Source organism: Erinaceus europaeus, chromosome 3 (genome assembly GCF_950295315.1).
Source record: "Erinaceus europaeus chromosome 3, mEriEur2.1, whole genome shotgun sequence".
Lineage (NCBI taxonomy): Eukaryota > Metazoa > Chordata > Mammalia > Eulipotyphla > Erinaceidae > Erinaceus > Erinaceus europaeus.
In genome coordinates this window covers 136,224,326-136,296,414 of record NC_080164.1, presented here as the reverse complement: position 1 = coordinate 136,296,414, position 72,089 = coordinate 136,224,326, and positions in this window count along the sequence as shown.

Genomic DNA, 72,089 nt, shown 5'->3' with positions numbered 1-72,089 from the left:
ATTGATTCTTTTGAAGATGTTTTTCCTTTGTATTTTAACACCATCAGAGAAACAATTTGTCTGAAGAGGAAATACTAAGTGATCTCACTTATAAGCATGATTTAATAATAGGGACAGTGAGGGAGAACAGAAAGTGAAAGTTGGACTGGGCTTGGTATATTAAGAAAGTTGGATTCTGGAAAAAGAGGGGATGGAGAAGGAGGATCTGAAGAAAACCTTGGAGTCTTAATACAGGATGATGTAAAATAATCTAGGTTGTAGGTGAGAGTGTTCTGCAGAGAACTTCCACAGGGAGGTGAGAAATCATACCGATATGTCAGTGACTGCATTGTAAACCATTAGTATGCTTTCCCCTCTTAAAACAAAAACAAAACATATTTGAACACAGATTCATCTCATATAAAAAAAATCTTTGGAGGGTCTGGAGATATAGAGATTTTTCTGGATTGGTTTCATAAAGGAGCCAATGACTCAAACATTATTTCAATTTTTTATTGAGTATCTTAGGCAGTTACAATCATAGATAATACTCCATTACTCATTTCTATAGTTTAAAGTAGAAAACTGAAATAATTTTATGGTAAAGGGAAAAATCTATTGTCTTTCCATTTTTTTTTTTTTTACCAATTAACAATTAACTCCAGTAAGCCTAATTATAGTAAGGAAAATATTAAATTATAGTTTCAGATTTAAAATATTTGGTTATATTTCTCACTACTAAACATATTTTGAAAAAAATCACAATGCACTTTTATATAACAATCTTGTGTTTTTAATAGCCAAGATGAATATTTGACTAAATAGTCCTTATGTAGCTTTGACATTCAAATATACAAATTATTTTTTTACTATCTGTTCAATATCTCTTTCCTTTTGTTCTTCTGGATTTTTAAAATAAACTCTAAATTCTTTCACCCTCAGTCTCTTTTTTTCTGTACTATAAAATATGAAGCTTCAAGAAGCAAGTTTCATTTAACTCTTACTATTTCATTATCTGTAAAAATAATGAGATTATTGATATTGAATGCGTTCAGAACTTTCCACAATTTAAGTTCTGGCTATGTATCAAATCCCATCTTTTGCTACTAAGAGGTTATGACTGGGTCCTGGTACAAATCTACACTCCTGGCTGGAATTTTTCCTTTTATTTTTTCCCTTTTTGTATTAGGTAGGACAGACAGGAATTGAGAAGAGAGAGATAGAGATGAAGAGATAATGAGAGACACCTGTAGAACTGCTTTGCTCATAAAGATTCTCTATTACTAGGGGCCAGGTGGTGATGCACCTGGTTGAGCACACATTACAATGTGTAAGGACCCAGATTCAAGCCCTCGGTCCCCACATACAGGGGGAAAGCTTCACAAGTGGTGAAGCAGGGATGCAAGTGTCTATCTCTCTTCTTCTCTATCTCCCCCTTCCCTTTGATTTCTGGCTTTCTCTATCCAATAAATAAATAAATATAATACAAAATTTAAAAAAAGATTCCCTACTGCAGCTGGGGAGATAAGGCTTGAACATTAGCCCTTGAACATGGTAATGTATGTAATCAACCATTTGTGTGCCACTGTCTGGCTCCAAGAAGTTGATTCTGATGACACTCATCTTCCAGTCAAAAGTTTATTCAGTCACTGACTTGCTCTTATTTTGGCATGCTAAATTATTATAGTATTTGAAATGCCACATTTTAACTTATGAAATATCTAACAGTAACTGGATAGCTATCCAGATAGGCCCTGTTAATATCCTATATTCATGACCAACTATAGGAGGGATAATCCTTACTTAGTCACTTCTGAGTTATATGAGGGACCAAAGAGATGATATTTTAAATTCTACTTTCTGAATAAAAAGTTTAATAAGGTAATATTACCACTATTAAAACTGAATGGAGATTCTGAAATACATTTTACCTTCTCAGTAAGTGTAGTATAAATGACAATATATGCTTATATAAGAGATTTACTCATATGTATTTCTTTTGTGAAAAGAAAGGTTATCTTATGAAATATCTGAAACATTTTTTAAAGAATTTACTTATTTATGAGAAAGATAGGCAGAAAGAGAAAGAACCAGACGTCACTGTGATTGGTACATGTGCTGCTAGGTATTGAACTCAGGACCTCATGGTTGAGACTCCAGTGTTTTATCCACTGTGCCACCTCCCAGACCACTGAAACATTTTTTTTTGTTCTTCTAAAAGTCTTACATTGATTTGTTGATTGTGTATTTATTACTTATTAATTGTACCCTATGATAGGGTACAATTATGAATTCTCCAGTATACTATTTAAAAATTGATAAAATACATTTTCTCGTGGTTTGAGTACACAGAAGAAAATCCAATCACTTTAATAAGTGCTTTATGATTTCATAGAAATACTCAGTAAACACTGAATGTCTGGAGATAAAGTTTCAAGGTCACAAATATTCATAAAAACTTTCTCTCTTTTTTTTTTTTGCCTCCAGGGTTATGACTGGGGCTCAGTGCCTACACCACCAAATCCATTGCCCCCCTTTTTATCATTGTGGTTATTATTATTGTTGTTATTGCTGTTGTTGTTGCTGAATAGGACAGAAAGAAATGAGAGAGGAGAGGAAGACACAAGAGAGGAAAAAGACACCTGCAGACCTCCTTCACCCCTTGTGAGGTGACCCACCTCCCTGCATGTGGGGAGTCAGGTCCTTGTGCATTGCGGCATGTGTGCTTAACCCACTGCGCCACCGCCCAACCCCTGACTCATAAAAACTTTCAGTGGCAGTACAAGTAAGGGAAAAGAAGCTATTTTTATTCATAGTATGTAAGTGCACTCAAATATCACAGATTTTTAAAATTTTTTGCTGCTCAATTATTTTTTAAATATTAAAATAGTGGCAGATGGGGAAGGTGGTTGAGGCAGTGATAGATGTTTTAATCCAAAAGCAGTTTTTAAAGTCTTCAGTATACTTTGCCAATTATCAATAGTAGCTTTGCTTTCATGCTCAGTTCATTGCTTTAGTGTGAAAAGAGAACTGACAAGTTACTCCTGTGTTGCTCACAGACATTGACATGACCTCAGAAGTGCTGTCTGTGAAAAAGTGACAGTGGTACCACCTGTAGCAGGAATGATTTATTGTTGAAAGAATGAGTGAGAGTATTTCTCAGAATGTTAAATTTTTGAGATCAATTGCTTTAGAGCAGAAGATACTAAAGTATCAGGTCCTATTTAGTCTTACATAGATTTTTATAACTTAACACTTTTACACTTCACTGTTCACTCAGATAAATTCATTTTACTTTTGCTTACATGAGACAAGAATAGTTCTTCATCTAATATTTTTCAAATACCAGACCACTCAATCTTCCCCCTCCTTGCTAATCTAAAAGTAATATCCTTAAAACTCCAGTAAATAATAGGGATTTTTACAATAATTGAAAATATTTAGGTTTAATGCAATATTTTCACTCCAACCACACTTTGCTGGGGAAAGTATACTATTTGTAAAGTAACTGATCAATATTGTCTCCTTTTAGCATCTCCTTAATCCTTCCCCTTTCAATTTTTAGTTTATAATTTAAGCATAAATCAATGAAAAATACATAACACAGATAATTTCTTAGTGAAATATATTTGAAGTCAAATCCTTGTCTGAAAGTGTTACAGTTGGTTCAATGTCATGTTCTTTTGGGGCAGAGCTAGTGTTAGTATTTATTCTCTTCACTTATTATCCTGGATGTCTTTTCAGCCATAATATTATCCTGTTAATGTGAACTCATTATTTTTGTCTGCTCTAGAAACTTTACATGTAATTTTATATTAAATTATCACAATTGTTCTATAGATTATAGCATTGAGGTCCAGATTGTTTGATTAATTTCCCCATATTCATACAATGTTCCTGACTGATGAATAAGGAATTTCATTATGATATGTCAGTCTCTAAAACTAGTCCTCCAAACAAATCCTCTCAAAATTCTTCTTAAATGCATTTTCATATCAGTACTCTGAATAACACTTAGTGAGGTTTATAAATGACGTTTACTCCTGTTTTTATCTCAGATAAAATTTTAGGGCAGATTAGAAAACCAGACAAGAGAGCAAGGTTTGGGATTTTGGACTGAAATTCCAATTATGACTCAATCAATTTTAACATGTGAATTCCCTAACACAGTATTGTGTTCTGCATATAAATTTGTGTATATAATTTGAAGATGATAAGTAAAAAAATGAATAAGGATTTTGAAACAGTATATACAAGATGAATATAATATATAACATGGCATCATACATTATGTTTATATTATGTGGCTTTTGATTTTTATTTTAAAATGTTATTTTTACATGTCTTTCAAATTCATTTTTTTATGAAACTTTTTTAATATAATGATTACAGAAAATATTTAAGACTTTAGAGAATTGTTGAGAAAAATGATAAATTCCCAGGGCTGGGTGGTGATGCACCTGGTTGAATGCACATGTTACAGTGCACAAGGACCCAGGTTCGAGTCCCCGGTCCCCACCTGCAGGGGGAACGTTTTGAGAATGGTAAAGCAAGGCTGGAGGCATCTCTCTGTTACTATCCCACTCTATCTTCGCCTTCCTTCTCAATTTCTGACTGTCTCTATCCAATAAATAAATAAATAAATATAATTCAATAAAAATATGAACAATGGTTAATACTTTAAAAAACAATAAATTCCCAATATTTACACTTAATTGACATGATTATGTTGATGTAAATTACTGGATAAAAAAGCACAAAGAAAAGTACCATCTAGGAGGCTGGGTGGTGGTGCAGTCCATAAAGCACACATATCATCATGTGCCGTACACATCATATGCTTATAAAACATTTAGAGCCAATTGTTCACAATTCAAGAATATCTATCTCTCATGAAAATCTCTTTTGTATTCTTTGCTGATTTCTTTGATACAAAGTTTCCCACTGTGGCTTATTCCATTGATGATTTCTTTTTTTTTTTTAATTGGGGAATTAATGTTTTACATTCAATAGTAAGTACACTAGTTTGTACATGCATAACATTCCCCAGTTTCCCATATAACAATACAACCCCCACTAGGTCTTCTGTCATCCTACTTGGACCTGTATTCTCCCCACCCACTCACCCCAGAGTCTTTTACTTTGGTGCGATATGACAATTCCATTTCAGGTTCTACTTCTGTTTTCTTTTTTCTTTTTTTAATTTTTTTAATATTTATTTTATTAGTTATTTTTCCCTTTTGTTGCCCTTGTTGTTTTATTGTTGTTGTTGTTGTTGGATAGGACAGAGAGAAATGGAGAGAGGGAGGGGAAGACAGAGAGGAGGAGAGAAAGATAGACACCTGCAGACCTGCTTCACCGCCTGTGAAGCGACTCCCCTGCAGGTGGGGAGCCGGGGTTCAAACCGGGATCCTTATGCCGGTCTTTGTGCTTTGCGCCACCTGCGCTTAGCCCGCTGCACTACAGCCCAATTCCCAATCTGTTTTCTTTTCTGATCTTGTGTTTCAACTTCGGCCTGAGAGTGAGATCATCCCATATTCATCCTTCTGTTTCTGACTTATTTCACTCAACATGATTTTTTCAAGGTCCATCCAAGATCGGCTGAAAACGGTGAAGTCACCATTTTTAACAGCCAAGTAGTATTCCATTGTATGTATATACCACAACTTGCTCAGCCACTCATCTGTTGTTGGACACGTGGGTTGCTTCCAGATTTTGGCTATTACAAATTGTGCTGCCAAGAACATATGTGTACACAGATCTTTTTGGATGGATGTGTTGGGTTCCTTAGGAGATATCCGCAGGAGAGGCATTGCACGATCATACGGCAGGTCCATTTATAGCCTTCGGAGAGTTCTCCAGACTGTTCTCCACAGAGGTTGGACCAATTTACATTCCCACCATCAGTGTAGGAGGGTTCCTTTGACCCCACACCCTCTCTAGCATTTGCTGCTATTACCTTTTCTGATGTATGCCATTCTCACAAGAGTGAAGGGTATCTCATTGTTGTCTTTATTTGCATTTCTCTGAAAATCAGAGACTTGGAGCATTTTTTCATGTGTTTCTTGGCCTTTTGGATCTCTTCTGTGGTGAATATTCTGTCCATGTCCTCCCCCCATTGTTGGATGGGGTTATTTGTTGCCTTGTTGTTGAGTTTGGCAAGCTCTTTATATATGTTGGTTATTAAACTCTTGTCTGATGTATGGCATGTAAAGATCTTCTCCCATTTTGGGAGGGGTCTCTTGGTTTGGTAGTGGTTTCTTTTACTGTGAAGAAGCCTTTTAATTTGATGTAATCTCATAGGTTTATACTTGCCTTAGTCTTCTTTGTAATTGGATTCATTTCATTTAAGATGTCTTTAAAATTTATGCGGAAAAGAGTTCTGCCAATATTTTCTTCTAAGTATCTGATAGTTTGTGGTCTAACATCCAAGTCCTTGATCCACTTGGAATTTACTTTTGTATTTGGTGAAATACAGTGATTCAGTTTCATTCTTCTGCATGTTTCAACCCATTGTTTTCAACACCATTGTTGAAGAGACTCTGCTTTCCCCATTTAATAGTCTGAGAACCTTTGTCAAAGATTAGATATCCATAGGTGTGGGGGATCACTTCTGGGCTCTCAGTTCTATTCCACTTGTCAGTGTGTCTATTCATGTTCCAGTACCAAGCAGTTTTGATGACAATGACCCTATAATACAATTTGATATCTGGGAGTGTGATGCCTCCAGTTCTGTTCTTTTTTCTCAAGATTTATTTGGCAATTCTAGGTCTTTTCTGGTTCCAGATAAACATTTATAGCATTTTTTCTATTCTCCTAAAAAATGTGCTTGGGATCTTGATGGGGATAGCATTAAATTTGTAGATGGATATGGGTAGTATATTCATTTTGATGATGTTAATTCTACCAACCCATGAACATGGAATATCTTTCCACTTCTTTGTGTCTTTTTCAATTTTCTTGAGTAGTGATTAATAATTCAGTATACAAGTCTTTCACTTCTTTGGTTAGGTTTACCCCTAGATATTTTATTGTTTTAGTTGCTATAGTAAAAGGAATTGATTTCTGGATTTCAATTTCTTTTAGCTTAGTGTTTGTGTAGAGGAATGCCACTGAATTTTGAATGTTCATTTTGTAGCCTGACACCTTACTGTATTTCCATATGATTTCCAAAAGCTTCTTGCTGGATTCCTTAGGTTTTTCTGTGTATACTATTATGTCATCTGCAAATAGGGAGAGTTTGACTTCTTCTCTTCTTTTCTGTATCCCTTTAATTCCTTGCTCCTGCCTGATTGCTATGGCAAGAACTTCCAGCACTATGTTGAATAGTCCATTGATGATTTCAATATGACATTACTTTACATTGTGGACCAGCATTCTGGTATAGCACTTAGGAGATTTGCTTGATAAGCCAATCAAATACAAACACATGTCTGATAAAAATAGCATGGAATTTGGAAATAGAAATAAGATGCATTAATTCCATTAGGGGTTGTAATATCTTCTAGTTGCCAGACAATTTAGGATTTTAATTTTGTTACAGAAGTAGTTATCTGGCCATATATATTTTAACTTGTGGTAAGTTTCATGTGTTTACACTTATAGTATTATAAGGTGTTATATATATTAACACACACACACCTTAAACATATATGTAAGTGTCCAAAGATAGGAACTTTTGGGTTGAATTCTAGTAAATCAGGAGAGATTATTTGGACATAGAAAAATACATAGGATATTCTAGAATAAGATAACATACTGATAAGATAAAAGATAGTACACCTGGGGAAAACCAAAATTAATTTGAGACTTTGGAAATATAGCATACACAGCCTTACATGACTAGCTGTGTATTTAGAAGAATGGAATGAAATCATGGATTTTGTTGAATACCATATAAAGTGCCTTGTTAGCAATAAAGAGGAATCCATGAATGGTTCCAAGCACAGCTGTAGTGTGGGTAAACTGAATGCTAGAAAAGTACCAGCTGTATAACATATGACCTGAGGAAGACGGGTCCTGAAATTGGGGCAGCTTGGAATGTTCCTACTTTCCTACAGAATGTGAGCTCAGACATACCAGTTGTTTTCGACGGGTTATGTTGTTTTCGCCGGGCTGGCTTCATGGGCGGGTAACAGACAACCAGGGACTCATGGTTGAGCTGTAGGCAGTATCTCTTTATTCATGCAGGACGCAGCATAATCTATACCAAGCTAAGCTAAACTAAAGGTACTGTAAAACTCACAATGCTGTCTTTATATATACTTGCCAAGTAGGGTGGAAACAGGATGTGACATAGAGAGGGTGGAGATAAAAGTGACTGGTGAAAATCAGAGTGTGACAAGGAGAGGATCAGGGTGTGACAAGGAGGGGGTGGAGCAGGAGAGAATCCTATCACTGAACCACCAATGCCCTGGAGGGAGGGTGGTGCTGGTTAACAGTGGTTATGTAAATAGAATGAAGTGGTTATGTAAATAGAATAGTGTTAAGCAGGGGGGATTTAAACCAAATGAAACAGAAGGGGTCTCATGCATACCAACAAGGATGCAGAGGTCACATAGACATCGGTGTTGAATATGGGCCCGAGATGAAGTCGATAGAGTTTACAGTCAACAATATTTATACACCTTTCTCATATCTGGGAGCTACTTTCTTCCCTGATCCAGCAGTCTAGCCCTTTTACCAGCCATGACATCATCTCCCCAGATGATAATTTGGGCCCACCTGAATATCAGGGGGTCAAGCTCAGGAAAAAAACTGGTATAGTCATGGCCCTTTGGAATGTAACTAAAATAGGCCTGCTACCTATCTTCGCAACAGAGACCCCAAATCTTTATCTGCAATATTCCAGCCTTTAGGTTCATGATTAGTCAACAATTTGTTTGGCATTATATGTTAACTCTTTTTTCAGCCACTATCTTCCAGATGATAACATGATGCCAAGCAGACCTCCCTGGGCAGACAACCCCACCAATGTGTCCTGGAGCTCCAGTTCCCCAGAGCCCTGCCCCCCAAGGGAAATAGACAAACAGCCTGGGAGTATGTATTGACCTGCCAACACCCCTGTTTAGCGGGGAAGCAACTACAGAAGCCAGACCGTCCACCTTCTGTACCCCATAATGACCCTGGGTCCATACTCTCAGAGGGTTAAAGAATAGGAAAGCTATCAGGAGAGGGGATGGGATACGCAGTTCTGGTGGTGGGAATTGTGTGGACTTTTACCCCTCCTATCCTATGATTTTGTCAGTGTTTCCTTTTTATCAATAAAAATTAAAAAATATATTCCAAAGAAAAGTTTTCAGTGTTTCCCCTCTATTATATATTTACTGTTTATATAGAATGCCCTCTAATCTCTGCAGAATTTAACCAAAGTAAACTTCAACACATACTTAAAACACAGTAGAAAGGATTGTTACACACTAAAGTTTTCATTTGTCTTATTTTTAGCAAGGCACATTTAGTGTTAAGAGGTAGACTCTTCTTATGTTAAAACTGTACTTTCAGACTCAGACTTTTTATTCTGATTATAAAAATCACATATAGAATCATTGCCTGTTCTCAAGTGATTCAAGAGTAAGACACAATGCCTGTACTGACCAAATCACTTTTTTTCCTGATAAATATTTTTATAAGCTTTGGGATGCATTGGATCGACCTTCCCGTGGTGCATCTCGTGAGTACCCATTCATTGGGGAAACTGACGATCCTTCCTAGCCGGCAAACGCTAGAAGAAGAATAAGCTTTGACTAGGAAAATTGTGTTTTTATTGTTGAGTTCAAACATCCTATTCCTCCCCACAGTTTTCCTTTTGAAAATGTTAGCCACTGGCCATAAAAATAACAAGTCAGTAGGAAACGATACAGTTAATAAAAAGATAGTTTAATAAAAAAATATACAAGCTGTTTAGAGGTAAATATTTTTAAAGCTTATTTTTCCTACAGTTTTAAGTGATTCTTAAGGTATTTCATAATGTCCCAGATTAAAATCTCTTGCTACTCTTTCATTGTCCACTCAATTCATTGTACATTCAGTCAACAGATAACATGCATGTTAATAAATGAATATTTATTATAATCATAAATATATTAAATTATTAATTACATCAATTAAAATGTCCATAGACTAATCTTTACTCATTTGTGTTATCTAAAAGTATATACCACAAACATGACATTTTTATATCAAAAAGAAATGTAAACTGTTTCCATTTCTCCTGTTTTATTGGAGGAAAAAGAAGATTTCATAAATGTGACTCAGACCTTACTAAATGACTTAAAAATACATTACTAGCTTTCAGGATTTCTAACTACGTTTCTAGACTGTCAAGTTCAGGGTTTATTTATTTTACATTCTTGACTAGAAAAATTCTGCATTGAGCTTATCAATTCTTCTTAATTGTTTATGGTGCAAAATGTTTCTCTAGTGTAATCAAGGAATTTTATACTTCTTTTCCTTTGTGGCCTTAAGTCATCATAAAACTATTTCCATTTTCAAATGTTGAATTAGCATTAAGTTGTTAGCTGTTTTCAGTTGTGCAGCATTATGTATCTGTATATGCCACGTTATGATCTCTATTAAAATCTACTTTCCATTAACTATACTAAAGTAAACCTCTTTCACACAGTTTGCCCACCTCCTTCTTTCTCTCTTTTAAAAAAATATTTATTTATATTTATTTTCCCTTTTTGTTGCCCTTTTTTATTGTTGTAATTATTATTGTTGTTGTTGTCATTGTTAGGACAGAGAGAGAAATGGAGAGAGGAGGGGAAGACAGAGGGGGAGAGAAAGAGAGACACCTGCAGACCTGCTTCACAGCCTGTGAAGCAACATCCCTGCAGGTGGGGAGCCGGGAGATCGAACCAGGATCCTCAGGCCATTCCTTGAGCTTTCTGCCACATGCACTCAACCTGCTGTGCTACTGCTCGACTTCTAATTTCTCTCCTCCTTCCCCTCTTTTTTCAGTTTTCTTTTTTTAAAATTTTTATTATTGGTTTAATAATAATTAAAAAGATTGTAAGATAACAGGGGTACAATCCTGTACAGTTCCCACCTCCAGAGTTGTGTACCCCACCCCCTCCATTGGAAGCTTTCCTATCGTTTATCCTTCTGGGAGTATGGACTCAGGATATTTATGGGGTACAGAAAGTGGAAGGTCTAGCTTCTGTAATTGCTTCTCCAATGAGCATGGACAGGTTGATCCATACCTCTAGCCTGTTTCTATCTTTCCCTAGTGGTGCAGGGCTCGGGAGAGGTGAGGTTCTAGGACACAATGGTGAGGTCCTCTGCCCAGGAATGTGAGGTTGGTGTTATGGTAGAGTCTGCAACTTGATGACTGAAAAGATTTAAGATATAGAGCAGGAAAAGCTGTTTAATAAACAGGAGTCCAAAGGTAAGAATAGAGCAAATTAAACTAGAGGTCTTCATGGGGGAAGTCTATTTTTGGTATGTTTTAAGAGGCCTATGACTTTATTAATTTATGCCAGAGCTTGCTAGCTAACATGCACATGGAATAAAATTATTGTCTGAGAAGATGGTGTCAGAGTTGAGAATAGGCTTAGAAAGCTGGATTAGGGCAGAGAGTAGCTCCAAAATGTGATGAAAGCATATAAATGCCATTAAGTGTAAACTCCATATCTGACAGAGTGTCCACATCTATTTATTTTTAGCACAGGAGCCTGTGTAACCTCTGAGTCCTTGTCAGTCTGAGCTTGCAGTCCATGGTCACAGCTGGGAACATTCTAGGCTGACCTCATTCAAGGAGTATCATTATAGTTAGTCATGTGATATGTAACTAATATAGGGAAGGGAAATATAGTGATAACAATTTAAATCATTAGAGCAATTTCAACAGGACACAAAATAATTATTAATATAAAACAATCACTTAAAACACACACACACATGGACATGCGCAGGAATACACACTGAATGCTAACACTTATTCCTGAAGCTGGATAGTGAAAAGCTAAGAAACTGTTAAGTGTTTCATTATTTAATACTTATACAAGGGCATATGAAAAGTAGTTTTCTTTTTTTACTGTGGTCTTATATTAATACATGTCCTGAAGTATCAAGATTTAATTTCAATATATTGTCTAGAATGCATGCAAATATTTCTGTTTATAACACTACCTACATGGACAAAGCATGAATCTTCACTTTAATATAGTGAGGAAGAGCATATATTATTTTTACACGAAACTGAAGACAGTTCACACATGCTGGGAAATTGTGCCAGCTCACAACAACACACACACACGAGAAAACACATCTCCAGTAACACAGGAAAAACACAGATACATAATAGCCCCAGTTCAAAGGAAATGGAAATGAGTAACTACAGATGAGATGTATTTGAGTGCAGTAGGATTTGGATAACTGTTAGTGGTCAAAGAGATGCAGAAGGCACATGTCCTGAAACAGGAAGAGAAGCTAATGTGACCAATGCATATGATTCATTTGTTTAAGGAAAGTCCTATGGAAAGGTCAACTTGGATATAAAAATACTAGATTACGATTACCAGGGAGAGTCATACACACATTATCTGTCGCTAAAGGGGAGCTCATAAAACTTTTTAAATGCTGATTTAATGAGATTTACTTTCTATGGTCATCACATATAGCCTCAATTCTAACAATGATTTAATAGGTTCATAAATTGGCAGAATATGGGAGTCAGGCGGTAGCGCAGCGGGTTAAGCGCACATGGCACAAAGCACAAGGACCTGAAGGATCCCAGTTCAAGCCCCTGGCTCCCCACCTGCAGGGGAGTCGCTTCACAGGCGGAGAAGCAGGTCTGCAGGTGTCTGTCTTTCTCTCCCCCTCTCTGTCTTCCCCTCCTCTCTCCACTTCTCTCTGTCCTATCTAACAACAATGACATCAACTACAACAACAATAAAAAGACAACAAAGGCAACAAAAGGGAAAATAAAAAAAATTAAAAAAATTTAAAAAAATTGGCAAAATATAAATTGTCTACATGGAAGCAGGCATTTACTTCAGCATTTTAATTATGAAAAGAGCAAGCAACACTAGATTGTGCTTTTCTAAAATTTTAAATTTTATCTTAATTATGACAGCAGGTAGTTTTTTTAATTTATTTTTTAAATAAAAAAAATATCTGCAAGACAACAGCATAAGAGGGGGAACAGTTCCACACAATTTCCACCATCAGAGTTTCGTACCCCATCCCCTCCCTTGAAAGCTTTCCTATTCTTTATCCCTCTTGGAGCATGTACCCAGGATCATTATGGAGTACAGAGATCATTATGGAAGGTCTGGCTTCTGTAACTGCTTATCCACTGTACATGGGTGTTGGCAGGTTGATCCGTACTCCTAGCCTGTCTCTTTCTTTACTTCGTGGGGCAGGGCTCCGGAGAGTTGGGGGTCCAGGGTACATTGGTGAGGTCTTCTGTTCGGGGAGCAGGTAGTTTGACAAATTAATATAGGATTTGTCACGAGAAATATTTTTAAGATTTTTTATTATTTTAATGAGAGGAAAATGGCATAGGACTGAGAAAGCTATAACACAACTCTAGCATGTCCAGTGTTTGGAATGGAACCTGGGGCCTCATAAATTCAATATAGTTCTCAATCACAACTATCCACCCAGTCGTTACATTAGAGTTTTTTATTTCATAGAGCATGAATTCTCAAGAAGACAGAGATTTTGTGACTATCATTACACATGTTTTCAACTTTTTAAAACATGATTATGTACCAACAGCTTAATATGGTTAGTGTAATAATAAAACACATTTAAATTATAATATTGCATTGTCTTTTCAGATTTATAATTATAACACTTTTGTTTAATCTTATTTATTTGTTTATTTATTTTACTGGAATACTGCTCAGTTCTGGCTTTTTGGTAGCATAAGAGATCTTGGATAGATAACATGAGATCTTGGAGTCTCAGGATGAAAATCTTTTGTATAGCCATTATGCTATCTCTCTGACCAACACAACATTTTTTTAGTTACATCTATGCAGTGCTAAAATGAGTAGCTAGATTTGAAGATAAATTATGCATTTTTCTTATACAAAAAATATTTGACTGAATTTGTTGACATTTTGCTAAATGACCAGTGACTGTCAGTATTAATCTACTAGTTAGCTGTTCTGAAATTGAAAGTAAATACAGAAGTTCTCTTCTTCCAGTATGCAGTTGACCTTTTTATAATGAGTGGTAAAGCTAAAGCTTTCTATAAGAAACAGACATTATTACATAAACACTGTAATTAAAAAATAGATGTTTAGTATTGTGTCACTTAGATGACTTTATTTTCATAAATTAGCACCTTTGATTGAAATGAAATTTTTATTTCATGATAGAGAAGGGCCAGAATACTAATCTGCTCTGGCAATTTAGGTGCCAGGGATGAAACCCAGGGTGTCATGCATGAAAACCTGGTACTCTACCCATTAGCCCACCTCCCTGGCTGCTGGAATTTCCTTTTTTTATTTTTATTTTTATTTAAGAAAGGATAAATTAACAAAACCATAGGGTAAGAGGGATACAACTCCACACAATTCCCATCACACAGTCTCCATATCCTACTCCCTCCCCTGAGAGTTTTCCCATTCTCTATCCCTCTGGGAGCATGGACCCAGGGTCCTTGTGGGTTACAGAAGGTAGAAGGTCTGGCTTCTGTAATTGCTTCCCCGCTGAACATGGGCATTGACTGGTCAGTCCATACTCCCAGTCTGCCTCTCTCTTTCCCTAGTAAGGTGGGTCTCTGGGGAAGCGGAGTTCCAGGACACATTGGTGGGGTCTTCAGTCCAGGGAAGCCTGACCGGCATCCTGATAACATCTGGAACCTGGTGACTGAAAAGAGAGTTAACATACAAAGCCAAACAAATTGTTGAGCAATCATGGACCCAAAGCTTGGAATAGTGGAGAGGAAGTGTTAGGGAGGTACTCACTGCAAACTCTAGTGTACTTCTGCTTTCAGGTATATATTTTGCAGTAGTTTACAGATACAGATACTCTCTCTCACAGAAACTGGTGTATATCTAGGTTTTGGGACTTTGTTAGAAAGTGAACATCTGGAATGGAATTAGAGTATACTATGAAAGGAAAGGTCTCACCTGAGTAATGAAGCTGAAGGGTTGTCATTCCACACGTGAAATCTCCGGACACAGTCTGAGGTGAAGCATGTTGAGGTGGCAATCGTTGTGTTGATTAGGTTGCAATTGGCAGATGCAATATTATTTGGTATGGATTGGGAGAGGCACATGGGAAAGTGGGCCCTATCCAATGGTTCCAAGACTGGGGGAAGTAGAGGCTCTATAGTGAAGATGTGAGGTTCCTGCTGTCTTAGGGTTCCAAAAGACAATCGATAGTTAATGTTATCATCACATTATTTGGTGATTGGGTTAACTTTGAAAAGCCCTTCTGTTAGGGTTTGCTGTACAGTACCCAGTATCTTTTATATAGCTGTGCTATTGGATGCTTCTGATCTACTTGGTCTAGGCTTTTGAGAGAGTCCACATATCAAAAACAGCCTATATATATTAAAAAGACTCAGTCTGTGTTTTAAAAACTTCAAGACATATAATTAATTTTCCCCCTCTCATATTAATTAACTAGTGATTTATATGACTACATTTTACTAGGAGTGTACATAAACACCATTCCCACCACCAAAAGACTGTGACCCATCCCTCCCACCTACTCTCACTCCCCACTGGCCCAGGAAGCTGCATGTCTACCCCTCACCACAGGATTTTTACTTTGGTGCCCTACTTACAATTTGGTCAGGTCCTGCTTTTAGTTTCCCTTTCAGATCCTCTTATTCAGCGTCTGTTGATGAGTGGGATCATCCCATACTCATCTTTATCTTTCTGACTTAGCTCACTTAACATAATTCCTTCTAACTCTGTCCAAGATGGCTCAGAGAAGGTGGGTTCATTGTTCTTGATAGCTGCATAGTATTCCATTGTGTATATATACCACAGCTTTCTCAGCCACTCATCTGTTGTTGGGCACCTGGGTTGCTTCCAGGTTTTAGCTATTATGAATTATGCTGCTATGAACATAGGAGTACATACCTCTTTTTGGTTGGGTGTTAAGGAGTCCTTGGGGTATAACCCCAGGAGAGGAATTACTGGATCATATGGAAGGTCCATGTCTAGCCTTCTGAGAGTTTTCCAGACTGCTCTCCACAGAGGCTGGACCAATTTACATTCCCACCAGCAATGTAAAAGGGTTCCTGTCTCCCTACAGCCTCTCCAACATTTGTTGCTACTTTCCTTTTTGATGTATGCTATTCTTACAGGAGTTAGGTGGTATCTTAGTGTTGTCTTAATTTGCATTTCTCTGACAATCAGTGACCTGGAGCAGTTTTTCATATGTTTGTTAGCCTTTTGGATCTCCTCTGAGGTGAATGTTTTGTTCATATCCTCTGCCCATTTTTGGATGGGGTCATTTGCTTTTTTGGTGCTAAGTTTGCTGAGCTCTTTATATATTTTGCTGAATAGTTTCTTGTCTGATGTATGGCATGTGAAGATCTTCTCCCATTCTGTGATGGGTCTCTTTGTTTGTTTAATAGTTTCTTTGGATGTGCAGAAGCTTTTCAATTTTATGTAGTCCCATTGGTTTGTTTCTGCTTTAGTATTCCTTGCAGTTGGGTTTGATTCAAAAAAGATATCCTTGATGTATAGGTGGGAAAGTGTTTTACCAATGTTTTCCTCTAAGTATTTGATTGTTTCTGGTCTGACATCCAGGTCTTTGATCCATTTGGAGTTGATTTTTGTTTCCGGTGAGATAAAGTGGTTCCATTTCATTCTTTTGCATGTTACAACCCAGTTTTCCCAGCACAATTTATTGAAGAGAGCCTCCTTCTTCCATTTAATCCTTTGGGCCCCCTTATCAAAGATTAGATGTCCATAGGTGTGGGGATTTATTTCTGGGCTTTCAATTCTGTTCCACTGGTCTGTGTGCCTATTTTTGTTCCAGTACCATGCGGTTTTGATGATGATGGCTTTATAATATAGTTTAAGGTCTGGGAGTGTGATGCCTCCATTTCTGTTTCTCTTCCTCAAGATGGTTTTGGCAATTCTAGGTGTTTTCAGTTTCCAGATAAATGATTGTAGTGTTTGTTCTATTCTCTTAAAGAAGCTTGGTGGAACTTTGATAGGTATTGCATTAATTTTGTATGGCTCTGGGGAGAAAATTCATTTTGATGATGTTTATTCTTCCAATCCATGAGCATGGGATATCTTTCCATTTCTTGGTATCAGTTTCTATTTCCTTGAGTAACGACTCATAGTTTTCAGTATACAAGCCTTTAACTTCTTTGGTCATCTTTATTCCTAGGTATTTGATTGATTTTCCTGAAACAGTAAATGGGAGTGATTTCTGGATGTCTTCTTCTTTAGATTTAGTTTTTTCATAAAGAAATGCCACTGATTTTTGTACATTGATTTTGTAGCCTGATACCTTGCTATATTGCCTAATAACTTCCAGTAGTTTTCTGCTGGATTCTTTAGGTTTTTCTATGTATACTATCATGTCATCTGCAAATAGTGAGAGCTTGACTTCTTCCCTTCCAATATGTATTCCTATGATTTATTTCTCTTGCCTGATTGCTACGGCAAGAACTTCCAATATTATGTTGAAGAGTAACAGTGACAGTGGACAGCCCTGTCTAGTCCCCAATCTGAGTGGGAATGCTTTCAGTTTTTGTCCATTGAGTATGATGTTGGCTGTAGGTTTGCTATATATAGACTCCACTATATTGAGGAATTTCCTATCTATTCCCATTTTTTGTAGAGTTTTGAGCATGAATGGGTGTTGGATTTTGTCAAAGGCTTTCTCTGCATCTATTGAGATAATCATGTGGTTTTTGGCTTTACTTGTATTAATGTGGTGAATGACACTGATTGACTTATGGATGTTGAACCAGCCTTGCATTCCTGGGATGAATCCCACTTGGTTGTGATGAACAACCTTTTTGATATGTTGCTGTATGCAGTTGGCCAAGAACTTGTTGAATATTTTGGCATCTATGTTCATCAGAGATATTGGTCTTTAGTTTTCCTTTTTTGTTCTGTCCTAATCAGCTTTTGGTATCAGGTTGATGTTGGCTTCATAGAAGGTGGAAGGGATTATTCGTGTTTCTTCAATCTTATGGAAAAGCTTAAGAAGTATGAGTACTTAACTCTTTCCTGAAGGTTTTGTAGAATTCGTTTGTGAAGCCATCTGGTCAAGGACTTTTGTTGTTGGGGAGAATCTTAATAACAGTTTCAATTTCTTTGTCTGTGATTGGTGCATTTAGATTTTGTAGTTCTTCTTGGTTCAGTTTTGGAAGGGAATAAGTTTCTAGGAATTGTTCCATTTCTTCCAGATTCTCTAGCTTGGTGGCGTACAGTTCTTCATAGAAGTTTCACAGGATTCTGTGGATTTTGTGGTGTCAGTTGTGATATCTCCTCCATCGTTTACAATTCTATTAATTTGAGTCTTCTCTATTTTTTGTTTGGTGAGTCTGGCTAGGGGTGTGTCAATTTTGTTTAATCTTTCAAAGAACCAACATTTGGCTTCATTGATCTTTTGTATGGTTCTTTTATTTTCAATGCTGTTTTTTCTGCTCTAACTTTCGTGATTTCTGTCCTTCTGGTTGCTTTAGGGTTCCTTTGTTCCTCTTCCTCTAAGTCCTTGAGGTGTGCAGTAAGGTCATTCATTTGAGCTTCTTCTTGGTGTTTAATATTTGATTGTATGGCTATAAGTTTCCCTTTAAGTACTCCTTTAGCTGTGTCCCAAATATTTTGATAGGTTGTGTTGTCAGTTTCTTTTGTTTCCTGGAACATTTGAATTTCCTGCTTGAGTGAATCTCTGACCCAGTGGTTCTTAAGGAGTATGTTGTTTAGTTTCCAAATTATATGACTTTTAATAATTTTCTGTTTGTTGTTAAATGTTAGTTTTACTCCACTTTGTTCTGAGAAGATACTTGGGATGATTTCGATGCTCTTGAATTTATTGATGCTGTCTTTGTGGCCTAACATGTGGTCTATCCTTGAGTATGTGTTATGTGGATTTGAAAAGAAGAATATTTCATTTTTTGGGGGTGAAGGACTCTGAAAATGTCCAAGAGGTCTAGTCTGTCAATATCTTCACTCAATTCTCTTGTATCTTTGTTGGTTCTCTGCTTTGTTGATCTGTCTAAGTGTGAAAGTGGGGTATTGAAGTCTCCGACTATTATTGTATTACTATTGATGTATTTTGAAATTCTTTCAGTAAGTGCTTGATGTATTTAGAAGGTCCCTGATTGGGTGCATAGATGTTAATAATTGTTAAGTCTTCTTTGCTTATTGATCCTTTAATCATTATGTAATGTCCTTGCCTATCTTTTATTAAAAAAACATTTTTCTGTTAATTACATCCCTCTACATAGTTTCATTCATAAAGTAGAAATGAAAAGTTTTAAAGAAAGGTTTTATTATGGTCATGTGCACTGAAATAGAGTAAGATGGAAAACCAAAAATCAAATATGGCAACACATCACAACATCTCTAACAACTCCAGATACCTAATTTAGTGCTATTTCTGTCTTGCTATGCCTGTCTGGAACATGCATATAAGTGCTATGTAAGCCTACCTACAGTAAAGTAGTGAGTCTAAAATCATCTTTGTCAGTTACCACATTTTAATAATATTTCTCTCTCTTAAATAAAGCAAATATTTAAAATTAAATACTATTACATATTCTATCTCCTTCCTTATATATAAGCTAAACTTACCAAAGCAAGTACTGCAAAAGTTGAATAAGGGAAAGTGACTGGCATATTTTAACGATGACTCTTTAGTCACTATCAGGCCACCCCATCAGCTGGGCCCTTCTATTCAGGGAGCCCTGAGATTCCCAAATGGACATGATGGGCCTAGACCTCGAATAAATCCCTCTCTCTATTGTTACTGGTCATCTCTATCAGGAATAACAAAATAGACCGCTTTGTGGGTCCCCTTAGAACCTTGCCCTCTATGTGGATCAACAATAGTAGATAATGGGAGGATGGACAACATACTCTATGCTGTACCTGAGGAAGATGGGTCCTGATATTGGGTCAGCTTGGAATGTTCCTATTCATGACCACAGAATGTGAGCTCAGATCTACAGGGATGCAGAGATCACATAAGCTCCTAAGCTGAATATGAGCCCCAGATGACATCAAATCAATGGGGTTTGCAGTAAAAAATATTTATATACCTTTACCATATTAGGGAGCTACTCTGTTCCCGATCCAGCTTTCTGGTCTTTTTTATAGCCATGGCATCATCTCCCCAGACAATAACTTGGATCCACCTGCATATCAGATTTCAGGCTCAGGTAGAAAAAAAAAAAAAAAACCTAGTATAGCCACATGCCCTTTGGAATATAACTAAACTATGCCTACTAGCTATCTATAAAATGGAGACCACCCCCCCCCCCCGCAGTTCTTCATCTGTAGTATTCCAGCCTTTAGTTTCGTGATTAGTCAACAATTTGTTTGGCTTTGTATGTTAACTCTCTTTTCAGCCACCAGGTTCCAGATGCTAGCATGATGACAACCAGACTTCTCTGACAGACAACCCTACCAATGTGTCCTGGAGCCTCGCCCCCACTTGGGAAAAGTGAGAGGCAAGCTGGGAGTATGGATCAACCTGTCAGTGCCCATTAGATCGACCTTCTCGTGGTGCATCCCGTGAGTACCCCTTTATTGGGGAAACTGACGATCCTTCCTAGCCGACTGAATCCACATGGATCCCAGTCACTTTCAAAGCCAGCAACAAGCAGACATCAGGCTCACCCTGACGCTGTTGACTGGCTATGGAAGAAGGGCAAATGCTAGAAGAAGAAGAAGCTGGGAAGCAATTCAGAAGCCAGACCTTCCACCTTCTGCACCCCACAATGACCTTGGGTCCCTACTTCCAGAGGGATAAACAATAGGAAAACTATTAAGGGAGGGGATGGGATATGGAGTTCTGGTGGTGGCAGTTGTGTGGAGTTGTACCCCTCTTATCCTATGGTTTTGTCATTGTTTCTTTTTTATAAATAAATTTAAAAAAATTAAAAATGAAAAAATAAGTTAAAAAGTTACAATGTGTTGAATACCATATGTGTAATGAGAAAGTATTGAAATATGCCACATATTGTGTAAGAATAATGCATTTCTGTTTATAAAATATAGTAACACATGAATTATTTTTTTGAAGGATTTAATTGTTGCTTTTTATGAGAGAGAGAGAGAGAGAGAGATTGAGAGAGAGAGAGAGAGGCACCAGGCCACTGCTTGGCATAGCATATGGTAATGCTAGGGATCAAGTCTGGGCCCTCTGTTATCCAAGTACTGAGCATTGAACTATTTCATTAATCTTCATATCACTTCATTTGAAAAGATTGACTTTTACATGCTTTTCTTTCAAAGATTTGCTATTACTCCAAAGTCAGTATCTTAGAAATGGCTCAGAATTTTTTAAGTGGAGATTCTCGAGATACTTTATCTTTCAGAGTTTGACTGTAAATGAGATTGAGTCTTATTTCCCTTTCCTCTGACTACTCATTTATATACAGAAATGCCACAGATTTATGTGTATTGGTTTTGTATCCCACTATTTTACTGAATTCATTATTTTCAGTAATTTGTTTGTAGATTCTTTGGAGAACTAAGTATATTATCATGTCGTCAGGAAATAGTGGTAGTTGATTTCTTCGTTTCCAGTATGTAGAGCTCTGATAATCTCTTTCTTGTCTGATTGCTGTGGCAGGGACTATTTTGAATAATAGTGTTGATAATGGACATCCTTGTTGAGTTCCAGATTTTAAGGGGAAAGCTTTTAGCTTTTCCCCATTTAGAGATGTTAGCTGTGGTTTTGTTGGGAGTGGTTTTTATTATGTTGAGGAATTGCCCTCCTATTAATAATTTTTGTAGTCTTTATCATAAGTGTGTGTTGGATCTTATCAAAAGCCTTTCGGCATCAGTTGACATGGCCTTGTAATTTTTATATTTCTTTTTGTTGATAAAATGGATTACATTGATTGACTTGCAGATGTTGCACCATATCTGTTTCCTAGGGATTAATTCCAGTTGGTCTTGGTGGATTATTCTCTTGAATTGTTGTTGAATTCAATTTGTTGGGAGTCGGACGGTAGCGCAGCAGGTTAAGCGCACATGGCGCAAAGTGTAAGGACTGGTCTAAGGATGCCGGTTCGAGCCCCTGGCTCCCCACCTGCAGGGGAGTCGCTTCACAGGTGGTGAAGCAGGTCTGCGGGTGTCTGTCTTTCTCTCGCTCCCTCCTCTATCTTCCCCATCTCTCTCTGTTTTTCTCTGTCCTATCCAACAATGACATCAATAACAATAATAACTACAACAATAAGAAAACAAAACAACAAGGGCATCAACTTGTCAAGATTTTTTTGAGGATATTTACAACTGTGCTCACCAGGTATATATGTCTATAGTTTTCATTTTTGGTAGACTCCTTCCCTGCTTTAGGGATTAGAATGATGTTAGTCTCATAGAATTATCTTTAGGAATGAATCTTCTTCAGTATTCTGGAAGAATTTGAGGAGAATTGGTGCTATTTCTTCTTTGAAAGGCTTATACTCATATTTTTTTCTATTGAAACATTTAAAAATGAAAATTTGGGGCCAGATGGTGATGCACCTGGTTGAACACACATATGCACAAGGACCCATGTTTGAGCCCCCAGTCCCCACCTGCAGGGGGAAAGCTTCACAAGTGGTGAAGCAGTGTTGCAGGTGTCTTTCTCCATCTCTCCCTCTCTATCTCCCTACCCTCTCAATTTCTGGCTGTCTTTATGCACTAAATAAATAAAGTAATAAAAATAATAAATAAAAATGCAAATCACTAAAAGAATAGGTCAGTAATAATTTTTCCCTAGATAAGATGGTTATAGTATATACAATTAAATATACTGGTAAATAGTCACACTCTAAGACTTATTAAATGTGAAGGTAAATATTTTTTAATATATTTTTAAATTTTTACTTTTTTCCTTTTTGTTGCCCTTGCTGTCTATCATTGTCATTGTTATTATTGTTGTTGTTATTGCTATCCTTGTTGTTGGATAGGACAGAGAGAAATTGACAGAGGAGGGGAAGACAGAGAGGGGGAGAGAAAGATAGACACCTGCAGACCTGCTTCTCTGCCTGTGAAGCGAACTCCCTGCAGGTACGGAGTCGTGGCTCGAACTGCGATTCTTACGCCAGTCCTTGCGCTTCGTGCCATGTGCACTTAACCCGCTGCACCACTGCCCAGCTCCCTTTGATAATTTTCAAATACAAATAGAGCAAGTTTTCTTTTATTCAAAAAAGGAATCTATATCTACAGATGAGATTTGTTCCCTGGGCAAAACCTTTCAATAACAGTTCTTCTATTTTTTTAAATTTTATTTCTTGAAAGATCTCCTGACTGACCCTTTAATATTTTTTATGTTACTTATGCTTTTACAAATATTCTTTATAAGTTATTCCATACTAGTACTTAAATTCTTTGTTTTTTTCAAATCTAATCTCTCCAGTGAGCTTTTAATCTTTATCAAGTCAGTATCTATGTCTTGTGATCTCTTTATACTGATTTCAGAGTAATTAAAATTTAATGTAATTGAGTTTAATTTGATGTAAATTCCTCAGGATTTTCCCAGTTAGACTCTATGAAGTTTTTATCCATTTAAAGATATGTATTACCAATTTCATCCCTCCTCAGTTATCAAAAAGATTTGCTAAGATTGAAGCTATGTTTTGCTTTCTTGAGATATTATTCTTATGCTCTCTTCCTACTTACTATTCTATTCCTTTGTACAATTTTTATTGAGTCATAAGATAGGATATGCAGTCATCTCCACTCAAATTTTATACAAATCTGTGTTAGTAAAAGTCTGTATATTTTGTCTTCCTGGAAAAACGTATCAAAAGATAGAGAGGAAATATATTTTTAAAATTTCTTTATTGAGGGATTAATGTTTTACAGTCAACAGTATATACAGTAATTTGTATATGCATAACATTTCTTAGTTTTCCACATAACAATACAACCCCCACTAGGTCCTCTGAGAGAGGAAATATTAATATGATTTAAAGTACATTATTCAAGAAAGAGGACATAACAAATCACATTAGATTTCAGTTTTGGAATTAAGGAGTCCTATGAGCTATGAAAGTTCTCAGAAGAGTAATGTAACTGAAGAGTCGATATTCAACTCCTGTTATAGATAAGATGCCCACTACCCTAGCAATGAAAGATACCCTAAGAGTTAATTCTGATCAACCTAAGGGGGGGAGATATATGCCTTTATATAATATTAATAATAAAATAGAGCAGGGTAAAAAACCCTGTCCCAGATTGCCTCAAGCCTCCTGAGCAGAGGCAGCTGATTCTTAAGAAAAAAAAAAAAAAACCTCAGGACTAGACAAGGATAGCAGGAATAGACAGTTATGCAAATCTATTATCCACTGTATATTCAAGGGGTAGCTAAAGGAGGAAGGGAAGTTGAGCAGAGATACTCGCAGAGAGAGTCCACTCTGAGTCAGATTTCTTCCCCAAAATAATTCCCAAACATGTATCTGTGAATTCAGAAAGCTGTAGGATTAAGGAAGAAAGGATGACAAGAATGAGAAAAAGAAAAAAATAAGAAAGAGAAAAAAGAAAAAGATAAGAAAAAGAACAGTAATATAAGAGCGGTGAAAAGAAAGAGTTTTTTATTTATTTATTTTTTATTATTTAATTAGCTATGCAGGGGGGAGGGAGGGGAGCTGCCTGAGCAGAGGCAGCTGGTTGGCTACTTAGAAAGAAAAAAGGCCAGAGGTTTAAGAAGGGAATAGACTTAGAATGAATGATACTCCCTGGTGGGATAGGAATCTTGGTAAAGAAAGAAGCTCAGCAGGGGAGCCTGCTAGGAGCTGGTCCCCAGGGACTGGTTAAGGGGGGGAGGAAGGGGGAGGAGGTGTGCTTAATAATTTAAAAGAAAGAAAAATTTTCTCCCTTTTTTTCGACTCTATTTTTTAACCCAAATTAAGTTATAGTCACTTCCTTGGTGTCACCTCTAGGACCCCTTATTGACTGGCCTACTAAAGGCAGAAAATCCTACCGTTTCCAGTCGATGTGGTCAGAGCTCAAGCCACTAGCAGCTTCTTAGTCCGTCATCTTCCCTGTCTGACTCTGGAATTTTCTATAAAGCACACACACACAAACACACACACACACACACACACACACACAAACACACACACACACACACACAAACACACACACACACACAAACACACACACACACACACACAAACACACACACACACACACAAACACACACACACACACAAACACACACACACACACACAAACACACACACACACACAAACACACACACACACAAACACACACACACACATGCACACTTATCAAAATAGAATTTTATCTCTTCAATTTTTTTCTAAATAGGAAAGTGGTTCATATAAATTTAATAACAAGTGGAAAAAAATCGCCAGTATTTTCTAAATATTTATTAACAGTATGTTGATAAAAAACCTGAGTTATAGAGATTAAACTTATTTATCAGTTTAAAGTCATCATTTACTAATAGTTTTTTTTTTAAACTCTAGTTTTATTCATCTTTCACACTATTTTTCATGTGTTGTAATTTACAAATAACTAAATATTAACTAGGCTTATACATTGGCAAATCACATTTATTTAAAATATTGTCAGATATTAAATGATATTTTATATCTCATAATTCTAAATTTAACTAGTTTTCAATATAAAATATAGAAAAATGTTATTCTGTGAGATTAGGGTATCTGTTCAGTTTATATGATGGTTGATTGGATCAGTTATTGTCATAGACAGCCATTAAATTTTACATTGACAATATTTTTTGTTCCTTTATTTTCTGTTTTAACTTTGCTTCTTCCATTAGAATCCCTACTTATTCCTTGTCTTATACTGCGTTTATATATTAAACTTTTTGGAGCACGTGTAAGTCATGCAGTAAAATTACATAGTGAGCAAGATAGAATTAATATGTTTTATAAAAAAATGTGTATCCTAGTGATGGATATTGAAAGTTAAAAGTATGATATTTTTGGTCTGAGATAATTAGTACAGATTATTGGACAATGGGTACTCAATTATCAACTAAAATTTTTAAAGTGTCATTGCTGACCTCTTCTAAAAAAACTTTTAATGCTGGTTTTGGTTTGTAACAGTTACAAAAAATTTAATAACTGGCCATGCAATACTTATTGGGTATCAGATCTACAAACTACTACAGAAGCCTAGTAAGAATACAGAGATAAGGAACAGGAAAGAAAGGTTAGACAAAAGATTATAGGTGGTTAGCTGTAAAAAAAAAGTTGACGTTAGGAGGGCTGTCTATGAATGTGTACGTTTGTGTGTGTGTATGCATTTGAGTTAATGGCATGTATATATATATATATATATATATATATTTTTACTTTTTATATTTATTTTCCCTTTTGTTGCCCTTTTTTATTGTTGTAGTCGTTGTTGTTATTGATGTCGTTGTTAGATAGGACAGAGAGAAATGGAGAGAGGAGGGGAAGACAAAGAGGGGGAGAGAAATATAGACACCTGCTGACCTGCTGACCTGCCTGTGAAGTTACTCCCCTGTAGGGGGGAGCTGGGGGCTCGAATCGGTATCCTTATGCCAGTCCTTGCTCTTTGCACCATGTGCACTTAACCTGCTGCATTACCGCCCGACTCCCATGGCATGTATATTTTAAGAAATAAAAATATCAAACATTTTATGCAATGAATGCAGTGACCCTGTGGGTACAGAAAACTCTTCCACATAGAATTGAATGCCTACAGTATATTGTCAGCATGCTATCAGGTTTCATCTGGTGGAAATCAATTTACTCACATCATATGTCAATGACAAATTGCTAAGAATTTATGATTCATTTGTTATTTTTAGTGACATTACACATAAAATATGATATTACATGCATTCTTACTGATGCACAGCTACCAAGGGATGAATTTAAGGTTGGAATTCACTAAACAGTTGATGAGTAGATTAATTTTGGCTATATATTTATATATTTACAGAAAAAAATAACATTGCTTTGACCTTCCCTCTTTTATAAATACCATGATAGTGATGGGCATGATTTATATTCAACATATTCATTTAAATATGTATTTATTTCTTATCTTGCATGAAATATTGTGTGCCTCATTTCATAGACATGTGGGGTAGACCTAGACCTAATGCAAATCCCCAAAGCAGTATATTATTGAATTAACCTTGACTACAACTGATGAATTGTTCTTTTCCCTTAGGAAATAGATTTTTAAAACTATTATTATTTTATTTTTGATAACAGGAACTCTCTCATCCCACTAACACAGGCAGGTGGAACGTATTAACCATCAACTAGAAAAATTACTTTTAGGGTACTTTAGGGGGAAGTTAGTAATGTACCTAATAAGGTGGATATGTTTTGTATATAAGATTTTAAAAAGCAGGAAAAAAATACCACTTATTTTCAGGTAATGAGGAAGACACTATTTTTTATCAACTTTTTAGTAAATATTTATTTTTCTATGAGAAGGAGGGGGAGACAGAGAAACAGAGAAATGCTCAATGCTATAAAGTGGTGACAGGGAAGAGAACCTGCAAATTCTGGGGCTTCAGTCCCAGGAGTTGATGCTTTAAACAGACTGAGTCATCTTCCTGACCCTATTTCATATTTTCTATGTAGCTCCATTATGCTCCTTGAATGCATATTATTAAAGAGGTTAATCCTACCTACTATTCCTTTTCAAAAAATAGACTTAGATGTGAGCTATACTTGTTTTTAACCAATGGACTTATACTTTTGGACTGGGTGGTGGTGCATTTGGCAGAGCACAGAGTTTACAGTGTGGGAGGACATGAGTTCAAACCCTCAGCCTCCACTTACAGGGGTCTAGGTTTCATGAGTAGTGGAGGAGTGCTGCAGTTATCACACCTTCTCTTACTCTTCCTCTTGTTTCTGTTTCTCATCCTGTATTAAAAAAAATGGCTACTGGGAATGGTGGAACTATGCAGTCACTGAGTCCCAGTGATAACTGTTATGGCAAAAAAGTACAGATTTTTACTTTACATTGTACAGGTGTATTATCTACTTATTTGATAAATTTCAGCAATTTTTAAAAAGCATGTGACTCAGGCTTCAGGCAGACCTGGTAGAGGTATGTTTTAAAATGGGCAAGGATTCAGATTCAAGTCATTGATTCCCACCTGTGAAGGGGAACCTTCATAAGAAATGGAAAAAATAGGGAGTCCAGCGGTAGCGCAGTGGGTTAAGCACACGTGGCACAAAGCGGAAGGACCGGCAGAAGGACTGGCAGAAGGATCCCAGTTAGAGTCCTTGGGGACCTGCAGGGAAGTCTCTTCATAAGCAGTGAAACAGGTCTGCAGGTGTCTATCTTTCTCTCCCCCTCTCTGTCTTTCCCTCCTCTCTCCATTTCTCTCTGTCCTATCTAACAATGACAACATCAATAACAACAATAATAACTGAAACAACAATAAGAAAGGGCAACAAAAGGGAAATAAATAAATATAAACAAAATATTTTAAAAAGACTTGGAAAAATGTTGTAGGTGTCTCCATCTCTCCCTCTAACCCTATTTTATTTTTTTCTATTGATCTCAGTTTTTGTATCCATAAGAAAAAGAAAGAAAGAAAGAAAGAAAGAAAGAAAGAAAGAAAGAAAGAAAGAAAGAAAAAAAGAAAGAAAGAAGGAAAGAAAGATGCCACCAGGAACAGTGGAATCATTGTACAGATGCTAAGCCCAAGCCAGAACCTTGGTAGGAAGAAATAATATACATAGTTTACACACCAGTATAAAAAATATGGAGTGCATCTCATAATTTTTGAAAATTGCATAAAAATAAAATAGTTACAACTGTGTCTGTCATATATTAGTGATGATGTACTTTGTTCATGATGGCCACCAGCATCATTTTCTGTTCTATACTCAGTTTTGTTATGATTTTTTTATTTCATTATTGGCCTAAGTAAAACAAGTAGTCATGTATTATTAACCATCCTGCTCTGACATTCTCATAATTTATATATGATTTATATTCTCACCATCACATTAGTATTTTAGAACGTTTCACCAATGCAGCTGCATGTACTTCTTAATTCAACTTCTAACTGCCGCTTTTCATACAGCATCTTCAAAGTGTATTCTCTAAACTTTCTAATCCAAATTGCATACTACTGTCAAAGTAATTATGCCAGAGTGTGGTTTTAATCATAAGAAAATCCTGTTTACAGCAAAAATAGTTTCTTATTAGACTCAGAATAAAATGTAAATAAATTGCAAGTGTGAAGGCCCCCGTAGGATCTTACAATATAATTTCTAGATTAATTTCTTACTACTCCCCTTCACAGAGGATATATTCCCAGTCAACCAAAATTAATCAGCGTTTCCTTAATACAAAAGTGTATTTATAATAAGTTATTAAGTCCGTAGTCAGTGGGGGTGGGGTGCTCCATTTACATGAATTTAAACACAGGCTGGAAAATAAATGTAATATAAAGGTAATTTAAAATTCTACTATGTAATGGATAACAGAACCAATAATGAGATTTCTTTCAAAGATCTATCTACAGATAAGAAGAGTTCACTTTGGATGGGGCTTTAGTGCATTGCATCAACGCACAGGGCTTTGAGGAAGGAGAATGGGGAAGCAGGGGATAATGAGTGTGTGCTATGGGGTTCTAGAGCATGATAGCAGAAAAGCACCTAAGCTGGGGGTGAGAGTGTTTTGCAGATACCTGTCAGATAGCACAGACAATAAATGCACTTACTGATTTGCTGGTCACTGAAAAATGGCTACTAGCTTTTCTTCTTTGCTTGTTTGGGTGTGTTACAATAGGAAAATGTCAAGGGTCTTGCATTGCCATTGAGTTGACTCTGGCATTTACAACTTACATAGCTAAATTGTTGAATGCTGATATTTAAAACTCTGTGAAGTATCATAGACTGTCTACAGAATTATATGACTTGACTAGATATAGATGCCAGTTGAAGTTGTAAGATAAACATTGGCAATAAAACAACAAAAGATTTAAAAATTAATTGAGTTCAGTTTTTCAATACATATAATGTCTGAATGAGTTTACTGGATAACTTAGAGAAATATCCAGGAGAATAATAAGGAATACCAAGAAGAGAATATTTGGCCAGAGGAGATTATTGCAAATCTGATTCTGTTTTTGATCAGAAGAAGACCACTATCAGTCTCATAGCTTTGGTTTTGAAGGAGCAAGCCTTCTTTTTAGTTGACAAATATAGTTGCTCCCCAGGCCTGAGGTAGACATTGTGCTAATTCAATAATCTTTTAGTAGATTCTCATTACTGTATAATGTGCCTTGAATTAAACTTATATCATTTCAAAAATGTAGCACTGAGAAATTTAGTTGTAATTTTGAGTGCTATTATTGTTGTTCAAATAATTTATTTAGTTCATTTATTCTTAAAATATCATTATTTACTTTTAAGAAAAATATCCAAGGTGAAAGTTATTTCTTTCAAAATGAATTTACAAACTAAAAAAAAAGTAGTGATAGGTTAAATGATTTATGGTAAATATGAACTCAGAACTTAGGCTTCTTATCTTTGTTTTTTCTTACTGCTTATTTTTCATTTCAATAGTTCTATCTGTAAGACTTCTATTAAAAAATAATAGAAGTAAAATGCATGTAAACTAGAGCCCACATTTTTACTTAAATTTTAAAACAAAACAACACATGATAAGAAACCTGATACAGATTCTACAGAAATACATAAAAGTTTATAGAAGAATTTTATTTATAATAATAAGTGCAGTCTATATTTTTATTAAATGTGGACATTTAAATAAAACAAGTAAGTAAATATAAGTTTGATGTTTCTTAATATGGAAGTAAAACTAATCAAGGAAGTGAAAAGCAATCATAGTCTTGAATTATTAAAACAGAATACATTTGAATGGAAAAATGACAATGATAAGCTATAAATCTCATCAATAAATTTAGCAGAGTCTTGTCTTGATTTTGCATATGTATAAAATATATGAACTTGTACAATCATTTTGTGTGCTATTTTTTCCTCCTTGCTATCTGGATGAACTGAAATATGGAAACCACAGCAAGAATGTTGAAGCTATTGACCTGTTTTTAAAATACTTAGTTATTTCTATAAATGGATCAGTGGCATTCTGTGCTCCTTTCAGCAATGTTCCTGTTACCTATTTGATTACTTGAACAAAAAATATTTTCTATAAAAGGGAAGATGAAATATTTTGTAGCTCTTTCAGGCTTACTTTAGGTTACTAAAAATCATTCTAAACCATTAACATTAAAATAAGTAAAAGTACACCTTATAGTACACTACTTTGTTTTTAACTAATCCATTCTGTTTTAGGTTCCGTAGAATGTTTTAATATCAGGTGAGACCTTTAAGAATGGCTAATTTTTCTTGATTTTGTTACGGGGCATTTAATTACATAATTCAAGGATTTAATATTATGGATGTTCCTTGTATAGTTTTATTTCTATAACTGAATTTGGCTGTCTAGTAATTAGTCAAACAATAGTTGACTACTGAACTCCCCCTCCTAAAAAAAAAGTACTCATTCTTAAAATTAAAAAGTTTTTCTCGCTCAAAGATCCCGGTTTGAGCCCCGGCTCCCCAAATGCATGGGAGTTGCTTCACAAGTGGTGAAGCAGGTCTGCAGGTGTCTTATCTTTTTCTTCCCCTCTCTGTCTTCCCCTCCTCTCTCCATTTCTCTCTGTCCTATCCAACAATAACGACAACAATAATAACTACAACAATAAAACAACAAGGGAAACAAAAGGGAATAAGTAAATATTTGTTAAAAAGAATAAAAAGTTTTTCTCTTTATTTTTTAAATACAGTTTTATTAATTATTGTTGAATAGAGACAGAAATTGAGAGGGTTAGGAAAATAGGGAGAACATGAAATAGAGATACTTCTGCAGCTCTGCTTCGCCACTAATGAAACTTTCCCACTGCAGGTGGGGACCAGAGACTTAAAACTGGGTCCTTGAGCATTGTAGTGTGTGCACTCCACCAGGTGCACCACAGCCTGGCTCTAAAACTTACTTTTCAAATCTTAAAAAAAAAAAAGCAACATGTATTTGCTTTTCTGAGAAACTCAAAAGCCAAACTTTACAAAAAGGTTGTGATTAGGTTTTTCAAGCAACAACGCAGACAGTTGTTCAGATTATGTTTGCACCAGTACAGTTTTACACTCTTGATTTCTTTCAGTTTTTTTTTCCACAGTAAGAGTTTGTTTTGGACACTTAATTTTAAGATTTGTGAATCTTTTAAGATTTATTTTGAATCCCCAAAAGGTTTTATTTTACAATACTAGCCAAATAATATTATAGTAGCTGCATACTTTAAAAATGATCTGTAAATTCAAAACACTTCAGATGAGATTATTTACCATTATTTTTTCCCAGTTTTTTTTTTTTTTAATTGGGTTCTTCTTCTAGCGTTTGCCCTTCTTCCGCAGCCAGTCAACAGCGTCAGGTTGAGCCTGATGTAAAGTTTCAAGACCTCCTTTGAATCTGGAGAGGTGGCAGTCATTGACTATGTGGGTCATAGTCTGTCTGTAGCCACAGGGGCAGTTCGGGTCGTCTCTGGCTCCCCAGTGATGGAACATAGCGGCGCACCGGCCATGGCCTGTTTGATAGCGATTGAGGAGGACCCAATCATAACGTGCTAGGTCAAAGCCGGGTTGACGCTTGCAGGGGTCTGTGACGAGGTGACCGTTCCCCACCTCAGCTGACTGCCAACTCTGTTTCCAAGAGTCTGGAACAGAGAAGTTCAGTGTAGGCGTAGGGGACCAGATTGGGTGACGAGACGTCAAGCGTTGGACAGGGTGGGCGAAGATAACGCGTTTGGCGAAGGACAGCCCCCTCAACATTAAGTTGGAGGACTCGAAGAGCAGGACCAACAGCTTGAAAGCTGTCAGGAGCTGCTTGTTGCTGACTTTGAAAGTGACTGGGATCCATGTGGATTCAGTCGGCTAGGAAGGATCGTCAGTTTCCCCAATGAATGGGTACTCACGGGATGCACCACGGGAAGGTCGATCCAATGCATCCCATCGGGTTAATGGGTTACAATAAGTACAGTTGCTGGTACATGTGTAAAAGTTCCCAGTTTTTTTGCAAAACAGACTCGCCTACAGCCTAGGTCCTTATCCCCCAGCGTGCACCAGGACCTGAAAAACCCCTGCTGCACTCTTCAGAGTCATTTACTTTGGTGCAACACATCAAGTCCAGTCCAAGTTCTACGTTGTGTTTCCCCATACTTTTCTTGCTTCTCAACTTGTGTACATGAGTGAGACTTTCCCATTCTATTTCTGGTTTATCTCACTTAATATAATTCCTTCAAGCTCCATCCAAGATGAGGTGAAGAAGATGAATTCACCATTCTTATTAGCTGAGTAGTACTCCATTGTGAATAATACCACCGTTTTCTTAGCCACTAATCTGTTGTTGAACACCTGGGTTGCTTCCAGGTTTTGGCTATTACAAATTGTTTTGCTTTGAATAAAGCTACACACACATCTTTATGGATAGGTATGTGATTCCTTAGGATATATTCTTAGGAGAGGAATTGCAGGATCATAGGGTAAGTCCAGTTCTCACCTGTGAGAGTTCTCCAGAAGGCTCTTCACAGGTGTTGGAGCAATTCACGATCCCACCAGCAGTGCAGGAAGGTTCCTTTTCCCCCAAACATCTCCAGTATTTGTTGTTTCTAATCTTTCTGATGTATGACTTTTTCTCACCCAGCTCCATTAATGGTACTTCTTTTCACCCACAATTAGCACACAGCCATTATGTGTTTAGAGCTGAAGATAGGATCTTCCATATGTAGATTTTACTTTTTATTTTTTATTATATTTATTTATTGGATAGAGACAGCCAGAAATTGAGAGTAGGGAGAGATAGTCAGAGAGACACCTGCAGCCCTGCTTTGCCACTTGCAAAGCTTTCCCCCTGCAGGTGGGGACAGGAGGCTTGAACCTGAGTCCTTGTGCACTGTAACATGTGCCTTCAAGGATAGCAAGTTAAGTTTAAGGGTTCAAATTTATAGTGAAGGATAGCATTGGACAAAACTTAATGTGATGTGCATATCTTAATTTTACCTTTTCTTATCTGAAACTTATATACTGTGAGGATGCAGTGTTGTTTGAATAAAATTATTTGAAAAAAAGAATATATTTAGGGGGCTGGGGGTGGCGCACAAGGCTAAGCTCATAGTACAAAGCGCAAGGATCCGCATAAAGATCCCAAACGCCCAGCACCCTACCTGCAGAGGTGTTGTTGGTCTGCAGTTGCCTATCTTTCTCTTTCCTTCTCTATCTCTCCTCCTCAATTTCTTTCCATTGTATCCAATAAAAATGAAAACTGGGCACCTGGAGCAGTGGATTCGTAGTGTAGGCACCAAGCCCCAGTGATAACCCTGGAGGCAAATATAAAATAAGATAAAATAAAATAATAAAATATAAAGAATATATTTAGAACATGTTATTCTCACTACTATATAACCAGTATCATTACTAAGTAAAGTATTTCTGATGTCACATACATTCAGAAAATAACAAAGAAATCATGGTTACAGAATGGTTAGTCCTTAATCATAGTCACTTCATAATAACTAAAGCTAAATGCTTCAAATAAAGGTTTTCCCCTTCCTTCTTCTGAATTCATGTATGTTGAAAACTCAACTGTCCTTGTATGTTATTTGCAGGTATGGACATTAGAAATCATTATATTTAGATGAGATATACAAGTGAAACCCCATGATGTGATTAATTTTCTTATAAAAATGAGAGAATGGGCATCAGAGCTTCCTCTCAAAACCATATGAGGATATTGCTAGAATACAGTCAGAACTATGAAAAACACACATCTATGGTTTAAGATACTTAAAAATACACATCTACTGTTACTCTGTCATATTTTATTATAATAGTCTAAACTAAGATGAATGTTCATAATGAAGCAATTATAAAAGTAATGCACAGTATTTCCTTAATTTATGGTGATATTCACACTATAATGGTTAGCAATATCTAGACTTTAGCTTAGTCTACTTTAGAATATACTTCATTTTCATAAATCTAGACATTGAGCAAAACAATAATTCAAAACTTGATTAGTAATGTCTGTCCAGTTCCTGGTGCAAACACTACAATCATGTCCAATTTCAAATTATCAAAAGGATAAGGAATTTCTTTAGCAAATATTTTATACTCAACAGATTTGTCAAATTAGTATTAATTTGTATCGGTTGGGTTCTAAAGAAAAATTAAGAAATTTAAAGATCTAGCAGAACAACCATTCTATCAATACAGGAACAGATATATTAATTTGGAAAGGTGTACACTATAAAATGAAATGCAAGAGTGATATGAATATTACATATGTAGAAAAAGACTATCTTCTCCTGGGATATAGAAGACTCAGACAGTTGCTAACAAAGAAAATATACCATTTATAAAAATACTTCCAGAAGAAAAATGTACATAAAAGTTTTATAAACATTCATCTATTATTCCTATGTATGCAATATGGATGTTATTTTTCTCCTAAAAAGAGCTGCCAGACATGCACATGCATGACGTCTATGACTTTTGTTTAATATTACCCATAAGTTTTATGAAAGAAAACAAAATAATAAACTAGTGTTTTAAAATATTATAGTATCATATAGTGAAACTCATAATTTGAGTTCATTTCTCCCTATTAGTAGTGAATAACTAGAATCAGCAAATTAACTTACCTGGATAATGTACCTTCTCTGTCATATAATATATATATCTCCTATCAACTCAGATAGTTAAAATAATTCAGTAGTTTGTTCTGAACATGAAAGGAGTGGTGGTCACTATAATCTCCTTTTGTTAGTTTTCAAGGCAACTTTAGGAGAAATAAATTTCTATTTGTGACCATCATTTTCCTGGATAATTTGTATTTTAAAGACAAATAAGAAAAAAACACGACTGTCATGATTATTTCTGTCATGTTTGGTGTTCATTGAATACATTTTTTAAGATGTGTTTCTTTTGAAAATTTAGATATTATTGTCACATGACACTCAGTTTCAAGTATGTAACATGCTGATTTGATACTAAAGTATCTCTAATTCTCCAGATAATGTTTGAATTGTGAAAGATAAGAAATGAACCTGACTCTAAAGGAGCACACTTGTAAATTGGATTAAGTAAAACAAAGACAACCAGCCATGAACCAGGAAGATAGTTTTAAAGAATGATATGTTCAATGAAGAAAGTGAAACATCGGAAGTCAATGGTAGTGCAGTGGGTTAAGCGCATGTGGGGCAAAGTGCAAGGACTGGAGTAAGGATCCCAGTTTGAGACCCTGGCTCCCCATCTGCAGGGGAGTTGCTTCACGGGAGTTGAAACAGGACTGCAGGTGTTTATATTTAAAAAAAAGAAATGAAACATTGACTTTAGAGAAAGATAAAAAATGGGTGAGATGATCTGAAAATAACTGTTAAAAATAAAGACTTTTTGGGAGTGGAGTAGTAGCACAGTGGGTTAAGCGCAAAGTACAATTACCGGTGTAAGGATCCCGGTTGGAGGCCCTGGCTCCCCACCTGCAGAGTAGTCACTACACAAGCAGCGAAGCAGGTCTGCAGGTGTCTATTTTTCTCTCTCCTTCTCTGTCTTCCCCTCCTCTCTCCATTTCTCTCTGTCTTGTCCTACAATGATGACAACAATATAACTACAACAATAAAACAACAAGGGCAACAAAAGGGATTAAATAAAATTAAAAAATAAATAAATAATAAAGACTTTTCAAAAGAGATCACCATTAAAAAAATTCATTCACTTAATGAATTGGAGAGAGAATTCTGAATGAGTGAAATTCAAACCAATACCTTTAGGCAAAATTAAATTATAATTACATCAATAATGGATTTAGCTAACTTTTTCGGTGTTTATTAGTTGATGAAAAGAGTTATATGTCGGATGATAGTCCAGACAGAAAATAACAGATGTGGGATTAGGCTGGTGGAAAAATAAATGAGAGAGTTCAAATAAGGGCATCAGAACTAGGTAGCTTTAACTGGATCATGGAGCTACTAGAGTTGTGAAGACTAGGAAAAAAAAAACTTTAAGATATATAATCAAGATGTTCACGTTGTGTTATGGACTGAATTTTTTTTTCTCCAAACCCTTACATTGAAGTTATAGACCCTAGTAATTTAGAAAAACAACAGTACTTAAAAAAAAGAAAAGAAAAAGAAAAACAACTGTACTTATTATATAAGTGGGAATCTTAAGAAGGCAGTTGTAAAAAATCACCATTGTAAGACTACAGTCCTACATGACTGATACACATACATACAAAGAAGCTAACTGCAAGACTAGAGAGGTCTTAGGAGAAACCAACTCAGATAGCATTTGGACTTCGGTTTCCTTTCCCTCTCCTTTCCTTCTTCTCCTTCTCCTTCTCCTTCTCCTTCTCCTTCTCCTTCTCCTTCTCCTTCTCCTTCTCCTTCTCCTTCTCCTTCTCCTACAGCTTCTCCTCCTCCTCCTTCTTCTTCTTCCTCTTCTCCTTCTTCTCTGTCTCTCTCTTTCTCTCCCTCCCCCCTCTTTTATATGAGACATAGAGAAATTGAGATAGGGCAGGGAGATAGAGAGAGGGAGAGAAAAGATAGACACCTGCAGAACTACCTTATCACTCATGAAGCAGATCATCTGCAAGTGGGGAGCAGGAGTTTGAACCGGGGTCCTTGCACTTGGTAATATGTATGCTTAACCAGACGTACCATTGTTTGACACCCCTGGATTTCCATTCTTTAAATTTATGAAAAAATGTTAATGATGCTGAAGCTACATAGTCTGAAGTGTTTTATGGCAGCTCCAAGAGACTAATATACAATTTACATTTTGTATGTGCTAAGGAAATCTGATGAGAATGACAAGTAAAATACTAAAATGAGATACTACAGTGAGAAACTCTCAATGTGAAGATAAGAGTATCTACACGCTGTTAATCTTAGTGTGGCTCCTATGTATGGGAGGAAAAATGATATTATACTACAGTGATGCTTAGAAATAATTGTGAGAATCTTATAGCTTGTGTTTACTCTTTCTGCAACACCATTGACAGAAGGATAGGGCACTATGAATATTATTCTAGATTTTCAGAATTGATAAAAACAAAAGGAGAGACTGCAGTTGACACCTTAGTTCTATTAATATGTAGGTTAAAGTCTGTGAGCAAATCAAGATATGCTGAATGTTTATTAAGGTTAATTAACTAAAATGGGACACAATGACAATAGGTAATGTAATCTAGAGAAAAGCAAGAATAACTTTTTCAAATAGAGACAGTGGACTTGAAAGAAGAGGAAGGAAAATATGAATGTGTTTTTATGTCTTTACAAATCAATTGAATGACATTAAAGGTATTTTGACAATGATTAATGGGAAACTAGATACCTTCAAAACATGAACAACACCAAGAAATATCATTTTAATCTGAGTAGTTTCCAATAAGCAGTGGCCTTCATGCTTCAGAGAAAACTGCTGTAGTTGGGCATTGTTTACATTACCTCAAAATGACATTACTTCCAGATAAAGCAGATATTTGGTATCAATTTTATAAGCAGGTTATACTTTCTGATGGGTAATATTATACCTCTCAAATAGTTTAATCATTCTCATTTTTACTGAAGTACCATTGCTTTATAACATCATCTAAATTACAGGTGTACATTGTTAGAAATCGACATGTGTATCTAAGAGATTAGATTTGATACTAAAAGTTGAATCTTCTACATCACCAGATAATTGTCCCAGTGCACACCTCTTTGATAAATATAATTAATAAATCTAATAAATCTAGTCTGAGGGCTTATTTATTGTTTTCTTTATTTGCTTACTACTTTGTATATTTGTCTATATTTTGCAGAACTAGGACTGTACACATACATGATCTCACCACTCCTGGAAAACATTTTTATTTTTTAAAATTCAGATAGAGAGACAGAGAGACAAATGGAGAAGCACCACAGCAATAGGGTTTCCCCTGATACAATGCTACTCCCATGTGGCGTCTAGACTGGCACTTGGGTCACACACATGGCAGTGCACATGTAGGAAACCTATCTCCCAGCTCCTATATACTCTCAGTTATTAGACAATGAGTATGAAATGATGTAGTGTGTGCTTTCCTTTATGTTCTTTCACAAGGCAAGCTTTTATCTTTTGAAAAATTGTTGAATATATATATATATATATGTTTATGCATTTGTAGTAAGCATTTAGACTATGCTCAGCTTTTAGCTGAGTGTAAACAATGATGAAATAAACTTAGGGGAGGGGGTTCATATATTTCTCTGAGATAGTGTGTTTATATTTTAGTGAAAAATACTTAGATATAGGATACCATATATGCCCTTTTTTACTTTAAAAAATTTTGGAAGAATGTCCATTCTGCCTTCTAGAATGGTTTAATGGCTGAATCCATTTATATTCTTACCCACAGTTTACAAGTATTTTCTTCTTTCCATAATTGTCCTTCTCTCTAATACTCAGTTATTCTCTTTTAGATAGTGACTGTCCTCATAGGTATAAGGTAGCTCATTGTTGTTTCTTTCTTTTTTTTTTTATTTAAGAAAGGATTAAATAACAAAACCATAGGGTAGGAGGGGTACAATTCCACACAATTCCCACCACCCAATCTCCATATCCCATCCCCTCCCCTGATAGTTTTCCCATTCTCTATCCCTCTGGGAGCAATGGACCCAGGGTCCTTGTGGGTTGCAGAAGGTAGAAGGTCTGGCATCTGTAATTGCTTTCCCGCTGAATATGGGCGTTGACTGGTTGGTCCGTACTCCCACTGCCTCTCTCTTTCCCTAGTAGGGTGGGTCTTTCAGGAAGCTGAGCTCCAGGACACACTGGTGGGGTCTTCAGTCCAGGGAAGCCTGGCCGGCATTCTGATGACATCTGGAACCTGGTGACTGAAAAGAGAGTTAACATACAAAGCCAAACAAATTGTTGAGCAATCATGGACCCAAAGCTTGGAATAGTGGAGAGGAAGTGTTAGGGGGTACTCACTGCAAACTCTAGTGTACTTCTGCTTTCAGGTATATATTTTGCAGTAGTGTACGGATACGTGTGAACATATGCTCTCTCTCACAGAACCTGGTGTATATCTAGGTTTTGGGACTTTATTAGAAAGTGAACCACCTGAGATGGAATTAGAGAATACTATGAAAGGAAAGGTCTCACCTAAGTAATGAAGCTGAAGGGTTGTCATTCCACACATGAAGTCTTTGGACACAGTCTGAAGTGAAGCATGTTGAGGTGGCAATTGTTGCATTGGTTAAGTTGTGATCGGCAGATGCAATATTATTTGATATGGATTGGGAGAGGCATACGGGAAAGTGGGCCCTATCCAATGGTTCCAAATTGGGGGAAGTAGAGGCTCTATAGTGGAGATGTGAGGTTCCTACTGTCTTAGTGTTCAAAAAAACAATCGATAGTTAATGTTATCATCATATTATTTGGTAATTGGGTTAACTTTGAAAAGTCCTTTTGTTATATAGCTGTGCTATTGGTTGCTTCTGATCTACTTGGTTTAGGTTTTTGAGAGCATCTGCATATTAATTACACAGCCTATATATTAAAAAGATTCAGTTTGTGTTTTGAAAAACTTCGAGACATACAATTAATTTTCCCCCTCTCATATTAATTAACTAGTGATGTATATGACTACATTTTACTAGGAGTGTACATAAACACCATTCCCATCACCAAAGACTGTGACCCATCCCTCCCACCCACTCCCACGCCCCACTGGCCCAGGAAGCTGCATGTCTACCCCTCACCACAGGGTTTTTACTTTGGTGCCCTACTTACAATTTGATCAGGTCCTGCTTTTAGTTTCCCTTTCAGATCTTCTTACGCAACTTCTTTTGATGAGTGGGATCATCTTTATCTTTCTGACTTAGCTCACTTAACATAATTCCTTCTAGCTCTGTCCAAGATGGGTCACAGAAGGTGGGTTCATTATTCATGATAGCTACATAGTATTCCATTGTGTATATATACCACAGCTTTCTCAGCCACTGATCTGGTTTTGGGTACCTGGGTTGCTTCCAGGTTTTAGCTATTATGAATTGTGCTGCTATGAACATAGGAGTACACACCTCTTTTTGATTGGGTGTTATGGAGTCTTTGGGGTATAGCCCCAGGAGAGGAATTACTGGATTATATGAAAGGTCCATGTCTAGCCTTGTGAGAGTTTTCCAGACTGCTCTCCACAGAGGCTGGACCAATTTACATTCCCACCAGCAATGCAAAAGGGTTCCTCTGTCCCCACAACCTCTCCAGCATTTGTTGCTGCTGTCCTTTTTGATGTATGCCATTCTTACAGGAGTGAGGTGGTATCTTAGTGTTGTCTTAATTTGCATTTCTCTGACAATCAGTGACCTAGAGCAGTTTTTCATATGTTTGTTAGCCTTTTGGATCTCCTCTGTGGTGAATGTTTTGTTCATAACCTCTGCCCATTTTTGGATGGAGTCATTTGCTTTTATGGTGCTAAGTTTGCTGAGCTCTTTATATATTTTGGTGATTAATTTCTTGTCTGATGTCTGGCATGTGAAGATCTTCTCCCATTCTGTGAGGGTTCTCTTTGTTTGTTTAATAGTTTCTTTGGATGTTCAGAAGCTTTTCAATTTGATGTAGTCCCATTGGTTTGTTTCTGCTTTAGTCTTCCTTGCAGTTGGGTTTGATTCAAAAAAGATGTCCTTGAGGTATAGGTGGGAAAGTGTTTTACCAATGTTTTCCTCTAAGTATTTGATTGTTTCTGGTCTGACATCCAGGTCTTTGATCCATTTGGAGTTGATTTTTGTTTCTGGTGAGATAAAGTGGTTCAATTTCATTCTTCTGCATGTTACAACCCAGTTTTCCCAGCACCATTTATTGAAGAGAGCCTCCTTCTTCCATTTAATCCTTTGGGCCCCCTTATCAAAGATTAGATGTCCATAGGTGTGGGGATTTATTTCTGGGCTTTCAATTCTGTTCCCCTGGTCTGTGTGCCTATTTTTGTTCCAGTACCATGTGGTTTTGATGATGATGGCTTTATAATATAGTTTAAGGTCTGGGAGTGTGATGCCTCCATTTCTCTTTCTTTTCCTCAAGATGGTTTGGCAATTGTAGGTGTTTTCAGGTTCCAGATAAATGATTGTTGTGTTTGCTCTATTCTCTTAAAGAAGCTTGGTGGAACTTTGATGGGTATTACTTTAAATTTGTATATGGCTCTGGGGAGAATACTCATTTTGATGATGTTTATTTTCCAATCCATGAGCATGGCATATCTTTCCATTTCTTGGTATCAGTTTCTATGTCCTTGAGTAGTGACTCATAGTTTTCAGCATACAAGACTTTCACTTCTTTGGTCAATTTTATTCCTAGGTATTTGATTGATTTTGCTGAAACAGTAAATGGGAGTGATATCTGGATTTCTTCTTCTTCAGATTTAGTGTTTGCATAAAGAAATGCCACTGATTTTTGTGCATTGATTTTGTAGCCTGATCCCTTGCTATATTGCCTAATAACTTCCAGTAGTTTTCTGCTGGATTCTTTAGGTTTTTCTATGTATACTATCATGTCATCTGCAAATAGTGAGAGCTTGACTTCTTCCCTTCAAATCTGTATTCCTTTAATTCCTTTTTCTTGCCTGATTGCTATGGCAAGAACTTCCAATACTATGTTGAAGAGTAACGGTGACAGTGGACAGCCCTGTCTAGTCCCCAATCTGAGGGGGAATGCTTTCAGCTTCTGTCCATTGAGTATGACGTTGGCTGTAGGTTTGCTATATATAGACTCCACTATCTTGAGGATTTTCCTCTCTATTCCCATTTTTTGTAGAGTTTTGAGCATGAATGGGTGTTGGATTTTGTCAAAGGCTTTCTCTGCATCTATTGAGATAATCATGTGGTTTTTGGCTTTGCTTTTATTGATGTGGTGAATGACATTGATTGACTTACAGATGTTGAACCAGCCTTGCATTCCTGGGATGAATCACACTTGGTCGTGATGAACAATCTTTTTGATATGTTGCTGTATCCGGTTGGCCAAGATCTTGTTTAATATTTTGGCATCTATTTTCATCAGAGATATTGGTCTGTAGTTTTCCTTTTTTGTTGTGTCTCTATCTGCTTTTGGTATCAGAGTTATGTTGGCCTCATAGAAGGTGGAGCGGGGTATCCCTGTTTTTTCAATCTTATGAAAAGCTTTAGGAGTATGGGTATTAACTGTTTCCTGAAGGTTTTGTAGAATTCGTTTTTGAAGCCATCTGGTCCAGGACTTTCATTGTTGGGGAGATTCTTAATAACGGTTTCAATTTCTTTGTGTGATTGGTGCATTTAGATTTTGTAGTTTTTCTTGGTTCAGTTTTGGAAGGGCATATGCTTCTAGGAATTGTTCCATTTCTTCCAGATTCTCTAGCTTGGTGGCATATAGTTCTTCATAGAATTTTCGCAGGATTCTCTGAATTTCTGTGGTGTCAGTTGTGATATCTCCTCCATCGTTTACAATTCTATTAATTTGAATCTTCTCTCTTTTTTGTTTGGTGAGTCTGGCTAGGGGGTTGTCAATTTTCTTTAATCTTTCAAAGAACTAACATTTGGCTTCATTGATATTTTGTATGGTTCTTTTATTTTCGATGCTGTTTATTTCTGCTCTTTCGTGATTTCTGTCCTTCTGGTTGCTTTAGGGTTCCTTTGTTCTTCTTCCTCTTAGTCCTTTAGGTGTGCAGTAAGGTGGTTCATTTGAGCTTTTTCTTGGTGTTTAATATGTGATTGTATGGCTATAAGTTTCCCTCTCAGTACTGCTTTAGCTGTGTCCCAAATATTTTGATAGGTTGTGTCGTCATTTTCATTTGTTTCCTGAAACATTTGAATTTCCTGTTTGAGTGAATCTCTGACCCAGTGGTTCTTAAGGAGTATGTTGTTTAGTTTCCAAATTCTGTGACTTTTAATAATTTTCTTTCTGTTGTTAAATGTTAGTTTTACTCCACTGTGTTCTGAGAAGATACTTGGGATGATTCTGATGCTCTTGAATTTATTGATGCTGTCTTTTTGGCCTAACATGTGGTCTATCCTTGAGTATGTGTTATGTGCATTTGAAAGAAGGTGTATTCCAGTTTTTTGGGGTGAAGGACTCTGAAAATGTCCAAGAGGTCTAGTCTGTCAATCTCTTCATTCAATTTTCTTGTTCTTTGTTGGTTCTCTGCTTTGTTGATCTGTCTAAGTGTGAGAGTGGGGTATTGAAGTCTCCCACTATTATTGTATTACTATTGATGTATTTTTGAAATTCTTTCAGTAAGTGCTTGATGTTTTTAGATGGTCCCTGATTGGGTGCATAGATGTTAATAATTGTTAAGTCTTCTTGGCTGATTGATCCTTTAATCATTATGTAATGTCCTTGCCTATCTTTTCTTACTTTATTTAATTTAAAATCTATTGTGTCTGAGATGAGTTTGGCTGTTCCTGCCCTTTTTTGTGGTCCGTTAGCCTGTATGATAGTTTTCCATCCTTTCACTTTAAGTCTGTGTTTATCTTGTTGTGACAGGTGGGATTCTTGCAAGCAGCATATGGTTGGGTTATGTTTTCTGATCTATCTCCCCACTCTGTGCCTTTTGATGGGTGAGTTTAAGCCATTGACATTTATTGATATTATGGATTTAATATATTTTGAACTCTTGACTACAATTGCTTATACTTATGTTGATGTTACTTCACAATATGAAAATACAGCTGTTTAAGAAAGATATATCCATTTATCAATTTCTTTATAAATATGGTAATGAAAGACATAGCTAAAGATATATAAATTAGGTTATTTAGTTGTACATAGTATACATTTATACTTAAATAATTTAAATCTGAACATGTGTTATCTAAGTTATTGTACAGGTTTTTACATAGCCATATGTTTAATTCTGCTATCCATTGTTAATTGGCAATAGTTATTTGATTATTTTATTGGTAATGATTAAATTTTTCTGTTATTATTTTAAAGATTCATTTATTTGACATGATAATAAAAAGCCAGACACACCGTGTAAATTATCGTACATTAGAATTCAACCTACCTCATACTTGCAAGTCTTTTTTTCTGTCTGCTGTGGCATCTTCAGGCCACCAGGGTTTTTCTGTTTGTAGAGCCCATTTTAAAAAATATTCTAGTACTTGTTTTTGATATAATGTGGTTGAAACTGGGGATGAGGGGTGGGGGTAGTTCATGTTACGTGAAATAAGTAATAGAGAAATACTAAATGATGTCACTGATCTATGGGATTTAAGGAATAGAGCAAGGGAAAAGATAAGGTAATACACTGATACATTCTTTATCTGTATGTGCACATCTAAGGTGATTAAAATGGAAGTGTTAGAGGTGAAAAAGGGATAAGGAATCCGTTGCCCCAAAGTGTCAGGAGATGGCATATTTCTGGTTGGCTAGGTATACCTATTTTGTGGGCAGGTAGGAAGTTGTATGAGATAACAACTATTTCCTTAAAATATTGCCTCAATAATAATACAACCTTGATGATTATGATAACAGCTTAGTAGTATGTATGCCTCTTTCCATAGCTTATGGTTTTTATTATTATTTTTCATGTGTACATTTTAATCTATTTAAAACTATTTTGATATATTTTTTAAATTTTCCATGCCTTTGTGTTTGAATTTCTTTATTTTTTCTTATCTTATAATTTCATTTATATATTTTGTCTTTTCAAAATATATTTATTAGTTGGTGTGTAGGGGAACCAGAGCAGCATTCTAGCAACAAAATTGTTGGGGACCAATTGGAACCTTCATGTTTGGTACTCCAAAGTTTATCTGTTGTGCTATCTTTACAGCTACAAAAAAATATCCATTTCTTTCTTTTATATACACTATTAGTACAATATGTGGGAGACTAAATGGTAAAGTCAGTCAACTTTTCAAGAAATGGTAGGCAGTACTTACATTTCTAGAAAACATCTGTATTTTTTATTTAAATTACTATGATGTTTTTATTTATTAATATATAGCCATCTTACATGTGATTTTTAAATTATTTTTTTAATGCCTCCAGGGTTGTTGCTAGGACTTGTTGTCAGCATTTCAAATCCAGTATTGCTGGTGGCCATTTTTTCCCATTTTTAATTTTTTTTTAATTTTTCATAAACACCATTCCCACCACCAAAAGAGTTTTTCCCAATTTTTATTGGATAACACAGAGAGGAATTGAATGGGAAGGGAAAGATAGAGAGGGAGAGAGAAAGACAGACACCTGCATACTTGCTTCTCACTTGTGAAGTGATCTTCCTGTAGATAGAGAACTGGGGGCTTGAACTGGGATCATAGCATGAGTCCTTGCACTTAGTATTATGTGTGCTTAACCAGGTGCACACCTTCCCAGCCCCCAGATTTTTAATTCTGTATGCAGAAGCCTTGCTTTCTCTCAACAATGAAATGCTAAATTCTCTATTGTACTATATAAATACAGACATTGCTAAATAATTAGAACGTGCTAATAGACAATATCATATTTGCAAAAAACTATTTAGACCATAAGGAAATTGGGGGATCTAAGAAAAAAATTCTTTGTAGTATGCTTAAAGGATTTTGGAAACACAGTTGTATTTCCCCTTTCAAACTAGAACATGTTCTTTCCTACATGATTTCAGATAAGGTACATATGACATTTCATTTTAGGAGCTGAACAGTTCCATAATATAAGTACAAATGGAGTTTTGTACTTAAAAAAGTTCATGTACTCATACAAGGCCCCATACCCAATGAACACAGCCACGCACCAACGTTCAGTAGGTTTTGTCTTACATTTAGATAGCTAAGTACACACCCAGAAATATTAAGGTCAATCTCATTATTAAGTGAACAAATGCCATAAGTGAGTCACAAATAAGCACATGAAAGCATTATCATCAGAAGAGTCTAACTTCACAGGGGAGTTCTAGAATGACTCTTGATATCAGTAGTGTTCAATGCTAGTCATGTCTGACAGTGTTGGTAACTGATAATAAAGATATACCAGAGGTATTTAATATGACATTCAGGATCTTCCCAGATAAAATTCTCCCAAGACATTCATACAGGTTTAGGTAACAAATATTTTTTCCTAACAGTAATGTTTGGGTGATTAGGCATATAATGTTTTGAATGCTTTATTGAATAAATGTGTTCAAACCATTCAGCCAGAAAATGTCAGATCATAGATTTCAAAGTAGAAACTTCCTGTGGCTCTTTTAGGTAATGATTGATTTTTTCCATTTAAACTTGAAACTTAATTAGATAAATCGAAACAAGCCAAAACTTTGCTTATCTAGAATATCTACATGTATCATTAAAGTCCTCCAACAAATCTCTTTTTTCTAGATAAACCAAATACTTATATCCTAGACCTCTTCTAACTCCATAGTTGTCTGAGTTACTTATTGAGCACTTCCAGGTGTTTCAGTATCCTGTCATTTGACTGGAATGATTTTCTCATCCTTGAGATTCTTGAAAAGACTTGTATTTTCAGACCTCTGTTCAACTGTCTACTTATTTTGGTACACTTTCTTGGGTCCTTCAGTCATAATACATTCTTTTCTGTATTCCTGGAACTTTTTCTGTTTTATTTTTATAACTGTTTAGTTTGGTGATAACAGAGATTTGACAGTGTTTTTTTTCCTTTGAAAGGAAATATTTTTGAGAAATAGAAGATATTGCGTTGTGGTTGTAGTATATGAAATAAAATCCACACAAATTTTCGACATTCTAAGCCCCAACAAAATTACTTGTAGCAATACTAGTTGCTGAATACATTTTAGAAATTATACACAGATAGTCTAAGAGTATGCTTTTATAATCTCCAGGCCTAATTAAATCTTTTGATTAACCAACCAAGATATTATCTTAATATTATTTTATAAACATTTATTTAACATTAATTATTTAAAATGTTTCATAAAGTGCATTGATAGAAAGGAGGCTAGCAATTAAAATAGATTCATATTAGAACATTACCAAATAATGTGATGATAGCATTAACTATTGATTGTCTTTTTGAACCCTAAGACAGCAGGAACCTCACATCTCCACTATAGAGCCCCTACTTCCCCCAGTCCTGGAACCCTTGGATAGGGCCCACTTTCCCGTATGCCTGTCCCAATCCATATCAAATAATATCCCATATCAAATAATATTGCATCCGCCGATCACCACCTAACCAACACAACGATTGCCACCTCAACATGCTTCACTTCATACTGTGTCCAGAGACTTCACTTGTGGAATGACAACCCTTCAGCTTCATTACTCAGGTGAGACCTTTCCTTTCATAGTATACTCTAATTTCATCTCAGGTGGTTCACTTTCTAACAAAGTCCCAAAACCTAGATATATACAAGTTTCTGTGAGAGAGAGCATATGTTCACATGTATCCATAAACTACTGCAAAATATATACCTGAAAGCAGAAGTACACTAGAGTTTGCAGTGAGTACCTCCCTAACACTTCCTCTCCACTATTCCAAGCTTTGGGTCCATGATTGCTCAACAATTTGTTTGGCTTCATATGTTAACTCTCTTTTCAGTCACCAAGTTCCAGATGCCATCAGGATGCTGGCCAGGCTTCCCTGGATTGAAGACCCCACCAATGTGTCCTGGAGCTCAGCTTCCCCAAAGACACACCCTACTAGGGAAAGAGAGAGGCAGACTGGGAGTATGGACCGACCAGTCAACGCCCATATTCAGCGGGGAAGCAATTACAGAAGCCAGACCTTCTACCTTCTGCAACCCACAAGGACCCTGGGTCCATGCTCCCAGAGGGATAGAGAATGGGAAAGCTATCAGGGGAGGGGGTGGGATATGGAGATTGGGTGGTAGGAATTGTGTGGAGTTGTACCCCTCCTACCCTATGGTTTTGTTAATTAATCCTTTCTTAAATTAAAAAAAGAAAAGAAAAAAAAAGAAACTTCACAAAACTAAAAAAAAAAACATTGAGAATATGCTCATACTATATCATTCTTTTTTTATAATCAATAACATTAAAATTACAAAAATCCATATCTTGAGACAGTCTATATACAAGTAGGCTTAATATTCCTGAGTTTATTTACAAGCTCTTCACATATCATTTCTGATAAAATCCATATAAATATTGTGATTTTGATAAATCTATAATCGATATCAAGATATCTTGAGACTAACTTTTAGAATCTAGCTTAGTGATAATTATCCTACTCTTTTATTTTATTTTATTATTTTTTTATTATGATTTGTTTTCCCTTTTGTTGCCCTTGTTGTTTTGTTGCTGTAGTTATTGTTGTTGATGTCTTCATTGTTGGATAGGACAGAGAGAAATAGAGAGAGGAGGGGAAGACAGAGAGGGGGAGAGAAAGACAGACACCTGCAGACTTGCTTCACCACCTGTTAAGCCACTTCCTCTGAAGGTGGGTAGCTGGGGGCTTGAACCGGGATCCTTACGCTGGTCCCTGGGCTTTGCACCACGTGCGCTTAACCTGCTGAGCTACCACCTGACTCCCAATTATCCTACTCTTGTTACTATAAATAAATAAGTTGACATTCTAACTTAATGCATATTTTTATATCCATGTCCATATAGACTATAAACAATATTGAATATTTTTCAATATTTTGGTCATTTTTAAAGATTATTATAAATTTGATTTATAATTAAAGTTTAGTATCACTTACTAAGAGAAAACAACTCTAATATCCTAAAAGAAACACTGGTTACTCTTTTATTTTTATCCTATAATTATAAAAATACTATTTAGCATCACAAATAATTATTATATTTATCAATCAAGCATCTACATGTGCAACTGTGAAATATATTTTAATGTATATGACTTTGGTATATGCATCCTCTTAGATGATTCAAACTTCTCATGTAGGAAATAGGCTAAATTCTATTCTAACACCTTTAAGGTTCATTTTATCAAAATGTATTTTACAAGTAGTGGAGAAATTAATACAAGCAGTAAAACTTAAGACAGAAGACTTCCTTTCAAGGGCAAACTCCTGTTAGATATTCTATGTGCTTACTATGGTTGAAATTGGCAAATAAACTATGAATTTAAGCTTTAGTTTGAAATCTGATACCAGAGAATGATTTGAAAGTCTAATTCACTAATCTATTCAGTGATTCTCTTTATGTTCAAAACTCCTAGAACTAATGCTCACCTTGATGATATCCTAAAATGTGGCTAATAGATAATCACCTACTATGTATACAATGTCACCAATGTGAACAACTAGTAAAACATTGAGTATATTTAGTAATACATAAATATTTAACATGTCTGTGTGTGAATTTGTGTGTATAATATTTATAGCTGTGTAAGTTACCATTTATTTAATGCTAATTGTGAGGCTTGGCTTCAAAGTTGTTCTTTATCTTTTTTTTTCATAGATATACTTTATCCACTAAGCATCAATTGCTGAACTAGAATTTTTGAAGTTTACTTTTGATGAAATTAAATGAGAAACTTACTTGAGAAAATAACTTATCAAAAATAAATTTCAGACCATTAAGCTTATTCTTTAATTTTAAACTCTAGTTTTTTTATATAAATATATAAAATTTATAATGTTTTTATTACTTGATTTTTTAAAAGCTCAGACTACATAGAGAAATGAGAAATGGTGCACATGGTAGAGCACACTTGTTACAATGCCCAAGGATCCAGGCTTATGCCCTTGGTGTCTAAGGGGGAAGCTTTGCTAGTGGGGATGCAGTGTTTCAGGTCTCTCTCTCTCTCTCTTATTTCCCCTTCCCTCTTGACTTCTAAGTCTCTATTAAATAAATATATAGCATAAACACATTAATTTAAATAAATATAGATATCTTTTCAATTTAGCACTTCCCTTATCTTAGGCCTCCAGTTATAGACTAATGAATTTAGATACAGTTTATTATTTGGCCTAAACTTAGGAAAATGGTATTTTTATGTACTGAGCCATGAAAATATGGAAATTTTTCTTTAAGAAACATAGTCATATGGGAAAAGCAAATATAAATTTCTGATGAGTTACCATACACAAAGAGAAAAATAAAATATAAATGATAGTTTGATAGGTGAAGAGAGAGAACTAGGTGTTGAGGGAAGGAAGGAAGAAGCTAGGCAGATGGGTGATAGGTAGATAGACCAAAGCAGAGACTTGGAAACATATTCAAGTTAAAATAGAGTAAAGAGAGAATTTTGATAAATTTCATTATAGTATTTCTTGAAAGTCAAAAGCAACTTTTTGAAACACTGCATTTAAAATGTCACTTCTATAAAGAACTCAGTTGACTTGCAAAGAGTTATAAATATCAATGTTTAGGCTTTATGCAAATTTATAAATGACACATTATTTCTCCCTTTATAATTCATTCTCTTTCATAGGATTTTGTAATTTCATTATCATTAACACATCACTTATAAATAACGTATTCTTGTAACATAATATTTTCTAGTTTACCTGACTAATTCTATTTTAATGGACAAATTCAAATTTAATTATGAGTCATCCCACATACATGATTTTCTTATAAAATTTTACTTAAATGATGATCTTCTTAAATCATCTTGATTTCCATTCACATGATATTTCTCCATGATTTGCTATATAAAGGGACATGATATACACTAAATAAAGTTACAATAATTATATATGTATATAAACCTGATTGCAGTGGTATGAGACACCTCTCATACCAATGTGGATGAAACATTGGACTCTGAATCATTAATTTGAATCTTGGAATTGCATATTCGGAAGTGAGGCTCTGATTTCTTTCTTTCCCCTTCTTTTTTTTTTTTTTTTAATTTTTTATTTAAGAAAGGATTAGTGAACAAAAGCATAAGGTAGGAGGGGTACAACTCCACACAATTCCCAACACCCAATCCCCATAACCCACCCCCTCCCATGGTAGCTTTCCCATTCTCTATCCCTCTGGGAGCATGGACCCAGGGTCATTGAGGGTTGCAGAAGGTAGAAGGTCTGGCTTCTGTAATTGCTTCCCCGCTGAACAAGGGCGTTGACTGGTCGGTCCATACCCCCAGTCTGCCTCTCTCTTTCCCTAGTAGGGTGTGACTCTGGGGAAGCTGAGCTCCAGGACACATTGGTGGGGTCTTCAATCCAGGGAAGCCTAGCCAGCATCCTGGTGGCATCTGGAACCTGGTGATTGAAAAGAGAGTTAACATATGAAGCCAAACAATTTGTTGAACAATCATGGATCCCAAGCTTGGAATAGTGGAGAGGAAGTGTTAGGGAGGTACTCACTGCAAACTCTAGTGTACTTCTGCTTTCAGGTATATATTTTGCAGTAGTTTATGGATACGTGTGCACATAAGCTCTCTCTCTCACAGAAACTGGTGTATATCTAGGTTATGGGACTTTGTTAGAAAGTGAACTACCTGAGATGAAATTAGAGTGTACTATTAAAGGAAAGGTCTCACCCGAGTAATGAAGCTGAAGGTTTGTCATTCCACACGTGAAGTCTCTGGATACATTCTGAGGTAAAGCATGTTGAGGTAGCAATCGTTGCTTTGGTTAGGTTGTAATCGGCAGATGAAATGTTATTTGGTTTGGATTGGGAGATGCATACGGGAAAGTGGGCCCTATCCAAGGGTTCCAGGACTGGGGGAAGTAGGGGCTCTATAGTGAAGATGTGAGGTTCCTGCTGTCTTAGGGTTCAAAAAGACAATCAATAGTTAATATTATCATCACATTATTTGTTAATTGGGTTAACTTTGAAAAGTCCCTTTGTTATGGTTTGCTGGACAGTACCCAGTATCTTGTATATAGCTGTGCTATTGGAAGCTTCTAATCTACTTGGTCTAGGCTTTTGAGAGAGTCCGCATATCAAATACATAGCCTATATATTAAAAAGATTCAGTTTGTCTTTTGAGAAACTTTGAGACATACAATTGATTTCCCCCTCTCATATTAATTAGCTACTGATTTATATGTCTACATTTTGCTAGGAGTGTACATAAACACCATTCCCACCACCAAAGGACTGTGACCCATCCCTCCCGCCCACTCCCACCCCCCACTGGCCCAGGAAGCTACATGCCTACCCCTCACCACTGGGTTTTTACTTTGGTGCCCTACTTACAATTTGATCAGGTCCTGCTTTTAGTTACCCTTTCAGATCTTCTTAGTCAGCTTCTGTTGATGAGTGGGATCATCCCATACTCATCTTTATCTTTCTGACTTAGTTCACTTAACATAATTCCTTCTAGCTCTGTCCAAGATGGGTCAGAGAAGGTGGGTTCATTGTTCTTGGTAGCTGCATAGTATTCCATTGTGTATATATCCCACAGCTTTCTCAGCCACTCATCTGTTGTTGGGCACCTGGGTTGCTTCCAGGTTTTAGCTATTATGAATTGTGCTGCTATGAACATAGGAGTACACACCTCTTTTTGATTGAGTGTTATGGAGTCCTTGGGGTATAACCCCAGGAGAGGAATTATTGGGTCATATGGAAGGTCCATGTCTAGCCTTCTGAGAGTTTTCCAGACTGCTCTCCACAGAGGCTGTACCAATTTACATTCCCACCAGCAATGTAAAAGTGTTCCTCTGTCCCCACATCCTCTCCAGCATTTGTTGCTGCTGTCCTTTTTGATGTATGCCATTCTTACAGGAGTGAGGTGGTATCTTAGTGTTGTCTTGATTTGCATTTCTCTGATAATCAGTGACCTAGAGCAGTTTTTCATATGTTTGTTAGCCTTTTGCATCTCCTCTGTGGTGAATGTTTTGTTCATTTCCTCTGCCCATTTTTGGATGGGGTCATTTGCTTTTTTGCAGCTAAGTTTGCTGAGCTCTTTATATATTTTGGTGATTAGTTTCTTGTCTGATGTCTGGCATGTGATGATCTTCTCCTATTCTGTGAGGGGTCTCTCTGTTTGTTTAATAGTTTCTTTGGATGTGCAGAAGCTTTTCAATTTGATGTAGTCCCATTGGTTTGTTTCTGCTTTGGTCTTCCTTGCAATTGGGTTTGATTCATCAAAGATGTCCTTGAGGTGTAGGTGGGAAAGTGTTTTAACAATGTTTTCCTCTAAGTATTTGATTGTTTCTGGTCTGACATATAGGTCTTTGATCCATTTGGAGTTGATTTTTGTTTCTGGTGAGATAAAGTGGTTCAATTTCATTCTTCTGCATGTTTCAACCCAGTTTTCCCAGCACCATTTATTGAAGAGAGCCTCCTTTTTCCATTTAATCCTTTGGGCCCCCTTATCAAAGATTAGATGCCCATAGGTGTTGGGATTTACTTCTGGGCTTTCAATTCTGTTCCACTGGTCTGTATGCCTATTTTTTGTTCCAGTACCATGCGGTTTTGATGATGATGGCTTTATAATATAGTTTAAGGTCTGGGAGTGTGATGCCTCCATTTCTGTTTCTTTTCCTTAAGATGGTTTTGACAATTCTAGGTGTTTTCAGGTTCCAGATAAATGATTGTAGTGTTTGTTCTATTCTCTTAAAGAAGCCTGGTGGAACTTTGATGGGTATTGCATTAAATTTGTATATGGCTCTGGGGAGAATATTCATTTTGATGATATTTATTATTCCAATCCATGAGCATGGGATATCTTTCCATTTCTTGGTATCAGTTTCTATCTCCTTGAGTAGCGACTCATAGTTTTCAGTATACAAGTCTTTCACTTCTTTGGTCAACTTTATTCCTAGGTATTTGATTGATTTTGCTGAAACAGTAAATGGGAGTGATTTCTGGATGTCTTCTTCTTCAGATTTAGTGTTTGCATAAAGAAATGCCACTGATTTTTGTACATTGATTTTGTAGCCTGATACCTTGCTATATTGCCTAACAACTTCCAGTAATTTTCTACTGGATTCTTTAGGTCTTTCTATGTATACTATCATATCATCTGCAAATAGTGAGAGCTTGACTTTTTCCCTTCCAATCTGTATCCCTTTGATTTCTTTCTCTTGCCTGATTGCTATGGCAAGAACTTCTAATACTATGTTGAAGAGTAACCCATTACTACTTCCAGGTGCCTTTCTTTTATTCCTCTTCTCTCTCAGGTAAGGGAAACCACGCCTGTCTTCCTCTGGAAGCATATTTGTTTCCCTTTTAATGATGATATACAAAAAAGATGCCTGTTGAGCAATACTTTGGGTCCTAGTGGAATGGAGATACAGAGCCCTATCCTTTACTTCCCCTATCCTTTACTCTTCTGAGAGTATGGACCAGAGTTCTTTGTGGGGTTCAGAAGATCAGAGTTCTGGCTTATGTAATTGTTTCTCTGCTGGACAAGGATGTTGGCAGGTCCACCCATACCCCCATCCTGTTTCTATCTTTCCCTAGTGGAGTAAGGCTCTGAGAGGTGATGTTCTGGGACACATTGGTGAGGTCATCTACCCAGGGATTCAAGATGAAATCAAAGTAGCTTCTGTAACTTGGTGGCTGAAAGGTATAAATTTGAAAAGCAAGACAAAATTTTTGATAAACAAGAACCATAAAATAAAAATAGAGCAGTTCAAAGTAGGGACCTTAGTGTGGAATAAAACTAGGAAGTCTATTTTAGGAATGTTCCTTAGGAGCCTATATCCTAGTAATCTTTGCTTGAGCTTGATAGCTAAAATGGGGGTGGGCTAGAAATATTGTCTGGAAAGATGGTGTCTGAGTTCAGAGTAGAACTAGGAAGCAGCTGGATTAAGGCAGAGAGTTGCTTGCAATCTTAAAGAAAACATATAATTCTATTAATTGTTTACCACATCTATATAACCTGGGCCCCATATCTATTCATATTGCACTGGAGCCTGTACAACATCCAAGTCCCTGTCAGACTGAGCTCACAATCCATAGTCACAGTCAAGAATATTCTAGGTTACATTCACTTCATAATCAGTCTTCCACAGGTGCCATAGTAGGATGGCCCATCTTCCCTTTAGAAAGTGGGGTAGTTCCTACCATTGCTAGTTCATAGTGAGGCTACAATCCTCAAGAAGCTCACAGAATGGTGTATGATGACATTCTTAATGAATGTGACCAGTGACGGTAGAGAGAAAGACCTATTAAAGGTCTAGGCCCATCATATCTATGAGGGTGTCCAATTAAGGACCGTGGGTTTTGAGTGATCTGATAGTAGACAAAAAGGCCATCACTAAGTGTGCTAGGCTCTTTCCCTTAACCAGCTTTTATTGTCATATCTTTATCTGATGAGCTTAGACTTTGTCCTGGTTGTTAGAGCTGAGTGTCAATTATTGTATCCAGACTGGGATTAGGTTTATAGGATTTGGCCTCAAGTTAGGAAGAAAATAGACTTAGGATTTTAGTGGGGTCTTAGTTAGCCTTGTTTTGTTCTGCATTTACTTGTTTGATAATTCTAGTGAAGAATGTCATAAGGACAATAATTGTCCTTTATTTAATATATAGTTTTTGTCAGTATATTTCCTGGCTTGTTGTGTAGTATTTCTTCTTTTTTAAATTTATTTTTCATTTTATTTATTTATTAGAGACAGAAATTGAGAGGGAGGGTCAAAGATACACAGAGACACCTACAGGTGTACGTCACTCCTTGTGAAGCTTTCCCCCTTCAGGTGGGGACAGGGGACTTGAATCCAGGTCCTTTGGAACTGTAGTGTGTGTACTTAACCATGTGTACCACCCCCCCCCCCCCAGTATTTCTTCTAAAGCTTATCGAAGTGTAACAATAATGCTGATGCTCTGTCAGAAGATACTTAAAAAAAAAAAACAACAGCAATCTATCTTCCTTCCTTTTGTACTGCTAATGGTGTAGATAGAGTGATTAAGGAAAAGTGAAGTAACTGGTTTGATAGAAGGGTGTCTAGGCCTAAGTAATATATGATTAGAGAATTTATAATGACTTCTTTTGGCCTTCTAGAATGCTGTGCATATTAGATATAAGTCTAATCATGGAGGGCTATTAAGCACTTTTACTTTAAGGTATATAATTGCAGAAACATGTGAAAAATCAAAGTTAATAATTTTCAGAGAAATGTACTTTACACCTGTAAGGATGTGGTGCATTAGGAAGGAGAATAACACGAAATGTTGGAGAAGATGTGGAGGAAAAGATATACTTCTGCACTGCTGGTAATTTGGTTCAACCTTTGTGGAAAACATGGAGATTTCTCAGAACACTAGAAATACCTACCTTATGATTCAGCTATGTCTCTTTCCTGTCAATTTACCCAAAGTAAAAAGCCTATCACATTATGTCTACACATACCTCTGTTCATAGTAGCACAATTTGTAATGCCAAAACCTGGACCTCAACTAAATCAACACTACCAGTGTCACAATGCCAAGTGTCTAATGACAGATGAGTAGCTAAAAAATGTTTGTTATATACATGTGATTTGTAATGGAAAACTACTCAGCTGTTAAAAATGTCATATCCCTTGTGTCAGTCATCTTGGATAGCACTTAAAGACATCTGTTAAGTGATAAAAGCCAAAAAGAGAGTAGCAATTACTAAATTATCTCATTTATAAGTGGGCCTTCATAAATAGGATCATGAAATATAATTCAATGGGCATAAAACAAGGGTTCTTTAAAGTTGACAAACTTTTTTACATGCTTACATGTTAAGAATGGCTAAGGCTTAATATTTTTGAATTGATTTTTTATTTATTTGATTTAATATTTTTAAATTCTTAAGTCTAATTAACGATTTAATCACACAGTTTATATTTTTCCCAGAAAAAATGCATATGCTTTTTTCTTTCTTTTTTAAGTGTTAGAAGTAAATTTTATTTAGAACACAAAAGAATTATTTAAAAACACAGAAAATTTTTATACACATAAATATTTTATATAATTTTAAAGCTATCTTTAGCTTTTCATTTATTTTAAACTCAGTGGTGATGTAGATTACAAGCCATATGATTATAAAACCACTATTTCAAATGCAATAAAATTAAGGCACCAATAACTAAAAGCTGGATATATACACTATCCATTTTATCAGTCAAATTTCAGTAGGAGAAATTCTGAACTCTTTTGCCATTATCATCATCATCACTATAATCATTGTATACATACAGTAGCTAGGCAGTATAATGGTTATGAATATTATCTCTGGAAAGTGAGACCTACATTCTTCCTTCTTACATGAGCAAGAAAAACTTGCTTGATTTCTCTCAGTTATGCATTTTTTTCTTACCTTAAACCTTTTTCTTATCTCTCCTGACCAACTCTTCTCAATTTTCCAGAAATAAACATATATAAACTATTTACTCAGTTTATTCTTGCTTAAAATTAAGTTTTATTCTACTTTTCATACCCTGATATGTGTCATTACTATTTTATTCTTATTAAACCATTTAACTTAATGTTTCTGTATTGTTTTTGTAGTATAAAATGTTGTCCCTGATAAATAACTTAACAATTCTAGTTATAGTAAAATAACAATGAATCTGCACACATACACTTCCTAAGACTCAGTGAATTTCACATGAAATGAATCTTCCTTTAACTTTGTGTTCCTTTCTATTCTTGAGGTCCCTGGGGTTTCTTTCAATGGCCTTTGTTGTCTATATATCACTGTAATTGCCATATTGTAGCATCTCAGATTTATTTCTGTTGAACACTTGTCAGTAAGGACTGCTTTCATTTTCTGACTTTTTTTATTTTATGTACTATCCAAAATTTAGCACGAAGCCCAGAACAAAACAGGTATTTTCTTTTGATGATAATAGATGATATATAAAGAAGAGCATCACATTCCTTTTTTTTTTTTTTTTCCCCTCCTGAATTGAATCTTATCCATGGAGATATAACTCCAGTGGGACACTAAAGATCTATAATGGACACTAAAGGGAAAAAGCTAGAGCTATTTGTATTCCATAGCAGATACAATGTCTGCTTCTTCTTTGTAAGTATAAAATCTTATCTATCCTTGGGAAGATGATGATACTATGTCAATACCATTTTCGTTACTTCATTTTGTATGTATGTATATATGTTAGATTCTTTCTCCCTCCTTATTTTCTTCAGAATTGATTATTCTTTTCCACATGGTGATATTCACTAGTGCTTGGCAATTCAGAAAGTTTCTGTAAGTTTGCTGATCCAGCACTACTGGTAAGCATAACTACCTTGCTGATTCATTATAGGAAGAAACCTAAGATATAAGTTTTTTTTTTTTAATAGGACAGAGAGAAATGGAGAGAGAAGGGAATAACCAACAGGGAGAGAGAAAGACAGACAGGGAGAGAAAGACAGACGCCTGCAGACTTGCTTTACCACCTGTGAAGTGACTCCCCTGCAGCTCTATAACTCTTGACTTGAGTATGAATTAAAAAATTCCTTTGAAATATAGAGAATTCTAAAATTCCTTCCAGGAGTTTTTCTGATCAGGAAAACTGTACAGATGATAGAGAAGAGACTTGCAAGCATGAAGACCTGGGTTCAATCTTAGCATTGAATGTGCAAGGGTGATTCTCTGGCTTTATCTCTTTTCTCTCTTTTTATTAATAAATTAATCTTTAAAAATAAATTTTAATTTTATTATATATATATCATTAACATTAATTCTTTGGAACTTTTAAATTTTCTATATTATTTTATTATTTATTTATTTATTTATTTTTTGCTGTTAGTGTTATTTCTGGGCTTGGTGCCTGCCTTATGAACCCACCACTGCTGCAGGCATTTTTTCCTTCTTTATTCATTTGATACAATAAAGAGACACTGGGAGGAGGTGGAGATAGAGAGAAAAAAAAGAGAGAGACAGCTAACATACTATTTCATCACTTGTGAAACCACCCCATTGCAGGTGAGGACCTAAGGAACTGAACTCGGGTCCTTATTCATGGACATATATGTTATTAATTATAGGATTTTGCCGGGAAATTGTGAGGATGTGGTAGAGACTGGCAGGGCTTGACTTGAGGAGTATGTCTATCCTGTCAGTCTCTCTACCGAGAGGTTGAGCAAAAATGAACATTAGTAACCCCAAAGGTGTGCCACATCTTATCAGACTCCTGGCCTCACAAAGCACCCTGCATTTATGATACTATGACCATTAGATAAAAAGAAAGGAGGGAGATGTTGGGAAATTGTGAGGAGCCTTACAAAGCACTCTGCATGTTTCTGCCTCTAGGAACTTGGCATTCCTTAAAACATTAAGCCAGCTCCCCCTGCTCTACCCTGCATTCCTGATATTATGGCCTATCTACATAATCACTGTTTTGCCTGAAAGATCCCCACCCATTCCATTCCTTTGATCTATCTTCCTTCTACCCTCAAGACCCTCCTTGCCTGCAAGGTATTATTAATCCTACCAGTTAAACCCTCGCAACAGTTGCTAAGGAAGTTTGTACCTTTCCAGTCTCCTTTTGCCTTTCTTTGCCCCTTTCCTAGCCATTTCCATTTCCAACTTGCAATTTCTGGGTCTTCCCTTTAAAAGCCTTTGATCTCTTATTAGTAAAGAATTGAATTGCTTCTCCACCACAAACTCTGTTCCTGAGTCATCTCTCTTACATCGCTGAGTGAGTAGCAGCCCAGGCTGCCACTGGTCACGTTCTCTCCAACCCAGAGAGTACGCACTCGAGAAGAGGCACTCCCACGTTAGCCTGGAAGGATATTGAATATCTTATAGCACATTTTCAAGGCACCTTATACTCCGTAGGGACTTTACAGAAACTATTTTTCCCTCTTGTACATCTAAAGTTGTCTTTCTGTCTTTTGGAGCTAAAAGTCAATACAACATTATCAATTTAAAATGAAAAATGATCAGGAACTCTACTATAAGCTGAACATTTCACATATACTTTGTCTCTATCTCATTAAACTTAATGAAATCTGCCTGTCTTCTAGGAGTATAATTTCTACTTTAGCTTCTACATTATCTTATATCCTACCTATAGTACATTAGTGCTTAAGAGATGGGATTACATTGAATGCATTCCTGAATGCATTTCAGAATCATTATAGCTCCACCTTCATGTTGATAACATCTGGTCATTTGAGATCTGGCTTTGTTTATTCTTCCAGCTACCCCAATTTTAGTCTTTATTATTTCCCCAGTGTTTTATAACTCTTCCACTTACTGAACTGTATAATACTAACCATGAATGAGTCCTTTCCACTCTAAAGTCAGCTATTATTCCAAATGGATATATAACCCATATGTATAATTTGGATATAGATTATATATCTAACAAAATACAAATCCTTGGTATTTAGTACTGAACAATTCTCTAGTACTGTCCCCTGAATGTTCTGTTTTTGTAGTTTTCTTTCTTTCCTTTTGTTAATTCTGATCACTCTTTTCAAATACATAGTCAACTACCTTGTCATTATCCATACTATTAAATAAAGCATTTTATTATTATTTTTTTTTAGTTCAAACTGCTATGATATATTCATATGTAGGGAATTGTGAGGATATGGTAAACCTTGGTGGGACCCCCCCTCCCCCACTGAAAGATGGGTGCCTGAGGGTCATGACTAATCCTATCAGTCTCTCTCTATTAAGAGCTTGAGCAAGGAAGGACATGGCCTCCAGGATCTTCCCTGCCTATCAGCCTCCCTGCCTCACAATAGCCCACTCCCTTATTATCTACACAATCATTGTTTTGCCTGAAAGTCCCCCCCACTTCCCCACCCATTCTATTCCTTTGATCATATCTGATCTATCTTCCCTCTGCCCTCAGGACCCCTCTCTGGCTGCTGGTTACTGATAACCTTGCTTCCTCTTTCCTTTAACCGATTAAAACTTTTGCTCAACAATTACTGGAAAAGTCCTGACCCTTTTCCTCCTACCATATATGTTATACACATGACACTTTTTTTTCTATGACCCTGTATATACCCTGCTTTGCTGTTCAATAAACAGATTGTTAAAAGACACAAGTCCCTGGGTCATTTCATTGTGGCTGTAGCACCGGACACTGAGTTAGTCCCGTAGGTTAACTCCTTTTGCCTTGGAACATTCTTCTAGGTCCCTGCATCTGGCATACAACAGGGAAGGTAAGCCAGGAGACTGTGCCCAAGAAGAGGCCTCCCCACAAGAAGTATGACATACATACACTTGTTAATGAAAATAATTTATTTCTGAAAATTCTGTAAGTTGAAGGTTATTTATTAAGAACCTCTTCCTGGATTCTAGATGATTTTCATATCATCATATACCTGAGCTGTGAGGGGCAGAGAGAGAGAGAGAGAGGAAATTCTGTGTATTTGTTTTTATAAGGACAATAATCTCATGATGATAACTTTCTTCTCCTGAAGCAATCACCCTCAAAACTCCATCTCCAGAAACCTTCACATGGGGATTATGGTCTACATACAAGTTTGTGGGGAAAATGTACATTAAGTTCACAACATATTTTATTCTATAATATTTTCTTGCTAACAAATTCCCTGTGAAATTTGTTAACATTGTGATTTTTCTTTACTGTATTTTTGAGTGGCATCTGATTTATCAATCTCTTATTAAGTAACTTTAAAAAATTTTTTAATGATTTATTTTCCCTTTTGTTGCCCTTGTTGTTTTACTATTGTAGTTATTATTGTTGTTGATGTCATCGTTGTTAGATAGGACAGAAAGAAATGGAGAGAGGAAAGGAAGACAGAGAGGGGGAGAGAAAGATAGACACCTGCAGACCTGCTCCAATGCCTGTGAAGCAACTCCCCTGCAAGTGGGAGCTGGAGGCTCAAACCGGTATCCTTGTGCTGATCCTTGTACTTTGTGCCACATGTGCTTAACCTACTGAGCTACTGCCCAACCCCTGTTTGGGTAACTTTTTTCTGATACAACACTTAGTATTTAGTCTTTTCTGTGTCATGCTGTGTCAAGGCTTAATTAAATATCTTTTCTAAGGATTTATTAAATAGTTGTGTTTTTTATTGACACCAGTTAGTACTCTTGTGTATGATATAGAAAGCCCAAATCAAATTTATTAAATCATTATAGTAAATGCATTGGATTATGTAACTAAAGAGACAAACAGTGGAACTAATGCCATTAAGTACCCAATTCTTTTTTCCTATGCCTTCAACTTTCATATTTTTTAATCATGCTGTTGTTTTTTTTATAATCTCCACATATGAAAGTTTTAACAACCAGTCTAAGAAAATCTGCTCTCTAAGTTGTATACAAAGCTAGTATCACTGTCCTACTTTTTTTCCTCCTGAGTTCCAGAACTCATTATCTTCTAGACATCTCACCCTGCATCTTCACTAAATCTTACTAGAAGCTAAAATTCAACTTATTGCTTTCTTTGTTCCCAACCCCCCTTGTTTTCCAAATAATTTTGATATTAAGTGCTTTTTATTTATTTATTTTTTTAGAAAAATAATATAATCTAAATTTCAGGGTCTTAGACTACCATATGTTTATTTTGGAAGTAATGCAATTTTTTTCTCCAGGGTTATCTCTGGGGTTCAGTGCCTGCACTACAAAGGCACATTTTGTTGCTGTTGTTGCTATTGCTGTTGGTGTTGTTGGATAGGACAGAAAAAATTGAGAGAGAAAGGGAAGACAGAGAGGCAAAGAGAAAGATAGACACTTGCAGACCTGCTTCACTGCTTGTGAAGAGCCCCCCCCACCTGCAGGTGGGGAGCCAGGAGCTCCACCAGGATCTTTACTCCAGTCCTTGTATTTTGTGTTATGTGTACTTAACCCTGTACACTACCACCTGGTCTTCAGTAATGCTGTTTTATTTCTCTGAAACAATTTTATTTATTTATTTATTTGTTTGTTTAAGAAAGGAGACATTAACAAAACCGTAGGATAGGAGGGGTACAACTCCACACAATTTCCACCACCATATCCCATCTCCTCCCCTGATAGCTTTCATATTCTCTGTCCCTCTGGGAGTATGGACCCAGAGTCATTGTGAAACAATTTATAATAGCACTCTCCTCCAAATTATTCCACAGACTATGTCACACAAACTCTCCAAATATGTCATCTGTGTATGTAACAAAGAATAGAATTATAATTTTGAAACTTCAAAAAAATTGCTTTTGATAGAGTAAACCAATCAACTATTTAGGTAGGAAAATATCCAGTTCACTCCCTCCCTCCTGCTCTTTTTGTTTTTCACCAGAGAATGCAGAGGTGGAGAGAGAGAGAGAGAGAGAGAGAGAGAGAGAGAGAGAGAGGGAGAGAGAGAGACTGACCAATCCCACCCAGTCACCGACCCACTGACCCACTGACCCACCAACCATGGGACCAAAGCTTTCTTCAGTGAGGTAAAAGTTGGGCTCAAACCAAGGCTGCACACACTGAAATCCAGTACTTTGTCTAAGTGAGATATTCTGTCAACCCAGATTCTTTTCTTTCTTGTGCCAAAATTATTGACAAATGATATCATGTTAGTTTTATCTGTATTTTCTAGTGAGGATATTCTACATTCTTTAGTGCTTTATGTTTATTCTTCATTTCTTAATTTGCTCTCTTTTCTGTACTTAATGAAGAAAAGAGGATATAGCCTGAACACCAACTTCCTGATCACGTAAAAGAGTGCTCAAGTGTTAAGTGCAAATTCATACCTTGCACCTGATTAAGTATAAGTAGGTAATGAAACTATATAGATATTTAATATCTCTACACTGAGATGTTAAATTCAAGAAAGATGCATTAGGACTTGTGTCTGTATTCTGGGTTTACTAATGTTGTGAATATCAAAGGTTTCAGATAAAAAATATTTCTCTTTAAAGCAGCTTAGGAATGGTTGACAGAATAACTCAATTGGATAGTATGTCGGCTTTGCCATTTGTGCTAATACATTTTGTGCTAATCTATCTATCTATCTATCTATCTATCTATCTATCTATCTATCTATCTATCTATCAGTCTATCAATATATCTATCTCTTTCTATCTATCTATCTCTGAATATGAAACACACATATGAATCCTCTGTGCATCAACCTGGTCAATCTCTTCAGATGGTGCAGTAGACTCAGATGTAGGTAGTATTTCCAGGCTCAGATGAGTAAGACTCACCATCTAACATTTATCCTATTTTTTGACACTGAGAGTTAATTATTGTGATAGCTGCTTCTCCAATATGATAAAATGTAAAATAATTATAAGAGAAAGACAGACAGTGAGTATGGATCAACCTGCCAATGTGCATGTTCATTGGGGAAGCAATTACAGAACCAGACCTTCCACCTTCTGCACCCCACAATGATCCTGGGTCCATACTCTATCAAGGGAGGGGATGGGATACAGAGTTCTGGTGGTGGGTAGTGTGAATCCCACCCCTCTTATCCTATGGTATTGTCAATTTTTATATTTTATAAATAATTTTTTTTAAATGCCAGGGCCTGGTGGTGATGCACCTGGCTGAACTTACAGATTTGCCATGTCCAAGAACCCATGTTTGGGACCCCATTTCCCACCATGCAGCAGGGAAACTTCATAAGCTATAAGTAGATCTGCAGGTATTTATCTTTCTCTTTTCCTCCCCGCTCAATTTTTCTCTTTCCTAACTAATAAAAAAAAACACAAAGGGAAAGGAAAATATTAACTAATGACTGAATTCTGTAAGAATCCTTAATGAAAACAGACAGATCTCTTGTTCTTCTTACTCTGGAGCATAGATTTGTAGTTGTCCATGTGGGAAATGACTTGATTGTAAATCAGTGACTGTGAGTGAAATTCAAAGTACCTGTCATTGTAGCTTTAACTTAGAGAGCCTATCTCTGTGTTTTTGCTTACATGATTCATATACAATGGCCACTCTACCCCACTTAGAAGAGATTGAAGTGATTTCATACTCTATGCTACACCTGAGGAAGATGGGTCCTGATATTGGGGAAACTTGGAATATTCCTACTCATGACCACAGAATGTGAGCTCAGATCTACAGTGATGCAGAGGTCACATAGGCTCTTAAGCTGAATATGGGCCCCAGATCACATCAAATCAATGGAATTTACAGTCAACAGTATTTATACACCTTTTCCATATTTGGAAACTACTCTCTTTACTGATCCTGATCCAACTTTCTGGTCCTTTTTCCAGCCATGACATTATCTCCCCAGACAATAACTTGGATCCACCTGCATATCAGATTTCAGGCTCAGGCAAAAAAACAAACAAATAAACAAAAAACTAGTATAGTCATGGGTCCTTTGGAATATAACTAAAATAGGCCTAGGCCTACTAGCTATCTACAAAATGGAGACACACCGCCCAACTTTTAATCTGCATTATTCTAGCATTTAGGTTCATGATTAGTCAACAATTTGTTTGGCTTTATATGTTAACTTTCTTTTCAGCTACCAGGTTCCAGATGGTAGCATGATGCCAACCAGACTTCCCTGGACAAATAACCCCACCAATGTGTCTTGGAGCTCTGATCCCCCGGAGCCCCACCCCACTAGGGAAAGAGAGAGGCAGGCTGGGAGTATGGATCGACCAGGGAAGCAATTACAGAAGCCAGACTTTCCACCTTCTGCATCCCACAATGACCTTGGGTCCATACTCCCAGAGGGTTAAAGAATAGGAAAGCTATCAAGGGAGGGGATGGATAAGGAGTTCTGGTGGTGGGAATTGTGTGGAGCTGTACCCCTCTTATCCTATAGTTTTGTCAGTATTTCCTTGTTATAAATATGAAAAAAAATAAAGAAAAATAGTCTAGATAATCATGATTAACTTGTCTATGATAAAGGTGACAGATCTTTGAGACTTTCGTCAGGTCTCAGGATAGATATTCATTTTAGTAATTATGCCAAATAAGAGTACCTTATTCCTAACCTGCAGAGAAAATGTTCTACAGAACTCTGAAAGTTTCATTGGAAAGGCTAAAAGTCTGGATCATTAAAAGGGGAAAAGTTAAGAGCTGATATAGTAAAATTAAAAGTAAATAGTTATTTAGACTAGACATAACCATGACATATTTTATCTACAATCGAGCCCTACAACTACTGTTAATTTTAAGTTAGCAAGTATGTTGAGACTATGTAGTTAGCAAGTATGTTGAGAATATGTTTCAATGAAACTTTTAAAATTTCACAGATAAAGCACCATATTTCTAAATTTTTTATTTAGATATAGAATCTATGGTGTTAACAATTACCTGTCATGTGAAGGAAACAAATGAACCAGAATTCAGTGTGGATAAAGTAAAATTATTATTATAATTGGTAAAGAACCATAACAAATTACTGTTGAATACCAAAAGAAGTTGTCAAATATTATAGCAAGTATCACACTACTGGATGCTAGAGATTTATAGGGAGCAACACTGCTCCCTTTATAACACTGTCTTATCCTTACATGTGTTCTCACTGAAACTGCCTACATATTTGACTTTATTCCCAGAAAGACTATTGCTCTTTTTGTTCACATATGTGGTAAAAAAAATGCCACTTGCCTGTTGGGTTGCCATATGTTATTTACTACCTGTATTTGTATCAGCATTTCAAGGATTATTTAGTAGTATCTGTATTTTATATATTAGCACCCCAAAGCTGGATATTTATAGTCTGATATTTTTTATAATTTATAGAAAATCTACCTTGTGATACATAAAAATACTTTCCATTATGGCTTGAAGTTCTTATCATTCTGTAGTTCATGACTCAATCAAAACTATTAAACATCAGTATAATGGTTCTTTAGTTCTCAGTCACTATGTGAGGACAGTGCTTAAAATGTTTGCTTTATATTGTCATTTTATCCTTCATTATGTAAAAAATATGTTAGGTGAATAAGAGGAATATATGAGAAGACTTTTATCCTGGATATAGAATGTCCAGTGTGATAATAGCATAACTCTTACTTTAACACATTAGGATATGGGTTTCTGAAAAAAATTGACATGTGAATTTATAAAAAAGAAAAAGAAGACAAAATGCAACCAAACTGTCTTAAGATTTGTGAGTTTTAGTAATACATTATTTTGGGGGAATGTTGTGTGAAACTATACCCTGTGATAATATAATCAAAATCACTATGAAAGTCCTGGTGAAAATTAAAAAGAAATTCAGTGATATGCTTTAATTACCTTTAACCCATACCTATATCATTACTTGTAACTGTTACTTATTAGTTGGCCAGTTAAACTAAAGAAAGATGCCACCTAGGCAAAATTGGGCAGAATAGGAAAGGAAAATGTATTTATTTTACAATTTTGCCTGGATGGTATCTCCTCTAAAGCCTAATCTTACTTTACTAGGAGTCCTTTTTGTGTGTATTCTCAAAATCTATTTTTCTGATATGTGTGTCTTTCCTTCTTAGGGAACCCCAACTCATTAATCATCTTCTGACTCCTTAATTTTTTTCTTATTTTAATACCTGATTACCTTAATTTTTTTCATGTATTTAAAGTGAAAACAACACATTGTGTGTATCATCTTCAGCTAAAATTTTATTTCCCTTCATTTCAAATAAATAAACTAATATTATCAACTATTTTTATCATGCTCATGAATTCATAACCCCACTTAATATCCAGTTCGTTTTCTGTTATTTACTATCTTAATGTTATATATAGGGACTATGTTACCAAATATTAAAACACACAGAATAAATTTCAAAGTCTTTTACATAACTGCATTAACAGACACAGATCTTTACATTCTTCTGTTGATAATTGCTCTCTTCAATCAGTCGGAAGACAGTTTAGCTACATATCAAACAAATCCATCTATAATTATATTTTTTCTCATACAGTAGCAACTCTAAGACACCTCAGATTGAAATATGTGTTAGGAAGAAACACATATGTTTCCAACTGTTTGATATTTTTCATGAGAATAAACCTACTAGGGTAACTCTGGCCTTTGGCCTCTGTCGAAAGGATTACTTGCTCTGATGCAGGAGTATGAAACTAACTCAAAGGGGCTGGATGGTGGCGCTTCTGATAGAGTGCACACATTATTGTGTGCCAGTACCCAGTTTCAAGTAGCTGATCCCACCTTCAGCATGGAATCTTGATAAGTAGTGAAGTTGTGCTGCAAGTGTCTCTCTCCCTATCTTCCCCTTTCCTCTCATGTTCTCTCTGTCTCTACCAAAAACAAATTAATTAAAAAAAAGCAACAATATTTTAAATGGCATTTAAAGGCTGAGCAATCCCGTCTCCTTATTTTATCTAATGTTTGACAATTTTGATTTTCTAAACAATGTGGTCCTTAACCTCTTAACATATTAACACAGTAAGGAAGTCATTGAGAATTCAGGCACCATCTCTTTCTGCTCTAGAACTCAGTTACCTGTTACAATGAGCAAGGACCTGGGTTCAGGCACTAGCCTCCACCTTCACAAATGGCCAAGCAGTGCTTCCAGTGTCTCTCTTCCTCTTTCACTGTCTGTCTCCTCCAACCTGCTCAATTTCTGACTGTCTCTATCCAATAAATAAAGATAATTAAAAAAATAAAAAGACATATATCTGTGAAAATGAAGATGAGGGTGAATTGAACAAAAGAAATTGAGATCCATTGTAGTGCTAAAACTCAGTGTCTAAAAAATAAAAAAATTATGAGTTTTCCTTCAGATTTGCCAAGTCTGTTTCAAGGGAACCAAGTTGCTTGCTTCCATAAGTAAGTTTTAAAATGTGACCTTCTCTGGTAAAAAGATGTAACCAATGATAAGGCAGCATTCATTCTGGGAAGTCTCCAAAGAGAAGTACCAATCGAGAGATACATGCCAGTGGCAAATCGAGTAGTTGGATAGCAAGACCATCATTTTTTTTTTTTTTTTTTTTTTTTTACCAGAGCACTGCCCAGCTCTGGTCTATGGTAGTGTGGAGGATTAAACCTGGGATTTTGGAGCCTTGGGCATGAGAATCTCTTTAACATAACCATTATGCTATCTCCTTCATTCAGGAGCATCACTCTTTAAAGACTTTATTTATTTATTTATTTTTAAAAAATTTTTTATTTAAGAAAGGATTAATGAACAAAAACATAAGGTAGGAGGGGTACAACTCCACACAATTCCCACCACCCAATCCCCATAACCCACCCCCTCCCATTTTCCCATTCTCTAGCCCTCTGGGAGCATGGACCCAGGGTCATTGAGGGTTGCAGAAGGTAGAAGGTCTGGCTTCTGTAATTGCTTCCCTGCTGAACATGGGGGTTGACTGGTTGGTCCATACTCCCAGTCTGCCTCTCTCTTTCCCTAGTAGGGTGTGTCTCTGGGGAAACTGAGCTCCAGGACACATTGGTGGGGTCTTCAATCCAGGGAAGCCTAGCCAGCATCCTGGTGGCATCTGGAACCTGGTGATTGAAAAGAGAGTTAACATACAAAGCCAAACAATTTGTTGAGCAATCATGGATCCCAAGCTTGGAATAGTGGAGAGGAAGTGTTAGGGAGGTACTCACTGCAAACTCTAGTGTACTTGTGCTTTCAGGTATATATTTTGCAGTAGTTTATGGATACGTGTGCACATAAGCTCTCTCTCACAGAAACTGGTGTATATCTAGGTTATGGGACTTTGTTAGAAAGTGAACCACCTGAGATGAAATTAGAGTGTACTATAAAAGGAAAGGTCTCACCCGAGTAATGAAGCTGAAGGGTTGTCATTCCACACGTGAAGTCTCTGGATACAGTCTGAGGTGAAGCATGTTGAGGTGGCAATCGTTGCGTTGGTTAGGTTGTGATCAGCAGATGCAATATTATTTGGTTTGGATTGGGAGATGCATACGGGAAAGTGGGCCCTATCCAAGGGTTCCAGGACTGGGGGAAGTAGGGGCTCTATAGTGGAGATGTGAGGTTCCTGCTGTCTTAGGGTTCAAAAGACAATCGATAGTTAATATTATCATCACATTATTTGTTAATTGAGTTAACTTTGAAAAGTCCCTTTGTTATGGTTTGCTGGACAGTACCCAGTATCTTGTATATAGCTGTGCTATTGGATGCTTCTAATCTACTTGGTCTAGGCTTTTGAGAGAGTCCACATATCAAATACATAGCCTATATATAAAAAGATTCAGTTTGTCTTTTGAGAAACTTTGAGACATACAATTGATTTTCCCCCTCTCATATTAATTAGCTACTGATTTATATGTCTACATTTTGCTAGGAGTGTACATAAACACCATTCCCACCACCAAAGGACTGTGACCCATCCCTTCCGCCCACTCCCACCCCCCACTGGCCCAGGAAGCTGCATGTCTACCCCTCACCACGGGGTTTTTACTTTGGTGCCCTACTTACAATTTGATCAGGTACTGCTTTTAGTTTCCCTTTCAGATCTTCTTAGTCAGCTTCTGTTGATGAGTGGGATCATCCCATACTCATCTTTATCTTTCTGACTTAGTTTACTTAACATAATTCCTTCTAGCTCTGTCCAAGATGGGTCAGAGAAGGTGGGTTCATTGTTCTTGACGGCTGCATAGTATTCCATTGTGTATATATACCACAGCTTTCTCAGCCACTCATCTGTTGTTGGGCACCTGGGTTGCTTCCAGGTTTTAGCTATTATGAATTGTGCTGCTATGAACATAGGAGTACACACCTCTTTTTGGTTGGGTGTTATGGAGTCCTTGGGGTATAACCCCAGGAGAGGAATTACTGGGTCATATGGAAGGTCCATGTCTAGCCTTCTGAGAGTTTTCCAGACTGCTCTCCACAGAGGCTGGACCAATTTACATTCCCACCAGCAATGTAAAAGGGTTCCTCTGTCCCCACAACCTCTCCAGCATTTGTTGCTGCTGTCCTTTTTGATGTATGCCATTCTTACAGGAGTGAGGTGGTATCTTAGTGTTGTCTTAATTTGCATTTCTCTGACAATCAGTGACCTAGAGCAGTTTTTCATATGTTTGTTAGCCTTTTGGATCTCCTCTGAGGTGAATGTTTTGTTCATATCCTCTGCCCATTTTTGGATGGGGTCATTTGCTTTTTTGGTGCTAAGTTTGCTGAGCTCTTTATATATTTTGGTGATTAGTTTCTTGTCTGATGTCTGGCATGTGAAGATCTTCTCCCATTCTGTGAGGGGTCTCTTTGTTTGTGTGATAGTTTCTTTGGATGTGCAGAAACTTTTCCATTTGATGTAGTCCCATTGGTTTGTTTCTGCTTTAGTCTTCCTTGCAATTGGGTTTGATTCATCAAAGATGTCCTT